General features: G+C 42.9%; 1 protein-coding gene across 1 annotated transcript; it reads left to right on the top strand.

The window, feature by feature from the left end:
* The first annotated feature begins 34,896 nt into the window (after positions 1–34,896).
* Positions 34,897–64,690, top strand: AHSG (alpha 2-HS glycoprotein). Its single transcript, XM_077487420.1, has 7 exons — positions 34,897–35,143; positions 37,435–37,545; positions 43,820–43,904; positions 48,984–49,147; positions 50,617–50,730; positions 60,235–60,324; positions 63,774–64,690. The coding sequence occupies exons 1-7, from the start codon at positions 34,937–34,939 to the stop codon at positions 64,014–64,016; spliced, it is 1,014 nt and encodes a 337-aa protein (XP_077343546.1). The 5' UTR covers positions 34,897–34,936; the 3' UTR covers positions 64,017–64,690.
* Positions 64,691–72,089: the final 7,399 nt, after the last annotated feature.

The following is a 72,089-nucleotide window of genomic DNA, read 5'->3' as shown; positions in this document are numbered from 1 at the left end:
TTGGTTATGGGAACTGGTCTCCACAGTGATCCCCATGCGGAAAAAAGTGAAGTTGGTTAGCTATTATGTTCATTTCTGCTTACCAGATTTTTGGTTACTGCTTCAGCTCCACCCCACCCCCTCCACTCCTTCCCCTCTAATTCCTAAGTTTACTAATAGTACACACATCCCCCCTCCTTGGGCCATACACATATGCTCCAGTATAGATGACCACTACCTTCTGCGCTCCATTTCCGGTTTCCTAATGATTTCATTATACGTTCACCATGCCCCAGTCCTAATCCCAATATGCTGCGAATAATTTCGTGGAATGTGAAGGGCCTTCGTTCTCCCTCTAAGCGAATGAAGGTTCTTCGACATCTCAAACGGCTTAAAACTGATATAGCCTTGCTCCAGGAGACGCACCTTTCTTCACCCGATTTTGCTCGGATGAAAAAACTCTGGGTGGGAGGTGGCTGGCTCAGAAGCTTTAGGCCGCAAAGCGGGAGTTCTTATCCTTGTGCACAAGCATCTCTCATGCACCATATTGTCCACAGACACGGATACTCAGGGCAGATTGCTCTCTATCCGGGTCCGCATAGGAACGAAAGAAATAGTGATATCCAACATTTACGCCCCTAATAGTCCCACGAAACAGTTCTTCAACACCCTGACCACTTGGCTCCTGCGCTACCCGTCACTACCCCAAATCGTGGGGGGAGACTTCAACACCGTTTTCCACCCACTAGATGACAAATCACCGAACCGACGACGCGACTCTTCACTGACTCCTACCAATGTCACCTTGCTAGCGGACACAATGGAATCCCTTCGTCTTCACGACATATGGCGCTTACACCACCCGACCGATAGAGAGTTCTCATTTTACTCACATCCACACAATGTATTCACAAGGATTGATTACATATTTGGCTCATATGACCTACTCCCATTACTACCGGACGCAGAGATACATGATATTGCTATCTCCGACCATGCCCCTATTTCGGTGTCTCTAGAGACTCCTGACATCCACCCAAATCCCAAGCTCTGGCGTTTCCCTGCTTTCCTCCAACACAACGCGGATTTCCACACCTATATCACGAAAGAATGGCAAATGTACACGCAAACAAACGCGGACCATACAGATAATCCTAATCTGCTATGGGACGAAGGGAAAGCTTTCCTTCGGGGACGCATTATCTCATACGCCTCCTCTTTCAAAAAGAACGCGAACCTAAATTACAACACAGCCAGTTCCAGACTTCACCAGGCTCAACGATCACTCTATACCTATGACACACCTGAGAACCGGACAGCTTGGCAAATTGCCAAACAGTCATTTAACACTTGGACCGACACCCTGGAATCTATTAAGAGAGCCCACTTTGATGCCACTCTTCATAAATTTTGGAATAAGGCCGGCAAACTGCTAGCCGACTATGTAAGGGTCCCTACCGCCCAAATATTATCCCAGCTATCCGGGAGCCGGATGGCTCCTTAACGACATCGCAACAGGGCATAAATTCAGCCATGCTGCGCTATTATACTTCGCTATATGCGGCCGACCCTATCGACGAATGCACGGCACGCGAATTCATAGACAAAGTGACTCTGACCCCAATAACCCCCTCACAATTAGACTCCCTTAATGCCCCCATATCCCTCGCGGAAATAACCAACACGATCCAGACGTTAGCATCCTCGAAAGCCCCTGGCCCAGATGGACTAACGGGCGAATTCTATAAATCTTTAAACTCGCTCCTAGCACCCACACTAGAAAAGGTTTACCAACACATATGGATGGGTGGCCCCTATCTACCTACGGGAAATCAGGCAATAGTAAAACTTCTGGAAAAAAAGGGGAAGGATCCTTTAGAACCAGGCTCTTATAGACCCATCTCGCTTCTAAATCTTGACGTCAAGATTTTATCCAAAATAGTAGCCACAAGGCTAGCTGACATCATCCCTTTTCTGATAGACCCTGCCCAGTCAGGCTTTGTGAAGGGCAGAACAGCCACGATCAACATCAGAAAAGTGATGATGGCACTAGAACACGCTCGATGTAACCCGAACGGGGATTTCGCCATTATCACTCTTGATGCCGAAAAGGCTTTTGACAATGTTAGTATTGAATGGCTGTTCTAAACAAAATGGGTTTCACCGGTCCATTTCTACAGCTCATAAGGTCCATGTATACCTCCCCGGCAGCCAGATTGGTCGCAGCTGGCTTACTCTCGAATAAATTTCGCCTACATAAGGGCACGAGACAAGGCTGCCCCCTATCCCCTCTCCTCTTTAATTTGGCCCTGGAACCACTTTCTAGGTATTTATCAACAGTAGCCCCAATCCATGGCATTAAGATAGGGGAGCAACTTTTAAAAACATCACTCTTTGCTGATGACGTCCTCATATTTTCCGCAAATCCTTCCGCAGATATGCCCACGATAAAAAATACCTTTGATCTATTCAGGAAATGTTCCGGTCTACGCATAAACTATTCTAAGAGTGAGATTCTGCCCCTCGGTTCCCTTCCACCTCCGGCCTGGACTCAAAATTCCATCTTCTCGATAGCAAAGTCACATATCACTTATCTGGGTATCAAGATAGGGAAACTCCCTTCCTCCCTCTATCACCTGAACTACCCCCCCCTTTTTGCTAAGATCATTTTGGAACTGGAAAACTGGATGGATCTGCCTCTCTCGCTCCTGGGAAGATGCCACTTGGTTAAAATGGTCAGTTTCGCACGCCTATTATATCCCCTACAAACGATACCTTTGCTTATCAGACATAAAGACATCCAAATTTTGAACTCTGCGATATCGAAATTTCTTTGGCGAAACAAAAGACCGCGCATCGCTTTTCCAAAACTACATCTTCCCAGGACCGAGGGTGGTATTAGTCTTCCTAATCTTAGACTGTATAATTTAGCTTGTCTTTTGCGGGTAAGCCTAGATTGGATTGCCCAAAAGTCCCAATGCTCTAACATTCGTCTGGAAACAGCAATGGTACATCCCTACTCCCTTACTGCCCTTCTTCACTGCAAATGGAAATCTATACCAACTCCGCACCAACACAACCTTTTACTGAGAGACACGCCCATAGCCTGGAGGGAAGTGAGGAAAAGCCTCCGTCTATCCCCTTTCATCTCTAAATTCCTCCCGATCCAAGGGAACCCAAATTTCACTCTGGGTTTGGAGCGACAGCCTTATGATGAATGGCGCCAAAAGGGACTCGTTACTTTCTTCTCCCTATGTGACCCGGATTCTGGTCGGGTAGCATCATTCAGGTCCTTAGCCGCAAGATTTTCTCTCCCGGATGCCTCGGCCTTCCATTATGGCCAATGTGTCAGCTTCCTTCAGAAAACCTGCAGGAACGACTCCACAAGATTTGCACCTTCGTTCCTTGAAACACTCATACAAAACGACACCTACAAAATCTCGGATATATACAAACCTTTGCTCTTGAAAACTACTCCCTCTTTAGCCTCGTCCTCTGTGTCAAATTGGGTAAAAGACTTTCCAGAAGAAGACATAGTTGACAAAATTTTGCAAGGCCTCAACTCAGTTCACAATCTGGTTCCTAACGAATCGTGGAGGGAAACACAGCTGAAGATCGCACACCGCGCCCATATTCCTTTCCTTCATACTTCTAAACTCTCCTCAGCCTCGACCTTGCCCTCACTCTGCCCATGGTGCCAGCAACCCAAGCCTAACCTGGTACACCGATACTGGACCTGCACCTATATTGCTACCTTCTGGGACCAGGTTCTGGCTTATATATTCCGGATTACGCTGTTGAAGCTCCCCAAAAACCCACTTCTCCTCATCTTTGGACGCTGGGACCCCACACTACTCCTCTGGTCCACCACTCCCAGCCCCCCGGGGAAAGACTGGTCCTTGATCTGTCTCCTGTTAGCAAGAAGGGCCATACTGGCCAACTGGACTTCTACAGCCAAGCCCTCCATCTCTCAGGTCGAAAGAGACCTACTACAGCTCCTTTTTCGGGACAAGATAAATACTAACCGGGGCCAACAGAAGGCCTCCAAACGCTTCCACGACAGATGGGACCTTTTTATTAGGGCGCAGCTCTCTTCACACGACCGAACTCACATTGATGAACTTTCCTTTGTCTACAAAGATCCTGTTCGAACATGACCTTGTCTACTACTGGATGCTTTCCCTCATAATGGAGTATTGGATTTAGGCCCCCCCCCCACCCACCCAACCTTTATTCCCCCCTCACCCCCCCCCCCATCCTTTCATCTGTCATACACAGCATTTGTTGTTAGCCATGTGAGGTCAGTTTAGAGCCTTATGGTCTTTAGATCCATCCAGCTATGACCTCCTTGTATTGTTTTTTTTTTTTTTTCTTTGAGATGTGGTGAGACTCATCTCGATGTCTTATTTTGCCTTATATACTGTACTTTATGAAAAATGTATACCTATACCTATACAAGCTGTTGATATTATGTATTGTTCTAACTCTTTCAATAAAATTTTATTCAAAAAAAAAAAAAAATACAGAGGTTGGGTGGACCAAGATGGCCGCCGTGCTAGGCCGGAGCCCCGGGCTAACCCAATCCCACGACCCGGCGCCCGGTCCTAATGAGGGTCGGGATGCAGGGGGGTCGATCGGCGTGGGTGCCCGGGTCTGCCACTGCTCAGGATGGGGTACAGGGCGAGCTGCCAAGCGGAGTGCGAGTGATAAATGACCGGACTAGGCCGGAGCTGCGGCCTTGCCTGAGCGCCTGCCCGGAGTGGCTGGCGGGCAGGCCACGGCGGAGGATCGAGGAACGGGGGACCCGCGGTGGATCGGGTGGCTAGGGGGGCTTGCTTCCTAGACCCTCGTGCCACTATCCTCGATGTGTGCCGATAAGGCTGCCAGCAGTCCCGGGGAGAGCAGGGAGAGCTGCAGGGAGACCTGTAGCTGGAGCTAGGGACGGAGCCTCTGTCGGCACGTCTGCTCTGCTCTGTGCTCTGCTCTGTGCTGCTATGCTGTAATATGCTGTGCCCCTTTGTCCTTCATGTATATTTGCCTTCACTAAGCTCCCCAGCATGCTCTCCTGGGCCCATATACACCTATAGCCTGGTCACTTAGCAATGTATTTTGTCAGCTCCATAGTAGTGTTTTCACCTAAACACCCCCTAAAATGTGTACACATCTTATGTGTGTCCTTACATTCATGCAAGAGGCTTTTTTTGGTGTCCCAAACTCATTTGGGACCCCCCTCCCCCCAACCACTAAGTCAGCTGAAAGCAATCCTCTATCTGCTGACTTTGCCAACCCATACACACTATACCTACCTCTTTTGTGGTCAGATTTATGGATGAATTCACCAAAGCATGTAGTGCCAGGGCCTGCCTGAATATTTTCAAATGCTACTGTTTAAAGTTTGTTTCTCCTATTATGATCTTGATAGGTAAAAATGTGCTTCCATTTGTTCAGTGTGTATTTTTATTTTTTGTTATTATGACACTTCTTATGTGTCCAGTGGGCTGCCAATAGTGTAAGTAAGAAGGGGCTCACCAAAGTTAACACACATTATTTATGCATTCAGCTCTCAATGAAGAGTTACCTGTCCAAAACATCCCCACCCCCCAAAATTTTGCAATGGGCCATCAGATGGGGTGAGAAATCTGATAAGTGGACCTTATACTTATGTTGGCCAAAAATGTTTGTGTGTAATCTGCTTGCAATGTTTTTTCTTGTTTGACTCCACAGTTTCCATCAGCGCCACAGAAATAGCAAACTGTGGCCTCCTACTTTGCCACCTGTTGGGACTTTCCTAATTGTGGAGGTGCAATTGATGGGAAACACATCCACATCGTCCCACCTCCCAACACGCGGTCCTACTATTATAATTACAAGGGGTATAATAGTATAGTGATGTTGGCGGTGGTGTCAGCTACCTATGAGTTCCTGTATGTGGGCGTGGGGAAAAATGGCCGAATGTCGGATGGTGGAGTGATCGCCCAGACGGAGTTCTGCTGGCGTCTCCAGAGTGGCAGCTTGGGCTTGCCACCTCCAGAGGAGAATATGGAAGGACTCCCCTTCATCGCGGATGAAGCATTTGCGCTGGGGGACCATCTTATGTGGCCATACCCTATAAGGACCCTCGCCCAGGACCAGAGGGTTTTTAATTACCAGCTGACCAGAGCCAGAAGAGTGGTGGAGAACACTTTCGGGATAACGGCCAGCCAGTTCCCCCTATTTTTAAATCCAATCCACAATATATAAACTGAACCATATAGTGCTTTCCTGCTGCATTTTGCACAATTATCTAAACAAAAACTCACCAAACTATGTGGCCTCAGTTGGGCCGGAGGCAGACTTTCCAGAAATTTCAAACCTGACGGCACTTGAAACTGGCCATCCTGGCTTGCCCCCGCGAGGTCAGAAACAGATACACGGAGTACTTTGCGGGTAAGGGGGCCATTGATATGCCAGACAATGTCTGAGAGACATTTTTTAAATAAATTTATATTTGAAACTGCAATGGGTTTGTTTTAGCTGTCTCCTAGGTTTTTATTTTGAATTTTTTAGGATCTTTTTCTTCAACAGTGCAAACCAAATTTCTTTGAGAGATGAGGTGACAGTCTCTTCTTCAGATAATATTATTATGTTGTGGGTCTGCTACACACACCTTGTTTTTATTGTTAATGTATTAATGCATTACTGACAAAAATATTCCTCATTTTCAGCACCATGACAAAAATATGTGGAGTCATGAAAATGGCATGATTGGGGCAAATAAAAAAGCACTGTGGGTGTTATTTACTAAAGGCAAATCCACTATGGACTACAAGTGCACTGCAAAACTGGACTTGAAACTGCACTTGGAGTGCAAAGCGGATTTGCCATTAGTAAATAACCCCCATTGCCACAGAAAACACCAACTTTACTACAAAAAATGCTTTTGAGCATTGAAAGAAGCCCCACATTGTTGATGATAATAATTTTTTTTACTCAAAGCACATTTACATGTGCGTTTATCAAAGGGTTTTACAACAAACCAACATATTTGATGTATATAACATTATTTTTGGTAACATTAATATAATTAGATGTTTTTTATGAAACAGGCATGTTTCAAAGCATAACATACAGAACGCAGGAACTTACAAAGTTCAACTTTGAAAAGGGAAGACAATATCAGACATGAGTATGTCCAAACTGTGTTGATATTGCCTTCCTCAGATGGGGCGTCACCCCTGTAAAAGCCAAATTTGGAAGTTGCACACAAATTGTGATTCAATCTGGGCATTTTCCTCCTAATCCCATGCCTAATGTCAACATGTGCTATCTTCCATCATGGGGGATCAATGAATGTGTTTTGGGGGTGCAACCCCTTCATCTCAGCCACTTTAGTAGCGAAGAAGGGGTTGCACCCACAAAACGCGTACATTGATCCCCCATGATGGGAGATAGCACATGTTAACACAATGTGTAAATCTTCCAAATTTGGCTTTTCAAAAAATATAAAACTGTTTTTTAAAATCGCAAATCAATGCTAGCTAGTTTTGTGTGTTTCAGATTCTCCCTAAAACATCAATGATGTTCTTAATTTTTTGTTGAACATCATTGATGTTTTTCTTGAGATTTTCTAAATCACTATTCCACCCCATTATCTCCCCGATGAAGATTGGACACTTTCACTGGTAAAATGGCATTCTTCTTCCACAACATCCACATAACCTAAAAATAAACAAAAAAACACACCATGTATTATAAAAATGCAGGCATACATCTATTACCTGAAGCTGTGGTCTCAGACACTTACCTGTTGTGGTGACAATTTTGCCAATTTCAACAACCTCTCCTTCCTCCTCCTCTTCTGCTTCTGGTGTTGGGATTTCCCCTTCTTTTGGAGGTGTGGGGTCCCTGGTGTCCTCAAACGTCCAGAGTCTTCTCTCCCCTATGAGAATGTAAAAAGGTATACGTGGCACACTGATATTTCAGGGCAGAAATAGGAATATGAAACATTGCTTGGAAGTGTCATACAACTGTCTTTTTTGGCAGAGTTCAAAGCTGAAAATATTATTTTTGACACTTTCTAATGCTGGTATACTTACCTGTTTTATGCAAGTTTCACAGATGGAGACACCCCTATAGTATCCACTGGAGCACATGTGTGGGACACCCTAATAAAAAGGGTGTTCTGGTGTCCCACACTAGTGCTCCTGAGTCCAGATGTGGAAACAGCTGCTGAGTGTCTTCTCCTTTACACTGAATCAAGTTTGCATTTCATTCTAGTTACAAACCCCTCTAGACAACAAACTTCCTTTGACTAGAAATAGGCCTGAACAAATGTAGTTAACTGCAACTTCCCAAAACATTGTATTTTAAGTGGGTGAATGAACGATGTTTACTACGAACGATTGAACCCGTGAACATGAAAGTGGCCATTTTAAACTGTACAACACTAAAGAAAAGCACATGGAGCAGTATGCAAGTAATAATAATAATATGAACACACGATGACTACTTACTTTTTTGAAGAACTCGCTTGATCTTTCTGTACTGATCATGCTCCCTCAGTTTCAGGTCTGACCAGCATTTCCTCAGTTGATCCTTGGATCGTCATACCCCAAAATTCTTCTACAGACTCTTCACAACTTTAGTCATGATCTTGGTCTGTCTGATATTTAGGTTTGGGTAAAGTCCATACTTCCCATCATAGTCGTTCCTCTTCAATATGTCCACCATCTCCAACATCTTTACAAAATACATATTTGAGGCCTTAAATCATCTCCTCCGGGATCGGGGCGTAAATAACCCCCATTGCCACAGAAAACACCAACTTTACTACAAAAAATGCTTTTGAGCATTGAAAGAAGCCCCACATTGTTGATGATAATAATTTTTTTTACTCAAAGCACATTTACATGTGCGTTTATCAAAGGGTTTTACAACAAACCAACATATTTGATGTATATAACATTATTTTTGGTAACATTAATATAATTAGATGTTTTTTATGAAACAGGCATGTTTCAAAGCATAACATACAGAACGCAGGAACTTACAAAGTTCAACTTTGAAAAGGGAAGACAATATCAGACATGAGTATGTCCAAACTGTGTTGATATTGCCTTCCTCAGATGGGGCGTCACCCCTGTAAAAGCCAAATTTGGAAGTTGCACACAAATTGTGATTCAATCTGGGCATTTTCCTCCTAATCCCATGCCTAATGTCAACATGTGCTATCTTCCATCATGGGGGATCAATGAATGTGTTTTGGGGGTGCAACCCCTTCATCTCAGCCACTTTAGTAGCGAAGAAGGGGTTGCACCCACAAAACGCGTACATTGATCCCCCATGATGGGAGATAGCACATGTTAACACAATGTGTAAATCTTCCAAATTTGGCTTTTCAAAAAATATAAAACTGTTTTTTAAAATCGCAAATCAATGCTAGCTAGTTTTGTGTGTTTCAGATTCTCCCTAAAACATCAATGATGTTCTTAATTTTTTGTTGAACATCATTGATGTTTTTCTTGAGATTTTCTAAATCACTATTCCACCCCATTATCTCCCCGATGAAGATTGGACACTTTCACTGGTAAAATGGCATTCTTCTTCCACAACATCCACATAACCTAAAAATAAACAAAAAAACACACCATGTATTATAAAAATGCAGGCATACATCTATTACCTGAAGCTGTGGTCTCAGACACTTACCTGTTGTGGTGACAATTTTGCCAATTTCAACAACCTCTCCTTCCTCCTCCTCTTCTGCTTCTGGTGTTGGGATTTCCCCTTCTTTTGGAGGTGTGGGGTCCCTGGTGTCCTCAAACGTCCAGAGTCTTCTCTCCCCTATGAGAATGTAAAAAGGTATACGTGGCACACTGATATTTCAGGGCAGAAATAGGAATATGAAACATTGCTTGGAAGTGTCATACAACTGTCTTTTTTGGCAGAGTTCAAAGCTGAAAATATTATTTTTGACACTTTCTAATGCTGGTATACTTACCTGTTTTATGCAAGTTTCACAGATGGAGACACCCCTATAGTATCCACTGGAGCACATGTGTGGGACACCCTAATAAAAAGGGTGTTCTGGTGTCCCACACTAGTGCTCCTGAGTCCAGATGTGGAAACAGCTGCTGAGTGTCTTCTCCTTTACACTGAATCAAGTTTGCATTTCATTCTAGTTACAAACCCCTCTAGACAACAAACTTCCTTTGACTAGAAATAGGCCTGAACAAATGTAGTTAACTGCAACTTCCCAAAACATTGTATTTTAAGTGGGTGAATGAACGATGTTTACTACGAACGATTGAACCCGTGAACATGAAAGTGGCCATTTTAAACTGTACAACACTAAAGAAAAGCACATGGAGCAGTATGCAAGTAATAATAATAATATGAACACACGATGACTACTTACTTTTTTGAAGAACTCGCTTGATCTTTCTGTACTGATCATGCTCCCTCAGTTTCAGGTCTGACCAGCATTTCCTCAGTTGATCCTTGGATCGTCATACCCCAAAATTCTTCTACAGACTCTTCACAACTTTAGTCATGATCTTGGTCTGTCTGATATTTAGGTTTGGGTAAAGTCCATACTTCCCATCATAGTCGTTCCTCTTCAATATGTCCACCATCTCCAACATCTTTACAAAATACATATTTGAGGCCTTAAATCATCTCCTCCGGGATCGGGGCGTTTCTGGCTCTGGGCTTTCGTCGTCCTACTCGTTGCTGTAATTATCACGCACCTGCAGTGTCTCCGCCATGTGCTCTCCTCACTGCACCAAAAGAGAAGGGGCGGGGAATAGACTAGAAAGAATGTCAGGGGTGGGCGGAGTTTCACGCATGCGCAGTGTATATAAAACTTAACACGCGTGCGTCATACGTACAATCTATGAGTGGAGGGCGGAGTATCGGAAGCAACGATCGTTAGAACGAAGGTACAATTTAAACTTGGAACATCAGTGGCCTATACTGCTTATAGATTGAAGCCTATATTGGGTCAAGATTAGAAGAGTTATGAAGAGGGAAATGGACATACAAAGTAGGTCTAGGGAAGCTGTGCACCACGATATAAAGTGGAAAAAAGAGTAGAGAACAATTCCCTGTGGGTTTTTTTTTTGCAACGATTTGAGAGACACAAAATTTCATAAATATCCAGAAGTTTTTATTAGCAAATAATGATGGGATACATCATGAAAAAATGAACATGGTTAAAATATGAGCTCTGGTGTATACAAGAAATATGCACGTATTGATGAGAAAATATACAATCTCTCACAAAAATTATCTATGCTTTAATCGATAATCTTAGCAGATAGTTCCCATAATCATAATTCAGAGAACCATTTGATGTATGGAAATACCCCAATGCATTTCAACCTGGGACTAATAAAGGTCTTCTTCAGGGGTTTCTCGTATTTCTGTTAATACAGCAAATGGATAATTTTAAATATTAAACTCCACTAGAACATCAATTTATGGGTGTCTATTCAAAAAACATAAAAATATATATTTACCCTTTCCATTAAATACATGCATTTAAACCAGAGACTTTCATTAAAACCGTCAATCTCCCTCAGAGGTGATCCTGGACTCCACCGCACCGTTGACCATGTCCATAACAAGCCTCCTGGGGTGGGGGTGTGCGACCGGAGCCCCTGTGGGACCTACAAGCGGTCACGAAACTGCGAGACTCCCACCACCTAGCATGGAGAGTGGGGGGTTGCACCTAGGATTTTATTAAATAAATTATAGGAAATATATAAAATATATATGTGGATATAAAAATAAACTAAAGAATATATAAAAGGGAGAGAGGAAGGCTCTAGTGGGCAGATGTAAAATTGGATTCAAATTAATGACCAAGAAAAAAGGTGTTATATGTCCATCTATATCTAAAATATGCTACATGTACTGCAGTTCCAAAATACATAAAGTTGCATATAGCCCAATCAAGACTATAATTGTTCATTAATTCAAAAGAAACGAATGGGTGAGGTGAGTGTGGGTGCTAGATGTGTGAAACTACGTGAACATAACACAAAAAGTGATGAACAAAAACAACCAAACAGCAAAACAGTGCTGTGAAGGTAAAAAGAATGATGAAGATGCAGACAGGTGAAATAGTGTGATGTGCCATGGTTAGACAATCATACATGAAAATAAATAAAAAGTGATGAAGTGAGAGGAGAAGAGCTCAAGTGCCTTGAAGTAAAGCCAAATGACAAATATGAAGGGAGAAGTGTGTAAAAGAAAAAGAGTGACAAAGATATAGCAGAATCAATGATGGGTACCTGCTGGTAAGCCGTTATAAAAATGGGGTTCTTTTTACAAAGAAGACCAACATCTAAGTGATAAAAATTGTAAAGATTAATAAATAAAAATCCAAGTCTAAAAGGGAAGTTTTAAGAAAAAAAAAAGATCCGTTAAGTGCCCATGGCCTTCCTTACCTGATCTTGTGGTATTATGTGTCCTGTTTCAGCCAAAGATCAACTGAGCGATCTAGTCGGAAGCAGGCAATTTATATCCACTTCATAAATTAATAGCCGTTGTACCTGGTGTGTAAAGTAAGAACCGCCCCTCTCGATATCAAGTGGTGGGGAGCTCAGGGCCGCTGGTATTGTGGCCCATTCGTGGCCACCTCGGCGTTCTGGAAGACAGCAACGGCTGTAACCCTGATCAAGAAGTCAATTTTGGAGCTTTTCAGCCTCTTCTTCTATCATTGGAACAGTTCCTCCGCAAGCGAGTTCTTTAGGGGCACAGGATGGAAACTGGTCATATGAAGGACTGTGTTTCCAGCCGTATTCTTTCTATAAAGAGTGCTGATTAGATTACCTTGAAAATCCTGTTCAATTTGTACATCCAAAAACGTGACAGACTTCACGTCATGGATCATGGTAAATTTTAAATTAAGATTATTGATATTCAAAGCATCGAACAACTCTAACAACATTTCCCCTGTGCCCTCCCAGACAACGAAGACATCGTCGATGTACCTGAGCCATGTTTTTATGTGGCCCAGGTACCCAGCAAGGCCCTCGTCGCTGGAAAGGGATGTCCCCATCGCTACGCCCTGCACCTGGAGGTAGTGGGAGCCATCAAAAGAAAAATAATTGTTGTGCAAAATGGGACTCCATTCACAATGAAGTTATTAACATTCATATCATAATGTGAATTGTGTTGTAGCACATTTCGAATGGCGAGAAGTAGGGGTGAGCCGAACACCCCCCGGTTCGGTTCGCACCAGAACTTGCGAACGACCCCCGCGTTCGGTACGAACGTTAGAACCCCATTGAAGTCTATGGAATTGGAATTGGAAAGTGCTAATTTTAACGGCTAATATGCAAGATAGTGTCCTAAAAAGGGTTTGGGGACCTGCCTCCTGCCTCAAGGGACATGGGTCACTGCAAAAAAAAGTTTTAAAAACTGCCGTTTTGGCGGGAGCACTGATTTTAATGACGATTAAAGTGAAAAAAAAAAAGTGAAATATTCCTTTAAATATGGTGCCTGGGGGGTGTCTGTAGTATGCATGTGAAGTGCCACGTGTTTCCCGTGTTTAGAACAGTCCCTGCACAAAATGACATTAAACGGAAATAACACCATTTAAAACTGCTTGCGGTTTTAATGTTATATCTGGTTCCTGCAATATGGTTGAAAATCATTGAGAAACATGGCATGGGTAGCCCTCCCTGCCCATTACCAGCCTATTTGGGTCTTGTACGCATATTAAGGGGAACCCCGTACCCATATTAAAAAAAGGAAATGCGTGTGGCCCCCAGGCCCTATATACTCAGAACAGCAGTATACAGGCGGTGCAAACAAGACAGGGACTGTGTAGGTTTGCTGTGTTAAGTTGAATCTGTTTGTCATTTTCAACCGGTACATTTTTAAAGTGTAGCTCCAGTCAAAAAAACTATCTTTAAGCTTTTTGGAAAACATAGGGAAGGGTTATCACCCCTGTATAATTTGTTTTGTCGTCCATCTTTTTTCATCTCACTTGCTGCTGTCTCCTTGCGTTTGCAAGTAGGAGATGTTTGTAAGTTGGATGTTTGAAAGTAGGGGCCTGCCCTATATTATAGCGGTATGTACTGGGTACAGAGCACGCAGACAGCACGCACTATCTCCTAACACTACTGACTGCAAGCTCTATTATTAACCACTTGTTAGCCCAATGTTTGCATAAAGTGAAAGATGAAGTTATGCTGAGTAAATAGATATCAAACATGTCACTCTTCAAAATTGCACATGCCCGTGGAATGGCGCCAAACGTCGCTACTTAAAAAATCCCCATAGGCGACGCTTTAATTTTTTTTTTACTGGTTACATGTTTTGAGTTGCAGAGGAGGTCTAGGACTAGAATTATTGCTCTCGCTCTAACATTCTCGGCGATACCTCACACATGGGACATGGGCGCTTTAATTTTTATTTTATTTTTTTATTGTTCATTTTACTTTATTTATTTTAGTTTGACATTTTTTTCCCCAAAAATATTTTTTTGATCACTTTTATTCCTATTACAAGAAATGTAAACATCCCTTGTAATAGGAATATGGGGTGACAGGTCCTCTTTACAGTGAAATCTGGGAGGTCAATATGACCCCACATCTCACCTCTAGGCTGGGAAGCCTGAAATAAAAAATAAAAAAAGAGATTCTGGCTTTGATCGTACTGGCGAGTTGGTAGAAGCACCGGAGGGCGGTGAGGGGTGGGGGGCGTCTATGGCTGGGTATTTCAGGGTATCACCGAGTATGGCTGGGTATCTCTGAGTATGGCTGGGTATGGCAATTTATGGCAGGGTATTACAGAGTATTGGCGGGGTATTGGCGGGGTACTACAGAGTAATAGCAGGGTACTGCAGAGTATTGGGGGGTACTACAGAGTAATGGCAGGGTACTGCAGAGTATTGGGGGTACTGCAGAGTAATGGCAGGGTACTGCAGAGTATTGGGGGTACTGCAGAGTAATGGCGGGTACTGCAGAGTAATGGCGGGTACTGCAGAGTATTGGGGGGTACTGCAGAGTAATGGGGGTTACTGCAGAGTAATGGGGGGTACTGCAGAGTAATGGCAGGGTACTGCACTGCAGAGTAATGGCAGGGTACTGCACTGCAGAGTAATGGCGGGGTACTGCAGAGTAATGGCAGGGTACTGCAGAGTATGCACTGGTATTGCAGAGTATTGGCAGGGAATTGAGGGGTTAAATTCGGTGAGCAGTGATGTGGGCACTGCAGATGCAGCCCACATTGCTGCTGACACCGATCTCTTTCCCTTCCGCTGTACCGATCGGTACAGAGAGGGGAGGGAGGAACAGGCGTCATAACATGACGCCGGTTTGTTTCCAAGTGATCACTCCGTCATTTGACGGAGCAATCACGTGGTAAACGGCCGCTATGAGCGGCCGTTTACCGTGATCCGTGATGCGACCCGGCGGTCACGGATGCTCTTGAGTGCGCACACCTTGGGGCACGCGAGAGCAGAATTCTGGGAGGCCGTTAATTAACGGCCTCTCAGAGTTAAACAACCCCCCTGAAGCCGTTAATCGGCAATGGGCAGTTGTTAAGTGGTTAAAGCTAGATCACTAGCTATATAGGTGAGGTGAATATAGTGGTGTATACTGCAGTCAGTGCACAGACAACAACCACTACACAGCAGCAAGATAGGAAATCAGCCCAAAACGATTGGTGTGTACTGTGTTGAAGGTACACAGAACACCCACTGCTTCAGATGCTAAGTAACACACTACACGAGGCCGCCTCAAAGGCGGCCTTATATAGTGTGGGGCGTGCACTACACAGCCTGAGCTATGATTGGCCAATCATGGCTCTCCTCGCTGCCGGCGCTGCGATTGGCCAAGCATGCGGGGTCACAGTGCATGCTTGGCCAATCATGGGGCAGCAATGCACTACGCCACCGCAGTGCATTGTGGTCCACGCGTCACTCGAATTTTGACGCGAACGGCCCAAACGTTCGGAATTCGCCGAACGGCCGAACAGCCAATGTTCGAGTCGAACACGAAGCTCATCCCTAGCGAGAAGACCTTTTTCATATGGAATCAAGGAATAAAGGGATTCAACATCAATTGTCACCAAAAAGCTATTGGTAGACAACTTAAGTTGATCTATTTTTTGGAGGGAGTGGATGGTATCCTTGATGAATGAGGGTAATGTTATAATGAACGGTTGAAGATACGTATCTAATACCCTGCTCAAATTTTCTGAGATTCCACCATTGCCTGATACAATCGGTCACCCAGTAGGTTGACTTGGGTTTTTGTGAATTTTAGGAAGACTATAGAACGTAGGCATCCTAGGGTGCCTGGTTCTAATGTAATGAGAACTGCATAATCATGCGTGTAACATTGTTTTCCTTATTCTTTGCAACCTTGGGTTCAAATAACAAAGTTTCTCGTGCCTGTTTGATCGCACGGTTATATGTCTTGCGTAGACAGCAATGGCTGTAACCCTAATCAAGAAGGCGATTTTGGAGCTTTTCAGCCTCTTCTTTGAAGAAAGTATCATTGGAACAATTCCTCTGCAAGCGGAGGTACTGTCCATACGGTATTGAGTTCTTTAGGGGTACGGGATGGAAGCTGGTCGCATGAAGGACTGTGTTTCCAGCCGTATTCTTTCTATAAAGAGTGCTGATTAGATTACCTTGAAAATCCTGTTCAATTTGTACATCCAAAAACATGACAGACTTCACGTCATGGGTCATGGTAAATTTTAAATTAAGATTATTGAGATTCAAAGTATCGAAGAACTCTAGCAACATTTCCTCTGTGCCCTCTCAGACAACGAAGACATCGTCGATGTACCTAAGCCATGTTTTTATGTGACCCAGGTACCCGACAAGGCCCTTGTCACTGGGAAGGGACCTGCTTCCACTCTCCCAGGTACAGATCGACGTAGGATGGGGCACAACATGTCCCCATCGCTACGCCCTGCACCTGGAGGTAGTGGGAGCCATCAAAAGAAAAATAATTGTTGTGCAAAATTTGACTCAGGCCATCCACAATAAAGTTATTAACATTCGTATCATAATGCGAATTGCATTGTAGCACATTTCTAATGGTGAGAAGACCCTTTTCATGTGGAATCGAGGAATAAAGGGATTCAACATTGATTGTCACCAAAAAGATATTGGTAGACAACTTAAGTTGATCTATTTTTTGAGGAAGTGGATGGTATCCTTGATGAATGAGGGTAATGTCATAACGAAAGGTTGAAGATACATATCTAATACTCTGCTCAAGTTTTCTGAGATTCCACCATTGCCCGATACAATCGGTCACCCAGTAGGTTGACTTGGGTTTTTTGTGAATTTTAGGAAGACTATAGAACATCTAATTCTAATGTTCTAATGTAATCATAGAGGTTTTTGTTGATCATGCCATTTTTGTAGGCCGTGTCAACAAATTTATAAAAAACTTGATTGGATTTCTCAATATGTCTGATGTGAATGATCTTATACCAGTCACCATTATCCAGTATTTTCCGACACATTTGTTTGTGCCCAATGTTGTCTATTAGGACAACATTGCCCCCCTTGTCTGAGGGTTTGATGAAAATTTGATCATTGGTGCAAAGAGATGATAGTGCCCTATTTTCATCAGTGGAAATGAGATGTGGTGATGTCTTCAAGAGAGTTTGGACAGATCTTTCAGAGTCTGTTGTACAAATGTGGCTATACTTGCATTTGTATGCAGTGGCAGAAACTTAGTAGAGGGTTTCTTAAAACTTGATAATGGATTAACTGTGGATCTATCCACTTCCTCAAATAGCTTATCCAAATCCAGTTGGTCAATTAAATCCTCTGGATTACTCTCCTGGAGTAACAGAGTAAGTGCTTTGAATTCACGCATAGAATATTTAGAATAATCAGCTGTGTCCACTTCATTGGGGGCCGAATCGTATTGGTACTTCAAAAGTAATTTCCTTGCAAACAGATGAAGGTGTGGAGGTGTGCACTTAAATAGCCAGAGACCTGAGTCTGAGGTTGCTGTCAGTAGTCAGGAGAGCTCCATGTGGGAGCCTGAACAGTGGTGCATCTACTGCTGAAGAGAGCCAGGTGGCTTGGTATTTTTGTTTGTAATGCTGCAGGTATAAAGTCAAGAGGGCTGAAGCAAAGCCTGAGCAGCGGAGCTGACCATAGAGCCAGGTGACTTGTTATTTTTCGTTTATTACTGCTGTGAAATTGAAACCCCTGCATGGGAATTCTCAATGGACATTTTCTTTCTTTAATAAAAGTGGGTCAAAAAGCCCTGAAATTGAATTTCTGGTGTGGATTGGTCTCGCTAGCCGGTGCTACGCTTGAGTTAAACAACCCCCATTATAACAATAGACATTTGCCAACACGTAATATTTATCCTCCAAGACACAGTACAAAAAAATATAATGACCCAGTTCATCAATACTGGCCTGTCTGCAAGAGAAACTCACCCCTGTTCCTATCATCACACTCACCCCCCTAGAATAGGATGTATGAGTTGAATGATACTGATTTTGATATTTCCTATTCTTCAATTGAGATATAGTTAATTTTGTTAAGTGTGTCTCCTGCAGGCAGGCCAATCCAATACCATGCCTCTCCAGCGTGGAAAAAACTGTCGCTCTTTTAATCGGACTACCCAGGCCCCTTACATTCCAAGAGCCAATATTAAGTATTTTATCCTGCATTATCTATCTATAATAAAGAAAATGAAAAGAGGCATAAATATAAAAAATAAGAAAGGAGACCTTATAAGGTACTCATATACAGATACACCCGGGTACAACTCAGTCCTCTTAATTTACCAATAATTCTACTTGCTTGTGCTTTATACTTTAACCACTGTAGACATTTCACCATTATAGTGATATCTACTATTTGAACTATTATTTGTTCACCAACCATGCAATATTTAACCTTAAACATCTTGTGAGGATTTACATAAAATATTTCTTTACTCCCTTTCCCCTCCCTCCCTTCCCAGTAGCCCCTACCACCCCCACCCTCATGTCCCTCCCAACCCTCCACCTAGCTAGGTGCTCCCTAAGGAGGTTTAACGTGACCGTCTCACACACTACTCTTTCACCGCTCACTTCCTCTGCATTTCCAGTTTCATTCCACCCTGCCCCAAAAAAAAGAAAAAGGCAAAAAGCAGTAATAACAAAGAGAAAATGAAAAAGAAAAAACCCTTTATCCTCACATCCTTCACTGTCATAATTGCACTCCTCGTTTGTGCCTCCCCCAACTAGCTCCCTATGTTTCTAAATATTTAACCATCTTCCCGCTTTTCTCCCTTTACCTTCCCTCCTCCCATCTCCCTTCTACCTATAATCCCTCTCTATCCCCTTAAAGAGGACGAAAACTCTCCCAATCTGATGCTTCTCTTCATTTAGTCCATTATAATAAGTAATTATCAGACTATAGCCACTGTAATCCAGCCCAAATCGCATATTACTTACTGTTTAAAGAAACTTTAAAAAACGTGTTTCCAGGGGTTAGGCAGCGCCATCTTAAGTATTGTTTTCTGAGTCCACAGTGGAGTTTATTTCCGCCCTTACATTGAGCACTTCCTGTACTGTTAACCAAGCCTCCTTCTCAATCCAACGTTTCTATGGCAACCCTGCTTCCCTGTTCATAGCTGACTTGTTTTATTTCATAGTATTTACTTGCGCCGATGTCTAATGTTTCCCTTTGTCAGTCTTATCAGCTTCAGCTGATAAAACTGCAGTAATGGCCAGGTTTTCATTGTATGTCATGTCACATGGTCACATGGTGTGTAGGAGGAAGCTCTGAATGAGTCTGAAGTCTCCTGGGAGTTCAGTGTTGTGCCGTAGGAAGTCCTGATAACAGATAGATAATACATAGAGAGTGTGTCGTAAATCAGGGGAGATCTGGGCATGCAAAGTGACTACATTCTAAAGAACAAAAGGGATTACAACAATACTAAGCAAGTAAGGAGATATCTACAAGCAGTGTTCATTAGGGTTTTTTATGCTGATTTGCATGGGACAAAGTTGTGGGGGAGGGTTTACAACCACTTTAATTCATCTGTAATACCCCCTTATTAGCTTCTAGTCATGATGTCACATCAGCCGGAGAGTCAAAAATCAGAGTCCCACCCAGTGTTGCCACACGCAGCCGCGCTGGGTATAAAAGTGCATATGTAACTTCATGTGACCATAAGGTACGTTTAATTTTTGCAAAAATTCAGCTCTACGTCTCTGCAAATCAGACGAATAGTCCGGATAGAGAGAAATCTTCACGCCATCATAAGTGATGTTTCGTTAATTTCAGTCCTAGCAGATTTTAAAGTTTCTGCAAAGTTCCTTCAATATAGATCTTCATGTAATATAAGGTATACTGATTCCTTGTAGCCAAACAACTGCAAACAGCGGCGAAAAAAAGAGCTGACTCGTTTTTTATTCGCTCTTATACTCCTGGCTCAGTCAGCCACCACTGCCTTAGTCCGTCCACCTTACTGCTGTAAAACATACCTCCGAGGCTCTCCCGTTTCAGCCTGGTCCCCCACCACACTCCGGGGGGTGTCCCTTCCCGGGACCCAGCGCCAGGCTGTCAGCCCGCTCCACTCCTCACGGTATCCCGCAATGAGTGTTCAGCCCTCGTTCCACCCTGGCAATCCTCGGCGGTCCTCAGCAAACTTTGGCTTGCCTCGGCAGCTTCCAGGAATCTTCGGCAACTTTCAGCAGTTCTCGGCCAGTCTCTGTGTCTCTGTGTCCTCAGCGCTCACCGCCCTCTCAATCAGCTGCTGCCAGCACTTCCATCACAGGGAGAGAGCGTGGAGACAGCCTGCTCACATCTCCTCACCTCCACGCACTCACATGCCGCTCCAACTCACATCCGGCCACTCCCCCTTCCCATCCAGGGCTTTCTATATTTAGGGGGACTGATCGCTCAGTTGATCATTGGCTGAAACAGGACACATAGTACCACAAGATCAGGTAAGGAAGGCCATGGGCACTTATTAGATCACGGCATTCGATCCTAAAACTTCATTTTTAGACTTTAATGGATTTTTCTTTATTAATTTTTACAATTTTTATCACTTAGATGTCAGGCTTCTTTGTAAAAATAACCCTTTTTTATAACGGCTTACCAGCAGGTACCCATCATTGATTCTGCTATATCTTTGTCACTCTTTCTCTTTTCCACACTTCTCCCTTCATATTTGTCATTTGAATTTACTTCAAGGCACTTGAGCTCTTCTCCTCTCACTTCATCACTTTTTATTTATTTTCATGTATGATTGTCTAACCATGGCACATCACACTATTTAACCTGTCGGCATCTTCATCATTCTTTTTACCTTCACAGCACTGTTTTGCTGTTTGGTTGTTTTTGTTCATCACTTTTTGTGTTATGTTCACGTAGTTTCACACATCTAGCACCCACACTCACCTCACCCATTTGTTTCTTTTGAATCAATGAACAATTATAGTCTTGATTGGGCTATATGCAACTTTATGTATTTTGGAACTCCAGTACATGTAGCATATTTTAGATATAGATGGACATATAACACCTTCTTTCTTGGTCATTAATTTGAATCCAATTTTACATTTGCCCACTAGAGCCTTCCTCTCTCCCTTTTATATATTCTTTAGTTTATTTTTATATCCACATATATATTTTATATATTTCTTATAATTTATTTAATAAAATCCTAGGTGCAACCCCCCACTCTCCTTGCTAGTTGGTGGGAGTCTCGCAGTTTGGTGACCGCTTGCAGGTCCCGCAGGGGCTCCGGTCGCACACCCCCACCCCTGGAGGCTTGTTATGGACATGTTCAACGGTGCGGTGGAGTCCAGAATCACCTCTGAGGGAGATTGACGGTTTTAATGAAAGTCTCTGGTTTAAATGCATGTATTTAATGGAAAGGGTAAATATATATTTTTATGTTTTTTGAATAGACACCCATAAATTGATGTTCTAGTGGAGTTTAATATTTAAAATTATCCATTTGGTGTATTACCAGAAATACGAGAACCCCTGAAGAAGACCGTTATTAGTCCCAGGTTGAAATGCATTGGGGTATTTCCATACATCAAATGGTTCTCTGAATTATGAATATGGGAACTATCTACTAAGATTATCGATTAAAACATAGATAATTTTGTGAGAGATTGTATATTTTCTCATCAATACGTGCATATTTCTTGTATACACCAGAGCTCATATTTTAACCATGTTAATTTTTTCATGATGTATCCCATCATTTGTTGCTAATAAAAACTTCTGGATTTTTATGAAATTTTGTGTCTCTCAAATTGCTGCAAAAAAAAAAAAAAACCCACGGGGAATTGTTCTCTACTTTTTTTTTCAAGATTAGGAGAGTTTAGCCTGACATTAGGGTTTGTCTTGTGTTGTGTCTTGCAGAAAAAATGGATGGGTTCAAAGACCACAGTTTTCTGCCTATTTTCATAGAAAAGTACAGGGAGCTGCCCTGTCTATGGCAAGTGAAACACCCCATTACATTGACAAAAACACTCAAACACTCCATTACAACAATAAATTAAAAGCGGGGTTCCACCACCGTTTTTTCCGTATTAATTGCAATAATTAAGTTTTTTAATTATGTTACTTACTTTTATTTTTTCCAAAAGTGTCTTGCTGCCGTTTTTCTTTCTTAGAAAGCATTTATAAAAAGGTCTCCTGACGTTTTCCATTTTGCCTGTGGGCATGTGAAGCCCACAGGCATTGTCTTCCGGTACACTGTGCTGCTAATGTCCCAGCATGCACCGCCCGTATAATCTCGGATCTCCTGGGCGCCGCACAGACTCCTGGGAAATTGAAAAAACGATCCCAGGAGCCCGTGCTGCCGAAAGGAAGAGTTGACCTGCCGCTGAAGCCCCGCCCATATCCGCAGCAGCACTGCCCCTTTCCGGAATCTCCAGGTGCAGGAGATTTAAAATAAGAAAAAAAGAGATCAAGACAGCAGCAAGGTAAGGGGGATATCCAGCGATTAGGGAACCAGATCATCACATAGGCATAGGAGTAGGAATTCGGGTGGAACTCCGCTTTAACCACTTTCAGACCGGACCATTTTGCTGGTAAATGACCAGAGGTCTTTTTACACTTTGGCACTGCGCTGCTTTAACTGGTAATTGCGCGGTCATGCAATGTTGTACCCAAACAAAATTTGCGTCCTTTTCTTCCCACAAATAGAGCTTTCTTTTGATGGTATTTGATTGCCTCTGCGATTTTTATTTTTTGCGATATAAACGTAAAAAGACCGCAAATTTTGAAAAAAAATGATATTTTCTACTTTTTGTTATTAGAAAAATCCAATAAACTCAATTTTAGTCATACATTTAGGCCAAAATGTATTCAGCCACATGTCTTTGGTAAAAAAAAAGTCAATAATTGTATATTTATTGGTTTGCGCAAAAGTTGTCACATCTACAAACTAAGGTACGTTTTCTGGAATTTACGCAGCTTTTAGTTTACGACTGCCTATCTCATTTCTTGAGGTGCTAAAATGGCAGGGCAGTACAAAACCCCCCCAAATGACCCCATTTTGGAAAGTAGACCCCCTAAGGAAATTGATAAGAGGCATGTTGAGCCCATTGAATATTTTATTTTTTTGCCTCAAGCGATTGAATAATGACAAAAAAAAAAATTTTTTTTTTTTTTTACACAAAGTTGTCACTAAATGATATATTGCTCACACATGCTATGGGCGTATGTGAAATGACACCCCAAAATAAATTCTGCTGCTTCTCCTGAGTATGGGGATACCACATATGTGGGACTTTTTGGGAGCCTAGCCGCGTACGGGGCCCCGAAAACCAAGCACCGCCTTCAGGCTTTCTAAGGGCGTAAATTTTTGAGTTCACTTCTCACTACCTATTACAGTTTTGAAGGCCATAAAATGCCAAGATGGCACAAAACCCCCACAAATGACCCCATTTTAGAAAGTAGACACCCCAAGCTATTTGCTGAGAGGCATGTTGAGTTCATGGAATATTTTATATTTTGCCACAAGTTGCGGGAAAATTACAAACTTTTTTTTTTTTTTTTTTTTTTTAACAAAGTTGTCACTAAATGATATATTGCTCATGCATGCCATGGGCATATGTGAAATGACACCCCAAAATAAATTCTGCTGCTTCTCCTGAGTACGGGGATACCACATATGTGGGACTTTTTGGGAGCCTAGCCGCGTACGGGGCCCCGAAAACCAAGCACCGCCTTCAGGCTTTCTAAGGGCGTAATTTTTTGATTTCACTCCTCACTACCTATTACAGTTTTGAAGGCCATAAAATGCCAAGATGGCACAAACCCCCCCCAAATGACCCCATTTTAGAAAGTAGACACCCCAAGCTATTTGCTGAGAGGCATGTTGAGTCCATGGAATATTTTATATTTTGCCACAAGTTGCGGGAAAATTACAAACTTTTTTTTTTTTTTTTTTTTTTTCACAAAGTTGTCACTAAATGATATATTGCTCACGCATGCCATGGGCATATGTGAAATGACACCCCAAAATAAATTCTGCTGCTTCTCCTGAGTATGGGGATACCACATATGTGGGACTTTTTGGGAGCCTAGCCGCGTACGGGGCCCCGAAAACCAAGCACCGCCTTCAGGCTTTCTAAGGGCGTTACAGTTTTGAAGGCCATAAAATGCCAAGATGGCACAAACCCCCCCCAAATGACCCCATTTTGGAAAGTAGACACCCCTAAATTTAGGGGTACACTAGTGAGACTAGGTAATAAATGGCGGGTGCCCTGAAACTATAAAAAAATAACTAACCAACCAGCGTCACCTGTAACAGTTATATGGTGATCACTGGTGAAAGGGTTAACTAGGGGGCAATCAGGGGGCTTTATGCGGTAGTATATGGGGGTCCCTGGCGCTATAAAAAGCTGCAGCGAACCTAAATACCTACCTGCCTAACTAGCGTCACCTGTGACACTAATACAGCGATCAGAAAAACGATCGCTTATTAGGCTGGGTTCACACTGGAGCGATGCGGGAACGCCACGAATGCGCGGCGGGTTCCCGCATCGCATGCCTCCCGGCGGCAGTTCACACTGCCCTATGCGAACTGCTGGGAGTGTCAGTGAAATGTTACTGACACCCCCAGATCAGTTCGCATATCGCAGTGCGATCTGCAAACTCGGATCGCATGGTGTGAACACCCATGCGATCCGATTCTGCTGCGGGCCAAAAAAAGGGTCCCGTGCGAATTTGCGGCGGGTGCGGCGGGTGCGGCGAATGGCTGAACTCGAATCGCACAGAGATCGGATGTGATTTGCACTGCAGTGCGGTGCGAATCACATCCGTTCTCATAAACCGCTGCAATGTGAACCCAGCCTTAGTGACACTGGCGACGGGGGGTGATCACGGGGTTAAACCTTTATTGGGGGGGTTAGGGGGGTACCTTAGAACTAAAGGGGGCTAACCCTAACTGCCCTAACAGTTATTAGTCACAAATGACACCCGCCGGGTGATCAGGGGGTTAAACCTTTATTAGGTAATAAATGGCGGGTGCCCTGAAACTATAAAAAAATAACTAACCAACCAGCGTCACCTGTAACAGTTATATGGTGATCACTGGTGAAAGGGTTAACTAGGGGGCAATCAGGGGGCTTTATGCGGTAGTATATGGGGGTCCCTGGCGCTATAAAAAGCTGCGATGAACCTAAATACCTACCTGCCTAACTAGCGTCACCTGTGACACTAATACGGCGATCAGAAAAATGATCGCTTATTAGGCTGGGTTCACACTGGAGCGATGCGGAAACGCCGCGAATCCGCGGCGGGTTCCCGCATCGCATGCCTCCCGGCGGCAGTTCACACTGCCCTATGCGAACTGCTGGGAGTGTCAGTGAAATGTTACTGACACCCCCAGATCAGTTCGCATATCGCAGTGCGATCTGCAAACTCGGATCGCATGGTGTGAACACCCATGCGATCCGATTCTGCTGCGGGCCAAAAAAAGGGTCCCGTGCGAATTTGCGGCGGGTGTGGCGGGTGTGGCGGGTGCGGCGAATGGCTGAACTCGAATCGCACAGAGATCGGATGTGATTTGCACTGCAGTGCGGTGCGAATCACATTCGTTCTCATAAACCGCTGCAATGTGAACCCAGCCTTAGTGACACTGGCGACGGGGGGTGATCACGGGGTTAAACCTTTATTGGGGGGGTTAGGGGGGTACATTAGAACTAAAGGGGGCTAACTCTAACTGCCCTAACAGTTATTACAGTCACAAATGACACCAATGCAAAAAAAAAAAAAAAAAAAAAAAAAATGACATTGGTGTCACTGTGACTGGGGGGCAGGGGTAATTGGGGGGGTGATCGGGGGGTAAAGGGGGGGTGTGAGTGTGCCTGGCATGTTCTACTGTGTGTGTAGAGTGTTGGTGCAACTTACTGATCCGCTCTCCTCCGTGTCGGAACGGAAAATACCGACACGGAGGAGAGAATACATCACTTCCTCTCCTGTGTTTACATTACAGGAGAGGAAGTGATGTCACCGGGGATTTCTATTCGTCGGGAGCGATCGCGAGGGGGTGGCCATGAATGAATGGCCGTCCCCTCGTCCGGGATCGCTCCCGTACGAATTCCGACCGCCGCAGGCACCGGGCGGGGGCCCGATCGGGCCCCCGACCCGCGGGAGGCAAGGGACGTACATGTATGTCCTTATGCCTGCCCGTGCCATTGTACCGACGTACATCGGCGTGCGGCGGTCGGCAACTGGTTAAAGAGGCAGGCAGTGCTGGAGAAACTGCTGGAGTTGGTGAAGACGATGGTCCCCATGGCAAGCATCCCCTATTTAAAAGCCAAAATTGGTAGCCTGAGGAGTATATATCTGAGGGAGCACAAGAAGGTCCAGGATTCCATGAGATCAGGAGCTGCAGCAGATGATGTTTATGTCCCCAGGCTGTGGTACTATGAGAGACTGCATTTTCTGTTAGACCAGATTGAAATCCGGAAATCCCTCTCAACCCTTCCTTCCACGCTTCCTTCCACGCTTCCTTCCACCCCAGCTGAGGCTTCCGACACCCACCCTGGGCCTTCCGGCCAGGAAGAAGTGGAGGGGCCCAGCTTGAGCCAGGTATAGTATTGTTCTACATATTTTTTGAGTAAAAATTAATGAGGTTAACTAGATGTGATTATTGATCACTAATTGCTGATTTAATAACGTGTTTTACATATCAATAGACAGTAGTAGCCAAAAATAATTGGGACAAGAATGAAAAATGCTGGGCTCAGAATGATAGTCTTTTCTATTTGTTAACATTCAATTTGCAACAGTCAAGAGCTGAAAATTGTGTGCGATTGATGAACCAAAAACTAAAAGTATGTGCCTTTTTCATACACAGGAAGACCTCAGCCAGGAAGAGGTCGTGGAATTTGGCAGTGAGGAGGTGGCTGTGGAATGTAGCAGCCAGGAGGAGGCAGGGGTTAGTGGCAGCCAGGAGGTGGGTAGGCCTAGGAGCCTCACAGAATCTCCGGTCCCTCCCCTCCGCCTTCCAACCCAAAGGCCCAGAAAGGGGAAGAACATGGAGGAGTAGGCGCTCAGGCTGATTGGAGAGGCTTCTGTGACCCTCAAAACCACTCATCAAGAGGCCTTTGCTTCCTTGGCTGCTTGCAAACTGGAGAAAATGGGGGAGGGGCAATGCCTCATGTTTGAGGAACTAAATTATCTCACACTAAACAAGGGGCTGAGGGGCAAAATCACCGACAAAACCCACCTGTGTGAGTTGGACCATCCTCCTCCTCCTCCTCCTCCTTCTGCCACACCTCCAACACCACAGCCACAACCTGGAAGGAAGCATGGAAGGAAGACCAGAGTGTGATGGCCTGGGTTCAGTCTGGTAGATAAAAGATGCAGGCTCTTGTATGAACACAGCCTGGGGACATAGATGTCATCTGCTGCTGTCACGTACCTGGTGGTGAGCCTGAGGTGTAGAGGAAGGCCTCCCGTACAACTCTGGCCCAAGAGCCGCTGGTAGTGGAACAGCTGGCGCTGGAGCATGGTGGAGTAAGAGTGCCTGGAATAACTCCTGAAGTCTGTGCAGGTAGGAGCCAGGAACACACAGGTGGAAAGCCGGACTTGGCTGCTAGCGGGCAGGTCTTGGCAGCAGACTGGGTACAACAGCAGGCAGGAGCGTGGTCAGGTCACGGGCAGGCTCAGCAACCAGTAGGTGGATCAGGTATGTCAGCAGGCAGGTTTGGTAACGGGTAGGCAGATCAGGTATAACAGCAGGCAGAAGTGTAGTCACTCAGGTCACAAGCCGGAACGGTATTCAGGTTAACAAGATTTCAGGTGACGCTGAAGATCAAGCAGCAACCAGATAGTGCTGAGTTCTGTGTTTAACTAGGTCGTCTGGTGCCAGTTCTGGTAACAGGCGCTAGCCCACTTATGCGCCCGTGGCAGATCTGGGTAAACTTTGTTGGCACCTGCGCACAGGTGTGCGCCTGAGGATGTCAGCTGTACTCCGTGGATGACTTCCCTGACAGCTGCTGTTCCTGATCTCTTGGACTTCTGGACCAGATTGTACTCCCTTATATATGGACTCCTCAGGCCACCAATTTTCCTTTTAAATAATTGATGTGTGCCCAGGGGGCCAAAGGCTTCCCCAATTTTACCAGTTTCTCCAGCGTTGCCTTCCTCTTTATTTGGTTACGACCCCTAATAAAAAAAAAATTGTTAAAGAAATACTTGCCTATATGTTTTACTTAAAAAAGGACAGTTTATTTGTGAGTAGGCAGCTACATTTCAAAAATACAAAGTCAAATTAACAAGGGACACCAACACCAACCAACCTCCTCCAGATTAAAAAATAAATTTTTTTATAAAAAGATAATAATGGTATTGTGGTAAGTTGACACACAAAACACAAAAAATAAATTATAGAGATCACCAAATTAAAAAAAGGAGATCTTGAGTAAAAAAACAGCCACAAAAATTCGAAAAAAATATTAAAACATAAAAATCCAAAATTATTCGGGAGATCTGACGAATAAAAATATAATATTTATGAACTCAGGAAAAAGAATAAAAAAAGAAGTTTGCACCATAGTTCAAAAGCATAAATTCTTCGGCATTCAGCCTTCCTTAGGGTCCAACTTTCACAGCCATAGGTTACTACTGGGAATACCGTAGCTTTGACTATACGGCACTTTGTTGGTAGGGTGATGACTCTGATTTTTATAATGTTGTCTAGGTTTTCCATTGCTTTCCTCCCAAGAAGCAAGCGTCTCTTATTTCATGGGTACATCTAGGAGCCTATGAAGATAAAATCTGTCACTGTTTCCATTTCGGTTGCCATGATCTTAGTTTTCTTAATGTTCAATTTCAGGCCAGCTTTTGCGCTCTCCTCTTTCACCTTAATTAAGAGACCCTTTGGTTCTTCTTCATTATCTGCCATAAGTGTGGTATCATCTGCATATCTCAGGTTGGTGATATTTATCCCTGCAATCTTAATTCCAAATTGTGATTTGTTGGTCCTGGCATTTGGCACGATGTACTCTGCACACAAGTTAAATAAATAGGGTGACAATATACATCCTTGTTGCACTCCTTTCTCAATCTCAACCAGTCAGTTGTTCCATGTCCTGTTCCAACTGTTGCTTCTTGACTTGCACACAGGTTTTTCAGAAGAAAGGTGATGTGGTCTGGTTTTCCCATTTCTTTCAGTATTTGCCACATCTTTTTCTGATCCACACAATCAAAGGCATTACTGTAGTCAATAAAGTAGAAGCAGACATTCTTCTGGAAATCCCTTGCTTTCTCCATGATCAAGCGAATGTTGACACTTTGATCCCTAGTTCCTCTTTCTCTTCGAAATCCAGCTTATACTTGTGGTAGCTCTTGGTTCACATGCTGTTGAACTCTATCTTGTGGAATTTTCAGAATAACCTTGTTAGCGTGTGAGATGAGTGCAATCGTACTAATTTTTTTTGGTATCGGAATGTAAATGGTAGTGGTGGCTGGTGCTCCATTGGTCGGAGGGGGGGTGGCTAACGGACCTCCCATGGACCCCCCCATCACTCCAGCCCACACCATGCACCGTACCTTTTCCCTGACTCTGTGCTGCCAGCAGTCAGGCTTGTCCTTCCATCCCCTGTGTCTGCTGTTCTGTCACTCCGATGACATCGTCCCCCCTGGAACAGAGCTAATATGATGGCTCTGATAGAGGAGGAGGAGGCGGTGGGGCTGAGAGCCATGTGTTCCCGGAGAGTGCCGACACCCTCCTCCTCCTAGGCCAATGGTATCGCTTCTCCTTTTCGGCCAACTTGGAAACGAGTCTCAGAACCCACTTCCTGATTGTCCAGGAGGAGAATCAGTGTGACAATCGCGAATATTCTTTTGCGTTTGTCACACAACTGGGTGGGCTCAAGCCCACCCTTTTTTGAAGCCTATTAGAGCCTTTGGCTCTAATCACGTGCTTCAATAAAAATAAAAAAACACTTGAATCCATGCGTCCACATCTAGATTAGGGGGACAGATGCATGGATAGGGGGCGGGGCCCCTGCGCCCCTAATGGATGGACCGCCACTGATAAACAGATCTCTTCCAGTCCTGTGGCCGTTGTTGAGTTATCCAAATTTGTTGGCATATTGAGTGCAGCACTTAAACAGCATAATCTTTTAGGAGTTTAAATAACTCAGCTGGGATACAATTACTTCCGCTAGCTTTGTTATTAGTAATGCTTTCTGAGGCCCACTTGACTTCACTCTTCAGGATATCTGGTTCAAGGTCAGTGAGTGCATCATCGTGGTTATATGGGACATTCAGATCATTCTTGTATAGTTATTCTGTGTATTTTTGCCATCTCTTCTTTGTCTATTGTCGTGCCCATCTTTGCTCAAAACTTTCCCTAAATATCTTCAATTTTCAAAGCTCTCTAGTCCAGTGTTTCTCAACTCCAGCCCTCAAGGCGCACCAACAGGTCATGTTTTCAGGCTCTCCATTATTTTGCACAGGTGATTTGATCAATTTCACTGCCTTAGCAATTACCAAAGCGGTTTCATCAGAGGGAAATCCTGAAGACATGACCTGTTGGGGCGCCTTGAGGACTGGAGTTGGGAAACACTGCACTAGTCCTTTCCATTCTGTTGTTTTCCTTAAATTCTTTGCATTGATTGTTTAACCACTTAAAGCGGAGGTCCACCCTAAAATGGACCTCCGCTCATTGGAATCCCCCCCCCTCCGGCACCACAATTGGCACCTTTCAGGGGGGAGGGGGTGCAGTTACCTGGATAATCCAGGTAACTGCACCCACTTCCGGGATAGCTGTCTGCGGAAAGGGGCGTAGATTACGCCCCTTTCCGCAACTGCCCGCCCCTTTGCGCAAGTGCCCCGCTGCCTGCTGGGAAACACACAGTTCCCAGAGGCAGCGGGGACCGTCCGGATTGCGCCGCGCGGCTCGAGCATGCGCAGTAGGGAACCGGGAAATGAAGCCGAAAGGCTCCATTTCCTGATTCCCATACCCAAGATGGCGGCGGCAGGACCCGACAGACGACCTAGCGATCGGCTTCGGGTGCCGACATCGCGGGCACGCTGGACAGGTAAGTGTCACTATTTTAAAAGTCAGCAGCTGCAGTATTTGTAGCTGCTGGCTTTAAAAAAAAAAAAAACGCGGAGTCCCGGCGGACTCCCGCTTTAAGGACCGCTGCACATACATATACTGCAGCAGGGTGGCCCTTAAGCGCAAAATCACATACCTGTACCTGATTCCTCGGATCAGCTCTGGGGCGCACGCCACCAAAGCCCCACTCACGATCATTCGCAGGAGAGGCAGAACGGTGGTCTGCCTATGTAAACAAGGCAGACTGCCATTCTGTCAGAGAGGAAGAGAGAGATCTTGTCTTCCTGCTAATCAGGCACACAGGTCTTGCTCTTCCTCCAGTCAGTCCATCCCGCACACAGTTAGAAAGCATTCCTTAGGAGCACACTTAACCCTTTGATTGCCCCTGATGTTAACCCCTTCCCTGCCAGTGTCATTTATACAGTGACAGTGTTTTTTTGCACTGATCACTGTGTTGGAGTCACTGGTCCCCAAAAAGTGTCACTTAGTGTCAGATTTGTCTGCCGCAATGTCGCAGTCCTGCAAAAAATCAATGATCACTGCCATTACTAGTAAAAACAATTAAAATAAAAAGTCCATAAATCTATCTCATTAATATTATTATTATACAGAATTTATATAGCATCAACAGTTTACGTAGCACTTTACAATATAAAAGGGAGACAATGCAGTTACAATAAAATAGTTTGCATAGTTAGACGATTTTACTTTTATGCAAACCAATCAATATACGCTTTTTGGAATTTTGTTTTACCAGAAATATGTAGCAGAATACAAATTGGCCTAAACTGATGAAGAAATTAGATTTTTTACATATTTTTTTGGATGTGTTTTATAGCAGAAAGTAAAACATACTGTATTGTTTTTGTTTTTTTTTCAAAATTGTTGGTATTTTTTTGTTTATAGCGCAAAAAAAAACGCAGTGGGGATCAAATACCACCAAAAGAAAGCTCTATTTGTGGGAAAAAAAGGACATAAATTTTATTTGGGTACAGCATCACCCAACTGCGTAATTGTCGGTTAAAGCAACGCAGTGCCGTATCGCTAAAAAGAGCCTGGTCAGGAAGGGGGTAAAACTTTTCACAGCTGAAGTGGTTAAGAAGGTCTTTTGTCTCTTTCTGCTATCCTCTGGAAGTCTGCATTCATTTGGGTTTATTTTCCCTTTTCTCCATTGCCTTTTGCCTTCCTTCTTTGTTCAGCTATTTGTATGGCCTCATCAGATAAGCACTTTTCTTTCTTGCATTTCTTCTACTTTGGAATAGATTTCACTGATACGTCTTGTACTACCTTGTTTCCCCGAAAATAAGCCCTACCCTGAAAGTAAGACCTACAAGGACTTTAACTAGGGCTTATTTGGGGGGTAGGGCTTATATTGCAGCCATTACAGACAATCACGCTAGGTCTTATTTTCGAGGAAACAGGGTATGTTACGCACTTCCTTCCATAGTTCCTCAGGCGCCCTGTCTTTCAGATCTATTCCTTTAAATCTGTTCATCACCTCCACTGAGTATTCACAAGGGATACGATTTAGATCATATCTCATCTGGTGTTTCCCGCCTTCTTCAGTTTAAGCCTGAATTTGCCATAAGAAGGTCAAGGTCTGAGCCACAGTCACCTCTGGGTCTTGTTTTGGTTAACTGTAGAGAGCTTCTCCATCTTTGTCTGCAGAAAATATAATCAATCTGATTTATGTATTGACCACCTGGTGATGTCCATGTATAGAGTCGCCTCTTTGGTTGTTGAAAAAGAGTGTTTGTTATTACCAGTGTGTTCTTTTGACAAACTATAATAGCCTTTGTGCTGCTTTATTTTGTACTCCAAGGCCATATTTACCTGTTATGCCGGGTATGCTTGGAGATCCTACTTTAGCATTCCAATCTTCCATTATGAGAAGGATATCTTTTTTTGGCATTAGTTCTAAAAGGTGTTATAGTACTTCTTAAAAGCGGTCAACGTCTGCTTCTTCAGCATCAGAGGTTGAGGCATAAACTTGGATTATTGTGGTGTTGAGTGGTTTGCCTTGGATATGGACTGAGATCATCCTGTCGTTTTTGGGATTGTGCCCTGGTACTGCTTTCCTCACTCTTTTGTTGATTATGAGGGCTACATCATTTCTTCTGAGAGATTCTTGTCCATAGTAGTAGATATAATAGTTGTCTGAGTTGAATTTGCCCATTCCAGTCCATTTTAGTTCACATATTGCCATCTTCTGTTTGACCACATCCAGCTTGCCCTGATTCATTGATCTTACAATCCAGATTCCTATGTAGTACTCTTCTTTACAGCGTCTGACTTTCCTTTCACTCCTACCATCCACAGCTGAGTGCCCTTGCGGCTTTGGCCCAACCATTTCATTAGCTCTGGAGCTACTTGAAAGTGCCCTCTGCTCTTCCCCAGTAGAACATTGGATACCTTCCAGTCTGGGGGCTTTTTTTTTCTGTTCATGAGGTTTTCTTGGCAAGGACACTGGAGTGGGTTGCCATTTCCCTATCCAGTGGATCACGTTTTGTCATAATTCTCCACTGTGACCTTTCCGTCTTGGCTGGGCTTACACGACATAGCTCATAGCTTCGCTGAATTGCACAAGCCCCTTCACCATGGCAAGGCAGTGATGCATAAAGAGGGTTTATATCCACTTTAAACTCTTTAGTGCAAGGGCCTACCTAATTGGAAACAATTGAAAGTTGTTTCGTTTTGACCTCATATTATATGGGCTTTGGTAAATCTAAAGGAAAATTGAACAAGTATGGCCAGCCTTAGCTTTAACTTTTGACTGAACCTCCACACACATTGCCCTCTTATCAGATCATGTCTGTTACCACTCACCCAGTTGAAGACCTTTTTGTTTTCTTTTTTCCAGAAACATCCAACTCTTCAGTTTAAACCTGGTGCATGTTGCGTGTACAAGGAATCCATGTCTACGTTGTCAACTGCTCTAGGTAACCAAGAGGCCACAGATTTAGGAACTTAAATAAATCTACAAAGTAATTTCTTTAAAATAATATTTCTAATTGAAGTTTTATGGTAATTTTTTTTTTTTTAGCAAGTGGTTAACATAAATATTTATGCAGTTTTTGTGATTAGATTTTCTGAAATTCGATAGCTTGTTGTGCCCACATTTTAGAATTTCCAGGGCGAGTAATGGAACACATGATCTCGATTTTACTGAACAAATCCAATATCTTTTATGCTTCTACTAATCCTAGAGGCATTTCAGGTTAAAATGCAGAAAGATTAACTAGACAAATCAATTTTCAAAATATTTATTTTTCTGTTGCATGTGTACAGACCTGAAGCGCCAGAGCAAATATTTTTTCTGGCATCATTCTGCTAGATTTATACATATATATATATAAGAATGCTGCCATCCAACCACCAATGTCAAGTTCACAGACCACATCCAGAGACACAAGTGGTAGTGTGGCACCATGAGGCTTCTTTTGGCCACTTTGTTGCTGGCTCAGTTGGTCCTGTGTTCAGCACATGTAGTCCCTTCTATTACTCCGGTTTTGAACTGTGATGACGAAGAGGCCCACCAGGCAGCTGCAGAAGCAGTACGCTACACCAATGCACATCACCATCATGGATACAAGTACGCTTTAAACCGGGTTGAGAAAATTATAACACTTCCTTCGGTAAGTCTCACACTAAAATGAGTTGATTCATTTTCTACATTTCCAATTTTTAGGCTTAGTTCATACCTATGCAGTTTGCTTTTGATCCGTTTCTGTAGTGCTTTTTGCAGTAGGCTTTGCTTTTTTGCACATGGAATTTTACCGCGTTTTGCATTTTTTGGCCAATTTATTGTTGGGCAGATAAAAAAATACAAAATGCGATAAAATTGTGGCAAAAAAGTCCTTGACCCTTTCCAAAAACGCAATGGCTGAAAAAAGCATAGAAGTGAACGTGTCTCATAGGAAACCATGTTAAATGAACTGTAGTATGTTTCTGAAAAAAGCACCAAAAAAAGAATAGGTGTGAACCAAGCCTACATTTGTAAAGTGTATGCACATGGCACATGGACAGTAGATTAAATTTTCTGGCTTTTAGTTAGCTCTATAGTTTTGGAAGAACAGTCTTTGCTATTGTAAATCACTTTAGTTTTTAGATGATTAAAAAAAATAATGTGCTATTTATTAAGGCTTAGGCCGCGTACACACGGGCGGATTGTCTGCCCAACTAAGTTCGTCAGACAATCCGACAGACAGTCCGTCCAACTTTTGAATGAACGGACTTGACCACACACGATGAACAGACAGTCCGCTGAAAGCTTGCGCGATGACGTGTACAGCACGTACGACGGGACTAGAAATACGACGTCCAATACACTGCAATGCAACCTTCGGCGTGTAAATCCTTTCTGAGCATGCGCCATACTTAGTCCGTCCAACTTGCCTACACACGAGCGGACTGTCCGCTGAAACCAAGTTTGGACGGACAAAATTACGGAAATTCCGAAAGACTTAGTCCGCCAGACTGTCCGCTGAAAAAGTCCGCTGAAGCCCACACACGAGCGGATTGTCCGCTGAAACACGTTTCAGCGGACTAAGTTGGACAGACAGTCCGCCCGTGTGTACGCGGCCTTAGAGCAATGTGCAATGTTTATAATAACCAAAACTAATCAAAAGTTTTTTTTTCTCACATTATTGTAAACTGAAGAGCAGGGAAACCTGTCATAAAAACTATATGGACACTGCTACTCCAGACTTGTAGTAGTTTTACATTTCTGGTCTCTGAGGCTCCATTCACACCAATGTGTTTTTTCATGCTTTTTGCAGAATTGCAGGACATTTGTTTAACATGGGTTTCTATGGAACACGTTCACATCAATGCATTTTTGTGCCTCTGTGTTTTAGGAAAGGGTCAAGGACTTTTTTAAATGCAAAACCCTGCTTTTTTTGCATTTTTGGTTCAATAGAATATAATGGAGAAGTTGCAGAGAAGCGTGTAGTAGTAAAAAAAAAAAACAGCATAAAAAACGCAAAGCGCAAATTGTGGTAAAAAAAGACAAAAAGCAATGCAGTAATACTCAAAAGCAAACTGCATAGGTGTAAATGGAGCCTTATACCCATCATGCAGTCTCACTACTTAGCAGTTTACTGGCCCAGAAAAAGGCGAAAGACAGTATCCAGCTACATTTGTTGCATACTTGTTTCTAGTCAGTAAATCAAACAATCATTCAGTGAACATGAGCATCTAGATTGACTAATCGTCACGCAAAGAAAAACAATAGTTATTGGGTTAAAAATCCAAAGCAGCTAGTCACCTATGAACAATATGCTGCGTATTAGGCTCCGTTCACACTAGTGCGACTTTGGAGTGCTACTTTGATGCAACCTTCATGTGACTTTACACTCTCTGGCCCTCAAGTCGTAAGAAAGTCACAGTAAAGTAGTGTGAATGGAGACTAAAAGACAGAACAAATATTGCCTGATCCAGCCAAAATCAGCTGATTTTAAGGGCAATCATCTGAAGCTGGTGGTTTCCATTATTCTTATTTGCATGGTAATACACTTCAAATGCTATTAGAAAAACCCAATTAGGCCCCTTTCAGATTTGTGTGACGTGAAAGTCGTGTGACTCTGCAACGATTTTAGCCATGATTTTGCCGTGACTTGAAGCAATGCCTGTGCAATCTTAAGGTCCATGGACCTCAAGTCATACCAAAGTCAGACCAAAGTAGTGCAGGGACTACTTTGAAGTCGCTGCGACTTGAAGTTAAACAGATATGAATGGTACTCATTCGAAAACATGGGGTACGACTTGTCATATGACTTTCCAGTGCAAAGTCACAGGACAAGTCGCACAAGTGTGAAAAGTGCCTTAGACAACTGATCATAGCCACATACATATTGGGTAACTTTTTGCTTTTTATTTTATTGTAACAATTTCAAACTTGTGTTTTATTTTCTTTACTCTTTTTAAGCATGGGGGAGATGAAATTTATCTTTTCGAATTAGATTTGTTGGAGACCGTATGCCCACATGTGAGTTCAACACCAATAGACCAATGTGCTGTGAGAGAAAAGTTTGAACAGGTAGGTTTTCATCAATCTGAAATACCATTAGAATACCAAAAGCAGAGCTCTGTGTTAAGCCCCGTACACACTATCAGACTGTCTGTTGAGTTTTTCCTTCAGATTTACCAAAACCATATAATATGAGGTCAAACCTTAGGGGTTTCAATGTGTATGCAATCAGGCAGGCCCTTCTACTACATGGTTTTGGTAAATCTGAAGGAAAAACTTAGCAGACAATCTGATAGTGTGTATGGGGCTTTATTGTGGTTATTTTATATTCATCAACTCCAACTTATTGGTCTGTTACTGTAAGCTACTGACTTAAAAGCTGAACTCCAGCATTACCAGCGTTACGCCTTTAACAGTTATACAGTTTCCTCTCCTATGTTAAAATGCTTACTCTGATTACAATTGCAATGTTTGCCCACTCTTCTTTGCAGAACTGCTCAAGTTCAGTTCAGGTCATTCCACAGACTTTCTATGGGGTTTAAGTCTGGGCTCTGACTAAGCCATGCAAGGACATTGACCTTTTTATCCTTCAACCACTGTGTGGTCATTCTTGTGTGCTTTGGGTCATTGTCATGTTGGAAGGTAAACCATCTTTACAATTTTCTGGCAGAGGGCAGCAGATTTTCCTCAAGAGTTTGATGGTATTTTGCCTCATCCATTTTTCCTTTCTATCCTGATGCATGCTCCAGTCCCTGGTGCAGAGAACCCCCTCATAACAGGATATTACCACCCCCATGCTTTACTGTAGGAATGGTGTTATTTGCATGGTGAGCTGTATTGGATTTCCGTCAGACATATAATTTGGTGTTGAGGCCAAATAGTTCAATTTTAGTCCCATATGACCATAACACCTTTTTCCATGTGGCATCAGAATCTTGAAGGTGGGTTTAAACTGGTCAGATGAAACTAAAATGTAATTATTTGACCTCAACACCAAATGATATGCCTAGCAGAAATCCAATATAGCTCACCATCCAAATAACACCATTCCTACAGTAAAGCATGAAGGTGGTAATATCCTGTTATGGGGGTTTCTCTGCAACAGGGACTGGAGCACTGGTCAGGATAAAGGATAGAAGAAAAATGGATGGGGCAAAATACCATGTATACTAGTACCAATTATATACAGCAGGGGTGCTCAACCTGTGGCTCTCCAGCTGTTGCGGAACTACAAGTCCCATGAGGCATAGCAAGACTCCGACAGCCACAAGCATGACACCCAGAGGCAGAGGCATGATGGGACTTGTAGTTTTGCAACAGCTGGGGAGACACAGGTTGAGCACCCCTGATATACAGTATCTCACAAAAGCGAGTACACCCCTCACACTTTGGTAAATATGTTATGATATCTTTTCATGTGACAACACTGAGGAAATTACACTTTGCTAGAATGTAAAGTAGTAAAAGTACAGCTTGTATAACAGTGTAGATTTGCTGTCCCCTTAAAATAACTCAACACATAGCCATTAATGTTTTAACAGCTGGCAACCAAAGTGAGTACACCCCTAAGTGAAAATGTCCAAATTGGGCCCAAGTAGGCATTTTCCCTCCCCAGGTGTCATGTGACTCATTAGCGTTACAAGGTCTCAGGTGTGACTGGGGAGCAGGTGTGTTAAATTTGGTGTTACAGGACTGGTTCCACTCAGAACAGGCCTTGCCTTAGTCAACCAAAGAAGTTGAGTGCACGTGCTCAGCATCATATCCAGAGGTTGTCTTTGGGAAATGGACGTATGAATGCTGCCAGCATCGCTGCAGTGGTTGAAGGGGTGGGGGGTCAGCCTGTCAGTGCTCAGACCATACACCACACACTGCATCAAATTGGTCTGCGTGGCTGTCATTCCAGAAGGAAGCCTCTTCTAAACATAATGCACAAAGAAGCCCACAATTTGCTGAAGACAAGCAGATTAAGAACATGGATTACTGGAACCATGTCCAGTGGTCTGATAAGAACAAGATAAACTTATTTGGTTCAGATGGTGTCAAGCGTGTGGTGGCAACCAGATTAGGAGTACAAAGACAAGTGTGTCTTGCCTACAGTCAAGCATGGTGGTGGGAGTGTCATGGTCTGGGGCGGCATGAGTGCTGCCAACACTGGGGAGCTACAGTTCATTCAGGGAACCATATATGCCAACATGTACTGTGACATACTGAAGCAGAGCATAATCCCCTCCCCTTTGGTGACTGGGCCGCAGGGCAATATTACAACATGATAATGACCCCAAACACACCTCCCAGATGACCACTGCCCTGCTAAAGAAGCTGAGGGTAAAGGTGATGGACTGGCCAAGCATGTCTCCATACCTAAACCCTATTGAGCATCTGTGGGGCATCTTCAAATGGAAGGTGGAGGAGCGCAAGGTCTCTAACATCCACCAGCTCTGTGATGTCATCATAGAGGAGTGGAAGAGGACTCCAGTGGAAACCTGTGAAGCCCTGGTGAACTCAGTGCCCAAGAGGGTTAAGGCAGTGCTGAAAAATAATGGTGGCCCACAAAAAACTATTGACGCTTTGGGCCCAAATTGGGCAATTTCACTTAGGAGTGTACTCACTTTTGTTGCCAGCAGTTTAGACATTAATGGCTGTCTGTTGAGTTATGTTGAGTAATGATCACCTTCCAAACATTCGGCAGCGTAGAAGCTCATGCAAAATAAAAAATGCTCCAAATCGTGTAGCATACCTCTACACAAAAAAATTCAACACAGCACAATGCTCAGATGCTGTAAAGAGGACTCTGCGGAGTTTCCAATGCACAAATAGCTTCTAAAACACAAACAGCATTTAAAAACGAAAAACGGGGCCGCTAGCAGATAAAAAAAACCTCTGCATTTTTCAAATTGCGATCACACATGCGCAGGACGTGTGCGCGTGGCCACCCAACGTGTAAAAATAAATATGTGTAAAAGTGTAGTTGCCTGGATATTATATAAGTAACACAAGTTGGTCACTTCCTCATGGTGGAATTGTGTGGAATGAACCTACGGCTGGCCACTGGTAAAATACCGCGGGCCCGGGGCCAGGGCCATCTTTAATATTGATTTGACCCTGGGCAAAAATTTTCTTAGGGCCCCCCTCCCCCCATGCAATTTCGCTCTCCACCTTCTCGGAGACATACAATAAATAGCAGCTAGACTTAAAATCAGTTTACTGTATCAGATCAGGCAGCGATTGCGATTGGTTGCCAGAGGTTACAGCATATCATTACTGCTTACTGACTGGTTGCTAGAGGTTACAGCACTCCTTAAGGCTCACTGATTAGTTGCTAGAGGTTACAGCACATGTCTGCTTGTTGATTGGCTGCTAGAGATTGCTGTACAGCAATACTGCTCACTGGTTGCTATAGGTTGCAGCACATCTTCTCCTCACTGCAGGGGGGCATGATATACCTATGAATGCTGCCTTTATTTACATATCAATGCAGTTGGCCTCAGCTATTTACATATGCATGTCACTGCTACAGTGGTGTGAAAAAGTGTTTGCCCCCTTCCTCATTTCCTGTTCCTTTGCATGTTTGTCACACTTAAGTGTTTCGGAAAAATCAAACCAATTTAAACAATAGTCAAGGACAACACAAGTAAACACAAAATGCAATTTGTAAATGAAGGTGTTTATTATTAAAGGTGAAAAAAAATCCAAACCATCATGGCCCTGTGTGAAAAAGTGATTGCCCCCTAAACCTAATAACTGGTTGGGCCACCCTTAGCAGCAACAACTGCAACCAAGCGTTTGCGATAATGTGCAACGAGGCTTTTACAGCGTCCTGGAGGAATTTTGGCCCACTCATCTTTGCAGAATTGTCCTAATTCAGTTACATTAGAGGGTTTTCGAGCATGAACGGCCTTTTTAAGGTCATACCACAACATCTCAATAGGATTCAGGTCAGGACTTTGGCTAGGCCACTCCAAAGTCTTCATTTTGTTTTTCTTCAGCCATTCGGTGGTGGACTTGCTGGTGTGTTTAGGATCATTGTCCTGCTGCAGAACCCAAGTTCGTTTCAGCTTGAGTACACGAACAGATGGTCGGACATTCTCCTTCAGGATCTCTTGGTAGACAGCAGAATTCATAGTTCCTTTTATCACGGCAAGTCTTCCAGGTCCTGAAGCAGCAAAACAGCCCCAGACCATCACACTACCACCACCATATTTTACTGTTGGTATAATGTTCTTTTTATGAAATGCAGTGTTCCTTCTACGCCAGATATACTTGGACACACACCTTCCAAAGAGTTCCACTTTTGTCTCATCGGTCCACAGAATGTTGTCCCAAAAGTCTTGGGGATCATCAAGATGTGTTGTGGAGAAATTGAGACGAGCTTTGATGTTCTTTTTGCTCAGCAGTGGTTTTCTCCTTGGAGCTCTGCTATGCAGGCCATTTTTGCCCAGTCTTTTCCTGATGTTGGAGGCATGAACGCTGACCTTAACTGAGGCAAGTGAGGCCTGCAGTTCCTTGGACGTTGTTGTGGGGTCTTTTGTGACCTCTTGGATGAGTCATCGCTGCGCTCTTGGGGTAATTTTGGGAGGCCGGCCACTCCTGGGAAGGTTCACCACTGTTCCATGTCTTCGCCATTTGTGGATAATGGCTCTCACTGTGGTTCCCTGGATTCCCAAAGCTTTGGAAATGGCTTTATAACCCTTTCCAGACTGATAGATCTCAATTACTTTCTTTCTCAATTGTTCCTGAATTTCTTTGGGTCTCGGCATGATGTGTAGCTTTTAAGGATCTTCTGGTGGACCTTACTGTGTCAAGCAGCTCCTATTTAAGTGATGCCTTGATTGTGAACAGGTGTGGCAATAATCAGGCCTGGGTGTGGCTAGAGAAATTGAACTCAGGTGTGGACAACCACAGTTATAGTATGTTTTAACAAGGGGGGCAATCACTTTTTCACACAGGGCCATGATGGTTTGGATTTTTTTTCACCTTTAATAATAAACACCTTCATTTACAAATTGCATTTTGTGTTTACTTGTGTTGTCCTTGACTATTGTTTAAACTGGTTTGATGTTCCGAAACACTTAAGTGTGACAAACATGCAAAGGAACAGGAAATGAGGCAAACACTTTTTCACACCACTGTATTTACATATGAATGCCAGTATTTACATGTAAACACAGTTCTGCAGGTGAGTCATCTGTACACAACAATAGGGCAGAGCTGGGCAGCATTAGTAGCAGCACAGGACTAAAACTTCAAGGGACAAGGGAATGTAAACTGGGATAGTTGGCAAGTATGAGACAGCTGCTTTGGGCCCCACAACAATGACAGGGCCCAGGGCAGCTGCCCCTTTTGCCCTGCCTTAAAGACGGCCCTGCCTGGGCCGTGTTCACACCAACGTCATGTGTTGATGTCAACGCAGCAAAGGGGAAGCGAGGGGACCTCCCATCTGTGATACACAGACCTCAGTAAGTGCACACTCACCTACCACCGCAGCGTGAGATGGAAAAGACACATGTTCCCGCTCCACGGCGTCAATTGGTGTCACGTGGTCATGTCCCGCCCCCATCGCGTCACGGAGATGTGCGGAAGGAGGAGAACTGGGAGTATCGCAACCCCAGAACTGAGACCAGAAAGCCCAGCCCCACCACCCATATGTTGGACTAGCTAGGAGATGGACAATGGGGATACCACCAGAGGATCGCATAGGTCTTCATGGGCAGATGGAATTAGGAGTAGTCATTGTGATAATAATTATAAACTGGCAGATCTTAAACTGAATTGTGGATCGTATATTGACTAGTGGTGAATTAACTAGGTTAGAGATATTCAGATAAAAAGTATGTGCAAATATGACAATATAATTAAAAATAATGTTGAAACAGTTTTAAAGGAAGATTATTTCTTTGCACAAATGTATAGCAGAAAGTAAAAAAAATAATATTTTTTAAAAATGCATGTTATTTTTTCATTTATATAGCAAAAAATAAAAAATCCAGTGGTGAATAAATCACCAGAAGACAACTCTTTCTATCTCAAAAAAGTATATAAAAATGTCATTTGGGTACAGTGTTTCATGACTGAGTAATTGGCATTCAAGGTGTGACAGCGCTAAAATGTGCAAATTGGCCTGGGCAGGAAGAAGTAAGTATGCGGTACTGAAGTGGTTAAACAAATTTGTTTTTGTTGTATACAGTAAAGGACATTTGGCAAAGGAAGCAAGTAAAAGTGGGAAATTTACATTAAAAACTACCGTACTTGCTTGTAAACAATTATTTTAATTTCATTGAGATGTGCTTTGTATTGCTAAAGTAGCTTTATAAAAACTATTCTTTAATTATCTTTTTACCCCCAGGCAGTAGAAGCAGATTGCGATTACAAAATGAGGAAGCATAATAACACTTATGAGGTCCTTCAAGCGAAATGCAAGTCTGAACTAAGTAATTTTTTATTATTCAAATTATTATTTGGAATAATATAATAATAATATTTTTGTTGTTGTGATATATTATGCTAAAAAGAAAGTAAAGGCATTGCCTCACTAAAATGTTTGCTATTTTTTTTGAGCATTAGTCTAATATTCAAGCCCAGTTTGAGGTAATTCAGTTATGGATCTAAGGTCTTGTGTAGAAGGACAAATTAAATAAGCTTGCTTTTGAGCTGCAGAAAATTCTAGCTGCTTGGTTTTCATAATGATTCTCTAGCATTACTATGTGATCAGCATACTTGATCTAGGTCAAAGATTAAGTCTAGGTTCACAACTTTTTGCAGTGTTTTTGCATTGTTAAATTCTCCTTTATGCATTTTGGCATGCAGTTTTCATGCATTTTGTGTTTTATTTTTCTCTATCTTTAACTGCTTGCCGACCGTCGGCTGTCAAACGAGGTCCTCCCATTTAAACAGGGAATGCGGGCGATTGTGCGCGCGCATCCCTGTTCCTTCGGTGGCGACGTGTCACAGAGACACTGCTCGCCACCGAGGGGGGAGAACAACCATTGGATATGGCTGTTTACCACGTGATCGGCCGTGATTAAGTCACGGCCCATCACTGATGGTTCCACCCCCACTGTGCACGGCGCGTGCATGCAATCGCAATCGCGAGCGGTGGCGGCGTGTTCCCGTGAACACTGCTCATTACTGACGCTGGTAAACAGCCATTGGCTGTATGTTTACCCACGTGATCGTTGCACAGTCGATCACTAAATGTAAACAAACCGCGGTAATGAGATGTTGCCGGGTTCTTCTCCTCAGACACCGATCGTGTGTGAAGAGGAGATTGCAGTAACATCTCGTTAACGCTTACAGTGTACACCAATCACACTGATTGCCCCCCCCCAATAAAGAGCACCTGTCACCGCCCATCATAGTACCTGTCACAGCCCATCAGAGTACCCGAGTACCTGTCACAGTCCATCAGAGTATTTGAGTACCTGTCACAGTCCATCAGAGTACCCAAGTACCTGTCACCAGCCTATCAGAGTACCGAGTACCTGTCACAGCCCATCAGAGTACCCGTCACAGCCCATCAGAGTACCCCAGTACCTGTCAGCCCATCAGAGTACCCGAGTACCTGTCACAGACCATCTGAGTACCTGAGTACCTGTCACAGCCCATCTGAGTACCCGAGTACCTGTCATAGCCCATCAGAGTACCTGAGTACCTGTCACAGCCCATCAGAGTACCCGAGTACCTGTCACAGTCCATCAGAGTACCCGAGTACCTGTCCCAGTCAATCAGAGTACCCGAGTACCTGAGTACCTGTCAGGCCGCGTACACACGCGGGGACTGTTCGCCCAACTTTGTTCGTCAAACAGTTTGAGCGGACAGTCCGCTCAAAATTAGCATGGACGGACTTGGCCACACACGATGAACGAACAGTCCGCTGAAACTTGCGCGATGACGTGAACGGCACATACGACGGGACTAGAAATACGATGTCCTATACACTGCAATGCAACCTTCGCCGTGTAAATCCTTTCTGAGCATGCGCGGAACTTAGTTTGACGAACAAGCCTACACACGGGCGGACTGTCCGCTCAAACTAAGTTTCAGCGGACAGTTTTACGGAATTTCCGAAAAACTTTGTTCGTCAGACTGTCAGCTGAAACTGTCCGCTGAAGCCCACACACGAGCGGACTGTCCGCCGAAACACTGTTCAGCGGACAAAGTTGAGCGAACAGTCCCCGCGTGTGTACGCGGCCTCACAGTTAATCTGAGTACCTGTCAAAGTCCATATGCATATCTGAATACCTGTCACAGTTCATCTGAGTACCTGTCAGTCCATCTGAGTACCTAAGTACCTGTCACAATCCCTATGAGTGCCTGTCACAGTTCATATGAGTACCTGAGTACCTGTCACATTTCATATGAGTACCTGAGTACCTATCACCGCTCTTCAGAGTACCTGAATACCAGTCACCTGGCCATCAGAGTACCTGTCACCAGGCCATCAGAGTACCCGAGTACCTGTCACCAGGCCATCAGAGTACCTGAGTACCTGTCACCAGCCCATTAGAGTACCCGAGTACCTGTCACCAGCCCATCAGAGTACCCGAGTACCTATTTGCAGCCCATCAGAGTACCCGAGTACCTATTTGCAGCCCATGCCTCACAGAACATATAATGGGGTGTTTGCTTTCCAAAATGGGGTAATTTTATAGGTAATTCCACTGTCCTGGTGCTCCAGGGCCTTCAAAAGTGTGATTGGAAGGAATGAAATGAGATGTGTAATGTATGCTCCTAGCTCGCCTGAAGGTTCTACTGCAATGTTTGGCCTCTCTATGTGGCCAGGCTGTATAAAAGTCCTATACATGTGGTATTGTCATACTCGGGAGGAGTAGCAGAATGTATTTTGGGGTGTAATTCTTGCTATATACATGCTATGTGTTAGAAATATCTAAATATCTTATAAATTGACAACTTTGTGTAAAAAAAAATGCGTTTTCATTTTTTTCCAAATTTTCCAAAAATGTCTGGAAAAAAATGAACAATTCAAAAGACTCTTTCGGCCTCATAGATTATACGTTGGGGTGTTTGCTTTCCAAAATGTGGTAATTTTGTGGGCAATTGTATTGTCCTGGTGCTCCAGGGCCTTCAAAACTGTAATAGGTGGTTGTGAAATGAGATGTGTCATTTTTGCTCGTAGAACACTTGAAGGTGCTTCTTCAATGTTGGTGCTCTGTATGTGGCCAGGCTGTGTAAAAGTCTCACACATGTGGTATCGCCGTACTCAGGGAGAGTAGCAGAATGTATTTTGGGGTGTAATTTGCTATATGCATATACTGTGTGTGAGAAATAACCTGATAATATGACAATTTAGTAAAAAAAAAAATCTTAATTTTGCAAAGAATTGTGGGAAAAAATTACAACTTAAAAAAACTCACCATGCTACTTACTTAATACCTTGGAATGTCTACTTTCTAAAAAGGGGTAATTTGGGGGGTATTTGTACTTTCCTGACTTGTTAGTGTCTCAAGAAATGCACCTGATGTACTGAAGGCCTGATCAGATGTGATCAGTTTTCAGTGATTGGCACCATAGTTTGTAGACATTCACAAAAAGCAAAAAAATTACACTAATTTGGGTTATTTTTACCAAAGATATGTAGCAGTTGGCCAAAATTGATGAAGAAAAATGACTAATTAGCAAAATTTTATGACAGAAACAAAGAAAAAGGCATTTTTTTCACAAAATGTAGGTTGTTTTTTATTTATAGCACAAAAAATAAAAAACAAAACACTAGTGATTAAATACCACCAAAAGAAAGCTCTATTTGTGTGGAAAAAAGGACGTAAGTTTCATATGGGTACAGTGTTGGATGACTGAGTAGTTGTCATTCAAACTGTGAGAGCGCTGAAAGCTGAAAATTGGTCTGGACGGGAAGGGGGTGTAAGTGCACTGTCTTGAGGTGGTTAAACACACACTGTAAACACACTGTATATAGCTGGTTGCTAAGGAGCAGGCCGGGAAGCCAGCCTCTGCATCATTAACAACCGTTGAGTCATCAGCTATCAGCGGGGTTCCCCACTGACAACTGAATATGAAAAAAAAAAAGTTGCTGGCAAAAAGAATTGTGACGTCACCTGGAGATCCCGCCCCTTATGTCATCATGTGACATCACAAAGGGGAGGGATCTCGGGGTGATGTTACTGGATGGCTACGCCCCATGGCTATATAAGGAATGGCAGACAGCAGGAGCCAACACAACGAAGGTGGACAGTGACAGAGGAAGACTGCCTTTTTTATTTTTAGCCGGCAGCAGCAAACGAAGAAGACGACATCACCGGAGCAAAGAGGGAGAAGAAACTACCAGAGCAAGAAGAAACACTGGAGGGAGAAGAAACACCAGAGGGAGAAGAAACACTGGAGGGAGAAGAAACCCCAAGGGAGAAGAAACCACCAGAGGGAGAAGAGGAAGAAGAAACACTGGAGGAAGAAGACACAATTTTTAATAAAGGACTTGTCAAAAACTGTCTCTTGTGTTTTGTAACACTAGACTTCTTTTTTTGTTTGGAGATTGGGTAGGGGTACAATTTAGCCCATACTCATTCACATAGGGGGAAGCCAGCATCAGGGGGTCCCCTTGTTAAAGGGGGCTTCCAGATTCCGATAAGCCCCCTGCTCGCGGACCCCCACAACCACCTCCCAGGGTTGTCAGGAAGAGGCCCTTGTCCCCATCAACATGGGTCCATTGGGGTTGGGGGGCTGACCCCTGGCCCCAAAGCACCCCCCATGTTGAGGGAATGCGGCTTGGTATGGTTCAGGGGGGGGGGTCGCTCGCTTGCCTCCTTCCTTTCCCGACCTGCCGGGCTGCATGCCTGGATAATGGTCTGGTATGGATTTTGGGCGGGGACCCCATGGCCTTTTTTAAAAAAAATATTTGGCGTGGGGGTGTCTAAATCCATACCAGACCTGAATTGCCCCGTATGGAACTGGGGGGGACCCCAGACCATTTTTTACTTCACGAGCCACTCCTTAGCAACCAGTTATATACAATGTTTAAAGCAGAAAAATAAACAACGCAAAACACATAACAAATCGCATCACAAACAAAATACTTGCGTTTCTGGTGCAATTGCATTGAAGTCTATTACATGCAAAACCCAGGAATATAAGTCCCTGACCCTTTACAAAAACTCACCGGCTGAAAAACGCATAGATGTGAACGTGTACCACAGGAAACCATGTTAAATGGACTGTAGTGCATTTCTGCAAACTGCAAAATAAATGCATAGGTGTGAGCCTAGGGTTAGAGAATACTTTAGTCAGACAATCATGTTGATAAGGAAATAGAGTTTCCAGGATGCCAGCAATGACAGTTTACATATTTCCCTCCTGAACAAAATAAATTTTATTTTCATTCATAAAATGCATACTATACCTACTTCTCATTGTCTCTTGAAATATATGTATTATTTAAAGACAAGATATGGAATGAGTCAGTCTGTCCCTGAAAGACATAATACATTTGTAATCCAATATTTCAATCTGCAATATCGTACCTCTATGCTTTCTTCTAGAATCAGCGGAGAAGTTACCTTGGCTGTGCCCAAAATGCCCTCACATCACACCTCTTAATGACACCCGGGTTGTGCATGCGGTTGATGTGGCACTTCATAAATTCAACAGTGGAAATAATACAAACTTTTATAGCCTCCATGAGATCGGCCGTGGGAGGATTCAGGTATTACCTCTTGTAGCATGTATAGGTAGAAAACATAAAGGCTAAATTCAACTTTTGTTTAATTATTATTTACGTTACAATCCGTACCCCTATAACCCACCCCTCAAGCCTAATACTTACCTGTTCACTCTACTGTAGGATTCCTACTATGTGGCCCACAGGGGCCACTCCTTCACTTTTGTAAATTGAGAAGCCATCTATTGTGTCACAGCATTTGATGGGCTCTCCTTAGGAATAAATGGGATTTTCTCTGCATGTGTGCATAAGAAGCCAGGAGATGACAGGGAGAGTTTGCAACAATGGTCGCACAGCATGGACCAACATACTTGGTGTGAATGCTGCAGGATGCATTGACTTGCCATATCTTTCAGGGTTTCTAGCACTGTGAGGCTAGCAAAAGTGTGATAGTACAAGACCTCTATGTTATAGCTGTATAATAATAATGTTGAGAATGAAACCACAGATCTCACGTCAAATAAATGTTCACATATCACTTGCCTATGTTTTATACTTTTTGTCTATAACAACAAAGTTTATGTGCAACCGGATAATTTTTATGAGCCATTCCTGGCTGCACACGATCACTCTATGAAACTCAGTTTATACAATTGCTGCTTAAATTGAACTTGACTTTAACAAAATAATTTCCAAGATAAAAACAGTGCTAAAATGGTGGCTGCAAGTAGCTGCCTTGAATTGATTCCTGTGCCCCTGTGGAGTTTTTGGATAATAGGCCTAGGCTGTATATAGGGCCTTCAACTTCAACCCTGATTGTGAGAATTTTTTACCCTCTCTCAATTAGCTGCCAGGGCTTAACACAATGGAAGGGCTTAAAAGAGAAGTATTTTTATATTTATGCTTACCTAGGTGGATGCAGCATCAATCAGATGCTGCATCTGTCCCCTGGCGCCTGTGCACTGAAAACTGAGCGATTGAACACCGCCGATCACTTGGTTTTCACAGCTCTGTGAGCAGAGAGCTGTAGACTGTCAGTCACAGCTCTCTGCTCATCTCCCTTTGCACTCATTGGAGCACTGAGCTATGGGGGGGGGGGGGGGGGGGAGTGGCCACCTCAGGCTCTTAGAGGCTCGCTGAGAGCCTGAAATGGCTGAGGGGAGGGGGCACTCGCTCGTCCCCTCTGTTTCCTAACTTGCCAGGCTGCATGCTCTGATAAGGGTCTGCTATGAATTTGGGACCCCAAAGCCATTTTTTTAAACAAATTTTGGCATGTGGGGGTCTCCTCCGAATCCATACTAGACCCAAGGGCCTGATATGGACTTGGGGGGGACTCCACACTGTTTTTTTTTTCACTATATGTCATTAAGATTTTGCACATAGTTACATTTTAAATAAATCTATTTTAAAAATGCTAGGAAAGGCACAGGAACACCCAATTTACTAAGAACATGACATTTAATTGTGCAAATGTCTACAACTATCTAACAAAGAACAAACATTTGTATTTACAGCAAGGTGAAGGCAGTACAGCCATTGTTGAGTTTATTGCAGCAGAAACTAACTGTACTAAAGACGCTGCAGCAGCTGGTTTGAATGCGTGTGTGAAAGAAGCTGGTCCCAAGGCTGTAAGTATAATGAAACATAAGTAGAGATGCCATTTTATCTAAAAATTGTAGAGGAATTTTGGTGCTTGAAGCACAGGATCTGTACTAATACCTGAAAAGTTCAAGATAGAATAGTTTTAGTCAAATTCGAATGGTTTTCAACATGCTATTCCATTTTCTAGGTTTTATAACAATTAATATGACTGAGTTACCAGAATAGATAATCAGCCAAATTACCATACAGGAAGTAACTATAACTTGCACTTACAATGCCTTGAAAATGTATTCATACCCCTTGAAATTTTCCACGTTTTATCATGTAATGTAGTTGTGTTTTATTGGAGTTTTATGTGATAGACCAACACAAAGCAATAATTGTGAAGTGGAAGGAAAATGATAAATGATTTTCAAAATGTTTTACAATTAAATATGCGCACGCATTTGTATTCAGCTCCCCTGAGTCAATTGTAGTACCACAAAGGGGTTTGGGGATGTCTCTACCAGCTTTGCACATCTAGAGAGTGACATTTTTGCCCATTCTTCATTGCAAATGTGAATAAATGAGCGTCTGTGAACAGAAATTTTCAAGTCTTGCCACAGATTCTCAATTGGATTTAGGTCTGGACTTTGACTGGGCCATTCTAACACATAAATACTAAACCATTCCATTGTAGCTCTGGCTGTATGTTTATGGTCGGTGTCCTGCTGGAAGGTGAACCTCCACCAAAACCTCAAGTCTTTTGCAGACTCTAACAGGTTTTCTTCTAAGTTTGCCCTGTATTTTGCTCCATCCATCTTCCCATCAACTCTGACCAGCTTCCATGTCCCTGATGAAGAAATACATCCCCACAACATGACACTGCCCCCCACTATGTTTCAGGGTGATGTGCAGTGTTATTTTTCTGACACACATAGTGTTATGTATTTAGGCCAAAAAGTAAAATTTTGGTCTTATTTAACCAGAGCATCTTCTTCCACATGTTTGCTGTGTCCCCCTCATGGCTTCTCAAAAAACTGCAAACAGGACTTCTTATGGCTTTCTTTCAACAATGGCTTTCTTCTTACCATTCTTCAATAAAGGCCAGATTTGTGGAGTGGACGACTAATAGTTGTCCTGTGGACAGATTCTCCCACCTGAGCTGTGGATCTCTGCAGCTCCTCCAGAGTTACCATGGGCCTCTTGGCTGCTTCTCTTATAAATGCTCTCCTTGCCCGGCCTGTCAGTTTAAGTGGGTGGTCATGTCTTAGTAGGTTTGCAGTTGCGCCATACTCTTTCCATTTTCGGATGATGGATTGAACAGTGTGTATAATAAGTGATGCTGCGCTGGTGTTTACCACTTCAGCCCCCTTTATGACCAGGCCATTTTTAGCGATATGGCACTGTATGGCTTTAACTAATTGTGCAGTGGTGTGACATTATACCCAAACAAAATTTATGTCCTTTTTTTTCCATGAATAGAGCTTTCTTTTGGTGGTATTTGATCACCTCTGTGGTTTTTATTTTTTGCGCTATAAACAAAAAAAGAGCGACAATTTTGAAAAAAAACATTTTTTTTTTTTTTACTTTCTGCTATAATTCATATTCAAAGAAATATATAAAAAACAAATGTATTCATCAGTTTAGGCCAATATGTATTCTTCTACATATTTTTGATAAAAAAAAATTGCACTAGGCGTATATTGATTGGTTTGCACAAAAGTTATTGCGTCTACAAACTATGGGATAGATTTAGGATAGATTTTTACTGGCGGCAATCTGCGATTTTTAGCGGCACTGCGACATTGCAGTGGACAAATCAGACCCCAAATGACACTTTGCTATAAAAATGCACGGATCAATGTATAAATGACACTGGCAGGGAAGGGGTTAACACTAGGGGGCGATCAAGGGGTTAAATGTGTTCCCTCAGCCTATTCTAACTGTAGGGGGGGGGGTGGGATACCTGGGACGTGACAGAGATAGCTGTTCCCGATCACTGAGAACAGCAGATGTCTGAGATGTTCCCTGTTAGAATGGGGATCCACCTTGTATACAGAGATCGCGGGCGGCCATCGGACATCAAGTCTGCTGGGCCCGTGAGCGCGTTTCTATGGTGCACAGTGGGTGCTCATGCACCCAAGCTCACATGCACGGGCCGACAAACACGTACATTGGTTCTGCAGGAGAGCCGACCTGCTGCCGTATAAGTACGGCGGCTGGTCGGCAAGTGGTAAACTAAAGTGAAAATGAAAAGGCAATAATAAAGGTGTGCACAAGGTGGCAGTGTAAACCAAATGTGCAAATAAACTCAAATGACAGATTCCCAATAATCAAACAGGTAACAGACTATTCGTACAACAAACCAAATAATATGTATAACAAACGTGGGTGATTAGTCAATCGATGCTCATCAAGCTGATTGACATACACTGAACAGTGAAGTGAAGGTGTGACAAATAACAAGTCTCTGAGGCAATCTTCTTGAGATTAAGGTGAGGAACAGGGAAGTGTAGTGCTACAGTCTTAACTGTGCAAACTGATAAACATAAACAGGTGTCTCTTCATTCCATACAATGACACCTCTGTGTGAAGTGGCCTCTCACCTTACTGCTGTAAGGTAACAGCATGGGAAAGTCGGTGATTGTAATATCTTCTGGGAGTCTTTGCTGGTGGCTGGTGGTTTTTTAAAAAAAATCCTGATTTCCTTACAGGGTCCTCTTCTTGTCCCAAGAATCAATGCTGGATGGTGGACGGTGATTCCTCTATAATGTAATCTCACTCTCACCCGGGGCGGGGGGGGGGGGATGTAGAGGGAAGAAAGGGAATGCCCATATAGTGTAGTATGTATAAAATATTTATTCAAACACTAAAACACTCACATATAGCAAGATGGAACACAATACCTCATCCACGAGCACTGAGCTCCTTCTTACGTCACTTCCGGTGTGCCTGTCAGGCAATCCTGACGCGTATCATCACAGTCCCTGATGGGTTTACTTCCTCTTCGTCTCCCTGAAAAAGCGAGACATGCATCGCATAGTAGCGCATTATGTGTCACTTACCTGACACAGGAGCCAGCGATGTCACTGCTGTCCCCTGTAGTCCGGAGCGTCCATCTTCTTCTGGGTATCGATGCTCCAGCCACTCACAGCGCCGGAGCGGGGATGACGTCACTCCCACGCATGCGCACGGGAGCCCCCAGTAACAGCATATCGCTGTTAGCAGCGGCATGCTGCTAACGGCGATAGTGCGCCTGCACACCGCTGTCTACGGCGCATGTGCCATAGACAGCTGTGACTGTCTTTTAGTAAACATCTCCTAAACCGTGTAGGTTTAGGAGATATTTCTTGGACCTACAGGTAAGCCTTAATCTAGGCTTACATGTAGGTCAAAGTGATTTCAGAGGATTTACAACCACTTTAAACTTCTCCACAACGTTATCCTTGACCTATCTGGTGTATTCCTTGGCCTTCATGATGCTGTTTGTTCAATAAGGTTCTATAACAAACCACCGAGAGCTTCACAGAACAGCTGTATTTATAATTAGATTAAATTACACACAGGTGAACAGTGGACTCTATTTTAGTTAGGGGTATCATAGAAAAGGGAACTGAATACAAATGCACGTCACACTTTTCAGATATTTATTTGTTAAAAAAGTTGAAAACCATTTATCATTTTCTTTCGACTTCACAATTATGTGCCACTTTGTGTTGGTCTATCACATGCAAATTTTGAAGCCATAATGTAGGATGGCGTAAAAAAAAAAAAAAAACATACATACACTGCAGAATATTGAAAAACAGGTTATGAAAGAGGCACAAACATGGGCTTTTCACAGCAATGGGGGAGATTTATTAAAACAGCTGTGCATAGTAACCAATAACTTTCATTTTAAGCACTCCTCGCCCCCTTACATGCCACATTTGTCATGTATTTTTTTTTGGGGGGGGGGGGGGGATGGGTGCCTAGTTTTGAGTGGGACTTCCTGTCGCACTTCCTGCTTCCTCTTCTCGACCGCCTAGGCGGTAATCTTCTGGGACATGTCACAGGTCCCAGAAGATTACCTGTCCACTCGGGGGGGAGCAGCACGACTCGCACATGTGCAGTGCGTGCCCGGCCATGAACAGACAAGCTGTCACAGCCAGGTGCCCACAGTTTCTATAGCGGCGCTGCGGAGAGGATGGTGAGGGGAGCGAGGCTCTGTGCACCCGCCTTGCTGGACCATTGGACAGGTATGTGTCTGTTTATTAAAAGTCAGCAGCTAAACTTTTTGTAGCTGCTGACTTTTAATAAATGAAAAAAGCCTGGAACTCCACTTTAGGGCTCTTTCACACTGGACGGATCCGTGGTGATCCGCCCCATGGATATCCGCTTGCTCAGCGGGAATCGCTCTGTTGATCCCTGCTGAGCAGGAAGATGACAGGTCCGTCTCTGCACACTGTGCAGGGGCGGACCTGTCAAAGTGCCGTTCTCCCCTATGAGAGATCGGGTGACGACAGACCACAGAGTCCGTCGTCACCCGATCACGAATGGAAAAATAGTTTCACTTTTTCGGATCGGAGCAGGTCGGATGTCAGCGGACATGTCACCAATGACATCCGACGCTCCATAGAGGTCTATGGATCATCCGTTCAGGTCTGGCTGAAAAACTGACAGGCGGACCTGAACGGATCGTCTGTGTGAAAGAGCCCTTAAGCTTTGACAATAAGGCCCTTTTCACACATTGGGACCATTCACGTCAAAACGGATGATGTATTCCTCAGTTTTTCATCAGTGCTCATCCATTTTTCATCAGTGCGCATCAGTTTTTCATCAGTGCGCATTAGTCTTTCATCAGTGCTCATCAGTTTTTCATTAGTGTGCATCAGTTTTTCATCAGTGCGCATTAGTCTTTCATCAGTGCTTATTAGTTTTTCATCCGTTTTTCATCCGTGCTCATCAGTTTTTCACCAGTGCACATCAGTTTTTCATCCATTTTTCATCAGTGCTCATCAGTTTTTCAGCAGTTTTTTTTACATCCACTACCAATGCAAAAATGGATGAAAAACGAACTATTTGTCAGTTTACATCTGTTTTTGGTCCGATCAGATTTTTTAACTGAAGAAAGAGCTTTGGCTCCTTTCACACATGCGGACATTATGTCACACACAAACGGATGGATGAAATACGGACATACATGCATTCCTATGGGATAGCGGGTGTCTGCGGATGAACATCCGCAGACACCCGCTATCGTCCGCCTCTGCAATTGTCCGATTCTGCAGACGGAGGAAAATTATTTTAAACATTTTTTCTAGTGTATTTGAGTGTGTGTATCCTACTTAGAGCTGCGGCCTTTGTTTTAGATTATTTTGTGTTTTGTTTTCACTCGAGCGCGGTTTATTTATATATATATATATATATATATATATATATATATATATATATATATATATATATATATATATATACAGTGTAGTATATACAGTATCTCACAAAAGTGAGTATACCCCCTTACATTTTAATAAATATTTTATTATATCTTTTCATGTGACAACACTGAAGAAATGACACTTTGCTACAATGTAAAGTCGTGAGTGTACAGCTTGTTGTATAACAGTGTAAATTTGCTGTCCTCTCAAAATAACTCAACACACAGCCATTAATGTCTAAACCGCTGGCAAGAAAAGTGAAAATTTCTAAATTGGGCCCAAAGTGTAAATATTTTGTGTGGCCGCCTTTATTTTCCAGCAATGCCTTAACCTTCTTCGACATGGAGTTCACCATTTTTGTGAGATACTGTGTGTGTGTGTGTGTGTATATATATATATATATATATATATATATATATATATATATATATATATATATATATATATATACAGTGAATTCAGCGTAGACTATATACACAGCGCAGATAGCCTAGTGTGTATGTGTATATATATATATATATATATAGTGCCTTGCGAAAGTATTTGGCCCCCTTGAACTTTTCAACCTTTTGCCACATTTCAGACTTCAAACATAAAGATATAAAATTTTTATTTTTTGTGAAGAATCACCAACAAATGGGACACAATTGTGAAGTGGAACGAAATCTATTGGATTTTTGAAACTTTTTTAACTAATAAAAAAATGAAAAGTGGGGCGTGCAAAATTATTCGGCCCCCTTGTGTTAATACTTTGTAGAGCCACCTTTTGCTGCGATTACAGCTGCAAGTCGCTTGGGGTATGTCTCTATCAGTTTTGCACATCGAGAGACTGAAATTCTTGCCCATTCTTCCTTGCAAAACAGCTCGAGCTCAGTGAGGTTGGATGGAGAGCATTTGTGAACAGCAGTTTTCAGCTCTTTCCACAGATTCTCGATTGGATTCAGGTCTGGACTTTGACTTGGCCATTCTAACACCTGGATACGTTTATTTGTGAACCATTCCTTCGTAGATTTTGCTGTATGTTTGGGATCATTGTCTTGTTGGAAGATAAATCTCCGTCCCAGTTTCAGGTCTTTTGCAGACTCCAACAGGTTTTCATCCAGAATGGTCCTGTATTTGGCTGCATCCATCTTCCCTTCAATTTTAACCATCTTCCCTGTCCCTGCTGAAGAAAAGCAGGCCCAAACCATGATGCTGCCACCACCATGTTTGACAGTGGGGATGGTGTGTTGAGGGTGATGAGCTGTGTTGCTTTTACGCCAAACATATCGTTTTGCATTGTGGGCAAAAAGTTAAATTTTGGTTTCATCTGACCAGAGCACCTTCTTCCACATGTTTGGTGTGTCTCCCAGGTGGCTTGTGGCAAACTTTAGACAAGACTTTTTATGGATATCTTTGAGAAATGGCTTTCTTCTTGCCACTCTTCCATAAAGGCCAGATTTGTGCAGTGTACGACTGATTGTTGTCCTATGGACAGACTCTCCCACCTCAGCTGTAGTTCTCTGCAGTTCATCCAGAGTGATCATGGGCCTCTTGGCTGCATCTCTGATCAGTCTTATCCTTGTCTGAGCTGAAAGTTTAGAGGGACGGCCAGGTCTTGGTAGATTTGCAGTGGTCTGATACTCCTTCCATTTCAAAATGATCGCTTGCACAGTGCTCCTTGGGATGTTTAAAGCTTGGGAAATCTTTTTGTATCCAAATCCGGCTTTAAACTTCTTCACAACAGTATTACGGACCTGCCTGGTGTGTTCCTTGGTCTTCATGATGCTCTCTGCGCTTTCAACAGAACCCTGAGACTATCACAGAGCAGGTGCATTTATACAGAGACTTGATTACACACAGGTGGATTCTATTTATCACCATCAGTCATTTAGGACAACATTGGATCATTCAGAGATCCTCACTGAACTTCTGGAGTGAGTTTGCTGCACTGAAAGTAAAGGGGCCGAATAATTTTGCACGCACCACTTTTCATTTTTTTATGTGCTAAAAAAGTTTAAAATATCCAATATATTTCATTCCACTTCACAATTGTGTCCCACTTGTTGGTGATTCTTCACAAAAAATTAAAATTTTATATCTTTACGTTTGAAGCCTGAAATGTGGCAAAAGGTTGAAAAGTTCAAGGGGGCCGAATACTTTCGCAAGGCACTGTATATATATATATATATATGCCCTTTGGGTCTGGTATGGATTTTAAGGGGAACTCCACGCCGAAATGTAAAAAAAATGTAAAAAAAAACCAGCGTGGGGTCCCCCCAAAATCCATACCAGGCCCTTTGGGTCTGGCATAGATTTTAAGGGGAACTCCACGCCAAAATTTAGCCAGGAAGGGGGTTACGAGCAAGCGCCCCCCCTCCTGAACCATACCAGGCCGCAAGCCCTCAACATGGGGGGGTGGGTGCTATTCTCTATGCCCCCCACCCCAAAACACCTTGTCCCCATATAGATGGGGACAGGGGCCTCTTCTCGACAATCCTGGCACTCAGATCCCACCCCCCTATTGTGAATGAGTATTGGGTACATTGTACCCCTACCCATTCACGAAAAAAGTGTCAAAGTAAAAACCACAACAGACAGTTTTTGACAATTCCTTTAAAAAAGAAGTGTCCCGCAATGTCCATTCATCTTCAACCATGCCACCCAATGGACCAGACAAAAAAAAAAAGTTATGCTTCAATGGGAGGCCTCCCGGCGACTGCTGTCTCTTGGCTGTGACAGCTGTTATATAGGCAGGGGGGTCACCCAGTGGCGTAACTGAATGACCCCACCCCCTTCTGAAGTCATGTGATGTCAGATGGGGTGGAGTCATCCGGTTATGTCAGCGGGTGGCCCCGTCCTTGCCTATATAAGAGCTGTTAAAGGGAAAAGGCAGCAGTTGGCGGAGCCCTCCCATGGAGGCAGAGTTTTTTAGTTTTCTCTTTCTTTTTTCTGGGCTCGTCGGCGTCGTGACTGATGATGGATGTACATCGCGGGACACTTTTTTTTTTTAATAAAGAAATTGTCAAAAGCTGTCTATTGTGGTTTTAAATTTTTGACACTTTTTTGGGTGAATGGGTAGGGGAACAATGTACCCGATTCACATGGGGGGACAGGATCTGGGGGGTCCCCTTGTTAAAGGGGGCTTCCAGATTCCAATAAGCCTCCCACCCACAGACCCCGAAAACCAATGGCCAGGGTTGTCGGGAAGAGGCTCTTGTCCCCATCAACATGCCGACAAGGTGCTTTGGGGGGACCCCAAAGCACCTTCCCCATTTTGAGGGCATGTAGCCTGGCATGGTTCAGATGGGGGGGGCTCACTAGTCCCCCCCTCCTGACCTCCAGGCTGCATGCACGGATAAGGGTCTGGTATAGGTTTTTTGGGGGGGGGGGGGCACGCCAATTTTTTTTTTTTACATTTTCGCGTGGAGTTCTCCTTAAAATCCATACCAGACCAGAAGTGCCTGGTATGGACTGGGGGCGGACCCTACGCTGTTTTTTTCCTTGATTTTTTTATCTATATTGCCGGGAGATACATTACAGCTGCGAGCAAGTTTAATTAATATTTTTTCCTTTAGAAATGCAATTTAACTGTAATGTAACTTGAGTAAAAGCTCAAACTGAAGGTCCATGTTCTCATGCGTACCAAAAGGCCTTGCATACACATAGGAACATGGACCAACAGTTGCATGTAAACATTTATAAATAATACCGTAAACTAATAAAAACATTTGAAAAAGGAGAAAAACAAGAAATCAATATAAATACATAAAACGTGGAAAATTATCGACTTAATGAAAAATGATGATATACACATATGCACATATATGACAGTAAACCAATTGTCCCATATAGACGTGTATGCATGTGCAGGCGCACATATCCATGTGCTCCCACACATGCACACAAGGTACATGCATATAAAATCATTTGCTAATCCATACTGGACCAATGAAAAATCCCCATGAAATGCATTTGTGTCCACATATATAGTCATGTAAATATACATGAAAGGAAGCTGCCTCCATTATAGGATCCATTGCACCTTGCACATCAGAACACAAGATTACCATAAACCAGTTATTATTAATATTTGTGTGTATTAAACTGGCATTAAGTTTGCTGTGTTTGCATTGTGCTTTATTTTGACAGCGCTATGCTGCTTGTTCCGCTTCAGTGGTGAAACTCCCTGGAGTTATTGATGAAGATGTTGTTGAGAAATGTACAATCCATGAAGCCCAGGTAATAGAAATAGCTACTAAAAACTAAAAGTATGTATTACATAAATTAAATATGTTGTATGAAATAACATTTCAAAGCCAAACCCCAGACAGAAGTTTAATTTTTTTTTATATAATCTTTATTTATAGAAAGTTTTCTTTTGTGACATAGCAGTCAAATTTAACAAAATACAAAGAAAACTGTCCAGCCGTGTATCCATATAGCATACAATATAATAGGCCCGATTGGCCATCCAACAAAGAGGATATGAGAGATGGAGGTGTCTGTTATTTGGTCAGAAAAACATAGTCCAAACATTATTAGGGTGTCCCCAATCATTCTGTTGTATGCAGAGGGTGGTTAAAGGTGGATATCATCAGGTCGGACAGGCGAACAAACACAGTAAAATAAAGACACAAACAACAATGGATGTGCTCATAAGCATATCTGTAGCAAATAGTTTAAATGTTATTCCAGGTCAGGAATCATTCTATCAGTTACTCTCATCCCGCTGGAGACTAGTCTGTTGGATTTGGGTGTCTCCCACAGTATATTGAATCCATGTAGCCCATATGCTATACCACTTGTCATACCTATCCCTGCATCTCGCCATCCACTCCTCTGCGGCCTTGATGTTATTCACTAACCAGATCCAGTCCGAGTGACTAGGTATTTGGTTATTCTTTCAATAAACTGGGATCAGTCTCCTAGCTGCATTCAGGAGGTGAGGCAGTACTGATTTTCGGTAAAGGCCGAGAGGGATGGCGGGGACATGCAGGAGGAAGCCAAGAATCAGGAATAATTTTGCCTTGGGTTCTAATATCTTGCCAGAAAGGGCGTATCTTAGGGCAGTCCCACCATATATGTAAGAATTAACCCCTATGGCCACATTCCCGCCAGCAGTTATCTGAGGACAGTGGGTAAATTTGTTTGAGCCTGGTGGGCACCCTATACCATCTGGTCAGCACTTTAAACCTGTTTTCCCACATTTTCATATCAACAGAACTGGAGTGTGTAAGACGATATAGTTGGCTAAGTTGAGTATCAGTGAATTCATGTTGCAGGTCCCTTTCCCACTCCCAAATGTAGGCGGGTCTCCAACAGGGTCCCTGTTTCTGTAGTAGTTTGTAGAAAACAGATATGGAGTGCGGGATTGCGCTGGAAGACATTCACAGCCTCTCAAATGGGGTGGAGGATGTAGGGGAGCTCATGGCGTGTTGTAGGCCACACGCAAAATGCTGAAGCTGTCCATGTCTCCATCTAACCATCGGGAATCCACCATAGAGGGCTCTAAGCTCCTCCAGTGGGAGCAGTCCCTGGTCATGGAAGAACCTGCTACATCTTAACTCTCCATCAGATGTCCTAACACGAAGGAAAGATAGGTGTTCCCCCGGGGAAAACCAGGGGAATCCTCCTAGGGGTGCCAACAGGGAAAACGGGGGGGGGGGGGCAAGCTGTCCTGATTTGTTTAAGGCATCCCATAATTTTAAAGTATGGGTAGTCAGTGGGGAGACATAGGTCGACAAGCCTCTATGTGGATACCCCATGGTGCCAGTCCAATATCCGTTGGAGGGCGATAGCTTCATAGTACTTGCGTACATCTGGGACTTTCAAGCCTCCCATCTGCTTGGGTCTCTGTAAGGTATGGAGAGCCAAGCGGGGGCTCCGTCCCTGCCAGATATAATTAAGGAATGCGCTGTTAAGGCTCAAAAAGAAAGATCTGGGTAATGAGATCTGCACCATTTGGAGAAAAAACAGAATGCGGGGCAACACGTTCATCTTTAACACACTGACTCGGTCCATCCAGACAGAAGTTTAATTTTGATTGAAATAGTGCAGGAAAGGGTTAGCGAGCCTCTAGTAGGTCTATATTGCCCTTCAAGTCCCTATTGGAGAAGACAGGATGTGATAATAAATCTCTCCAAAATAGAAAAACAAATTTTTAGTGATGAACGATCAAATTTCTTGTAATGTTTTATTGCTGTTCATACCTTCCTGTCCTGGTGAAGACTATTCACACTCTTCCCTACTGAAAGATCTGAAACATAAATGTCAGGGGTTAGGCCATAGGTTCCAGACGTTTGTCTATTTATTTATCCTAAGTGTACCTGTGTAAAGCCACATTGTATTTTATATACCTTTGCTAGCCTTACACATACAGCATATAGTCCCCACTTTCCATTATTGTAAACTCCACAGCCAGAACCCCCTTCGGTGTTATTTAAGCAAACCAAACATATGTTCTTCTACAGAAGAGCTGTCAAACTGGTGGCCCGTGGGATCCTCTCCCAGCTGCATAGTATGCACAGCACCGAGTGGAAGCAGGTGCCCAGTGTTGAAATGCTCTCTGCATTCCAGCATTCCTGTTACAATATGTTGGTGCACAGAAGAATAATTGAATAGTTTAGCTGAACCACATGAACGAAGTAAGATTTCACTTTAACTTATGTTGGGCACAGTAATCGTCTAACCGTGGGGTATCATATATATGTAATCAGGGCAGGAGGTAGCAGAACAGAAACCGCTGAACATCAATTGGGGGTTTATTTTTGCTCCCACTGAAGACCAGGGGGGTGGCAGGGATATTGTTGCTGCCAATGACACCAAGGGAGGGTTATTATTACTTCCACAGTCACTAGTACCAATGAAGAAGATGCTATTATTACTACCATTAGTACCAAATAGGGGGTTATTATTGCTGACATTGACACCAGCGAAGGGGAGGTTGGTTTTGTTACCAATGGCACCAATTCTAATTCTCACCAGTGCTGTGTGACACCAGCTTTTTTTTTTGTTATCGCTTCTGAATCTCCATATAGCCCCATGCAACTATATTGGAAAGCCTGGAAAGTCTATAACTGCTGGAAGAGAACTAGCATATTTGATTCAGTAACAGGTTTAACTTTAGTCGCCCGTACTTTCCTATTTCCAAAGGATACAAAAAATCATAGCATTGTTTATTTTATAAAATAACTTTTTTTTTATGAAAACCAGAAAGGCTTGGATTATAGCATTTCATAGGTACAAGAATGCTGGTTAAAAGATCACTATTGCTGGTTAAAAGAATCACTATTGCTGTTTAAAGTGTTAAGCTTTATAAAGATAAGTGTAAGACCTATAAGCATGAACATTTAAGTCAGTGGCCAAGCCTGCAGCTTATATATCACTAGATTAAACTAGCCTGTAGTATGCCTTGTGCTATAGAATGACATAATAAAGTGTTGTTTTTGTAATAGATGACTGCAGCTACAGTAAATAAATTACAGTTTTTTAGTGGTTTAAGTTTGTACAACTGACCTTCCAATATCTATGGATCAAACTCTATTTTGAACTCTGTCCCCTTTATATTTAATTACTCCAAAGTGTGACTTTGTCAGTTGTTAGGTTGGTTGATGAGTAAAGTTGCTTACAATATTAAACCTGGAGATCTAGTTAAATAACCAGCAATATTTTGTGAATTTGTTTTTCAGCCCCAAAAAGAAGCTCAAGCTCCACTGCCTGGTCCAGTGTCACCTCATTTTATACCCTCACGTTTCCACCATAACCTTTACTTTAATAACTTGAGTCCACACTCATCTGAATCCAACTCCGCAGAACACCAACTTCTGGCTGCTCATGCACAACGGGCTGTCAAGAGGTCATTGACTGGACAACCTGTACATGCCAATGTGAGAAGGCTTCCGTTGTGCCCTGGGAAAAAATTACACTTTTAAACTTCCAATCTACTTACTTTTGCTTTCGCTCATCTATTCCTCGTTGATCACTGAGATGCCATGTTTTTAAGGCTGTCACTCAGTAGCAACTGGTAATCAAACGTAGTTTAAATTAACTTGATCTACAACATAGTCTGTGAAGAGAACTAGAAAATATGTCCTGTTAGTGATTCATGAGGGCTAGTTTGGGATTGCGTTGTGAGTAATCTCTTGCAATCCATCTAATTCCTTATTTTACACATTGAGCAGATTTTCTTGTTGTGACAAATATTTTAAAATTCATTTCTCCTCACCATAAGGATTTTCTGATTCAATATTTTAAGTACATCAAATGCAATTACAAAAATATGACTACACAATTTATAGGTTTTATTTTGTATTTTATAGATCCTTCACTTGGCCAGGATGAGTTAATCTTTTCTGTTTGCTAAACCATGAGGGGCTAGGACAGCCTAGTACACGTGACACGAACAGAAAATAGTACCAAAAATACTGCTTTCGAATCGGTCTTATGATAATATGATCATTCATATACAGCTTTCCTCCGAAATTATCTGAAGGGACAACCACAAAAAAAATTCTCGTACGATACAAAATTGTATGATTTTTAATTAGTCAGTACAGTTTTTTCCAAAAATACAATACGAATACATTACATCACTTTCAAATTTTTATTCTGTCGTACGAGAATTTTCTTACTTTAGTAACCTATTCGTTTTTGATAGGGAGACTAGCATCCAAAAAAATGGACGATCATTTGTCTGATAATCTCATCGTGTGTACTAGGCTTAAGTATAGTGAATAGCAGGGGAAAGCTAAATGAATCAAGGGGTGCCTAGTACATGGAGGGACATGAAGGTTAAATAAACCAGGGAGGCCGAAGTTTGATTTCATCCTACCTTATACCATAAAAGCACCCCTTAATATGACATTAATCAGACATTAAACTTTCAGTACTCAACTATCCCAACATTACACTGTTCACATGAAAAGAAGGAATCCCTTAAAAAGTTAAGAACTGCTTCTGTCTGTGTTATCTAAGTTTTGGTATGGATTGTGTGGCTTTCTGGGCTTAGGTACTTGCTTGGATAGGATCAGCACATGATCTACAACAGTGTGAAGAGAAATGTTTCAGAAGGGTACTCTGCATCATGTAATGTAGGGTAAGCATGGGAACAACTCTCCTCAATCCATTCTAGGTCACATGCTAATGATGAAGTCAGACAAAGAACTCTATGTAATATCATATGTGTGCTACAAGGACTGATGACTGCAGCACCTAAGCTACCAGAACCACAGAAAACTGCACCATATAGTATGGCTAAAAATCTCTTACCATGTCCTGTGTTAGATCTGCAGTCAAAGAGGATGTCCACAACCTCTTACCTGGTCCTGCATTACCACCATAGTCTCTGCTTTTACCCGTACCATGTCATTGTTCTCTTACCTTGTCCTGCTTTACATCTACCGTCTCCACTTACACCAGCAGCATGTCGACAATCTCTGACAGTCTTCTCCAACATTACATATACTGAATATTATGTGCAGTCCTTTAGTGATGTCAGGGGCTGCAATTGAGGTCCCCTTAATCTAATTAATTGACCATTTGCTGGCCTATGTCCTACTTCTTAGAAAATGGTGCTCAACAGAATCACTTTGTTAGAAAATAGTGTGTTAAACATATTGAACACTAATGTTGTCTTTGGTCTTATTCAATGTGTTTTACAAATGGTAAAGACAATGTTATTTGAATGTAGGTTGCCATAGGTTGGTAAATACTATAGAGAAACCAAAGTTTGCATTGTAAATACTATACTGTTCAATTTACTTCTAGTTTACAGCTACACCAAAAGGTGAAACAACTTGGGTGAAATCTGTGGCCTGCCTATATGCATCCAAAAGTAATAAATACAACTGTAAAGGAGAGTGATGCACTATCTTAATATTGGCATGTGATACCCAAAATAAAATAATATTGTCGCGTAAACTTCTACAAATCACTGTAAATCATCAAAGTGTATCTTCAGTGCTGTAAATATAATCAATACATAAAGTGCCCTAGTGATACTAATTTTATCAATAAAGTGGCTTTATAACATATGATGATAGGATTTTACACGTTGCATTATATTGTTGCACAGAGACACTTTATTGATAAAAGTAGTGTCACTAGGGCACTTTATTTATTGTTTATATGTATAGCACGTAAGATACACTTTGCTGATTTACAGTGATTTGTGGAAGTTTACACAATAATATTATTTTATTTCGCATTTCATCACATGCCAATATGAAGATAACACAGCACTCTCCTTTAAATTTATTACTTTTGCATGATCATATGGGATGTGATCAGTGCCAGCAGCTATCTAGATAGAAGTCAGTATATATTTATGGTATCTCTGACTTATTCAAATTAATGCACATATAAGAGAACTATCATTGTCATGAACTCATTAGTGTCAAACAGCCATGTATATGACGCATGTGTGCGCATACACACACACAGAAACACGTGCACACGCATGCATGCACACACACTCACACACTATTTTTAAGCTTCCGAAGCAAGAGGTGCTGTTTCATTACATACTTGATATTATAATTCATATCAATTTTCATTTATACACCTAAGCAAGAGGTTATTTGCACATTTTACATGAACTTTATAGAAAGTGTTGTAACTCTAATTGCTTTGTTGACCTCCTAAACTCATGAGAGTTGAAAACAACTCACCGGTGCTAATTTCTATCCTAATAAAGTTTAATACTACAGTGTTCCTGTTTTTTTTCTCACTAGCCTTTTGGTTAGTAAAAGATAAATGCCTTTAAACATCATTGTTGCAGAAGGTAGCAAATCTGTTCTTGGTGAAAATAAAAAACAAACTTCTGATTTTCAGTTTTATACAAAATAATACAATATTTGTTAAATTTCGATAAAACACCACTGATAGTTACATAGTTATTCTGGTTGAATAAAGACACAAGTCCATCCAGTCAACCAACATAGAAAAAAAAAAAACACACACACAAATAGAGATCCTCCAAATATACAATATTTTACTCACAGTTGATCCAGAGGAAGGCAAAAAAAATAATTCCTTACTAATCCCCCAACAGGCAATTGGATATTCCTTGGATCAACATGAACTGATGTTTGGTCAGGCTCAGTTCACACTAGCCGACTCCAAAGTCGTGCGATTTTCAGTGCGACTTTGAAGTCCGACTTTGATGTGGCTTTGATAAGACTTTTACGATCTCTGGCACTGAAGCCATATCAAAGTCGCATCAAAGTAGTGCAGGAACTTTTTCTGAAGTTGCAGCGACTTCAGTCATGTCAATTGGAACAGCTCTCATAGAGATACATAGCATTTCACATGTCCTGCAATTTTGGATCTCACAAGTCAGATCCTAAGTTGCAGGAGTGTGAACTGAGCCTTATTACTTATTATTCTTAATTAATTTTGCTGCCACTTTTTGGTGGCCTTTGGTCAGTGGTATATTTAGGTTTTGTGCTGCCCTACGCTTGACTAAACTCGCGCACCCCCTAATTTATATATGACCCACCCCTTCCTGTCAAGGCCACACCTCTTTCTTTTTAAGACCCGCCCTGTCATCTACATGGGAGGAAGACAGGAGGATGCCGGGGGAAGAGGACAGAGGGGCGCCGTGGAAAGATGGCAGAGGGATGCTGTGAGAGGAGGACAGAGGGACGCTGTGGGAAGAGGACAGAGAGGAACATTGTGGCAGTCAATAATGCCTAGAGGATAGCAGGTTAGGCACTTCTAATGGCTCAGTGCCTAGGAACAGTAATGGATAATGGCCAACAGGCCCTCTTACCAGATTCAGCGAAACCACAACAGTGATCCCTCTGGCTGGACATTCGCTCACTCTGGGTTGCCCGGGGTGACTAGTCAGTAGTGTAGCATGTCTGTATCCTGGCAGTGGCTTGGTCTTTCTCCCTCTCTGGTGGTGCGGCTACAGCTTGGCTCCTTCTTTGGTGGTGAGGTTAAAGCGTGGCTCGCTCTCTGATGGTGCAGTTACAGCTTGGCTCTCTCTCTGGCGGTGCGGTTACAGCGTGGCACCCTATCCAGTGGTGCGGTTACAGCGTGGCTCCCTCTCTGATGTTGCGGTTACAGCATTGCTCTCTCTCTGGTGGTGCGGTTACAGCGTGGCTCTCTCTCTGGTGGTGCAGTAACAGCATGGCTTCCTCCCTGGTGGTGCGGTTACAGCGTGACTTCCTCTCTGGTGGTGCTGATATATTGTGGCTCTCTCTCTGGTGGTGCGGTTACAGCGTGGCTCCCTCTCTGGAGGTGTGGTTAAAGCATGGCTCCCTCTCTGGAGGTGTGGTTAAAGCGTGGCTCCCTCTCTGGTGGTGTGGTTACAGTGCGGCTCCCTCTCTGGTTGTGCGGTTACAGCGTGGCTCCCTCTCTGGTGGTGCGGTTACAGAGTGGCTCCCTCTCTGGTGGTGCGGTTACAGCGTGGCTCTAGTGGTGCGATTACAGTGTGGCTCCCTCTCTAGTGGTGTGGGTACAACACGGCTCCCTCTCTGGCCTCCCACTGCACAGTCCTCTTTTTTTCTCTTCTGTAGCACTGTGCTTTTTGCCAGGTTCCAGGTTCTCCCCTCCCTCCAGAGTGCATGCATGCTGGGGGACTTTAGCCTGCCTGCTGTCTGTGGATACACTGGGGCCGCAGAAACACTGCCAATCTTCCGGCACTATGTTTCCAATGATGCCCCATTCCCTCAGTGTGTTATGATTGGCCCTCTGCTGTGGCCAATGGGGAGGAAATCAGAGTGGGCAGGAAGCCGGGTGGCGTTTAGGGGAACCCGATTAGAGTCTCTCTCTCTTCTCCTGTTCAGCTTTCCAGGACACTGTGCAGCTCTCCCTCTCACAGCGCCGCTGCCGAGCTGATCACTGCTTTGCCGATGGGGGGCTGATTGCATCCAATACAACTGCTTCCTGGTGTCACCTGGGTGTGGTCCGACCCTTCATAGCAATGCCCTTGGATTTAGATGTAATCCCCTGATGGCGGTTCTGCGTGTGGGACCCAGGAGGAGGACGTGGGTGCTTTTTTTGTGCGGAGGGGCTGCCCCCTGCAAGGGGCCGCCCCCTGCAAGGTGCCACCCTAGGCCTGGGCCTTGTCGGCCTAGGCCAAAATACAGCACTGCCTTTACTCAGTCTTTAAAAACATTATCCCAGCAGCCCTATCTTGTGCCCCTATGTCTATTTTTGTGTTAGGTAAAATGCATGTATAAAAAATTAGGCCAAAAATAGAAATGGTAATAAATGTTTCTCACTAAAAGAACTAGAAGTTCCATACATTGATTCATGTTTATTGCATGGGGATAAATTTGCAGCTATTTTCTTCACTGCTGCATTTTGTTTCCATTTGTACAGAGGACAACACAGGCTCAATTTGTCTTCTGCTCACTTTTGCTTCAGTCTAATGCAGTAATGACAGTCACAAGCAGGCAGAACATTCACAAACACTCTGAGAGGTTATCAATATATATTATATATATTTATTACATTTGCACTCCCATATTTATGATGTGACAGAGTGGATGGCAAAGCATTGATTGAACATTGCATGACCTGGAACAGGAAGTTGCCTTGTCCTTTTGGTAAATAGGGACAGGCTAGCTGTAGCAAACTATGGACATGGTAGAATTGATCAGCCATGGCACTACAGACTGTAGTCACAGCATGTGAATCCATCAGTACAGGGTAAGGCAAACAAACAAAACAGGGAATGGAAATATACTAATACGGAGTCAATGTTGGAAGAACAACAGCAAGTTGCTTATGTACTGTGACTATATATGCAATAAACCTGTTTATGCAGCAGGTGGCAGTGTAGTGTTATAGTGTAAAGTGCGTGTAAATCTATCGTATGATGCAATGAGAGAAAGTGCTTTTCTCAGTGTTTGTTTCCATGCTGTTAAGATATGTTCTGCTAACCTCCATGCAAGCAAAGTTGTTTCCTTTATTCAAGAACCTTCCATTGCATCATATTAATACTCAACCAACAGTTAAAACAACAATAACCTTTGAAAGCGTGCAATGATGTTAATTAACCACATGCCGACCAGCGCACAACCAAATACAAAATTCAATGTAGCAGCACTATACAAATAAAAATAAACATAAATAAAATAACACAAGAAAAAATAGTGACTGATCAAAAACAGTGAATGCATGTGAACTACAACACACAGCAACATGTGTAAAAATAATTAAAATGAATAAACAGCCCATAAAAAACACATCAGTGTAGATTCTTGTGATATACACCCCTCAAAGACAGTGCACCTCCACCACATAGAATGCACGCTTACCAAAAGGTAAGCTTTTAAGAGCCTGCAGCTAAATACCAAACCAAGACCTCTATCTGGGGGGATGTTGGATATCCACAGGAATTGCAACTGGAACTATGTACCAAACGAACAGGGAGACTCGAACATCAAACCACCAGGGGGATAGGTCAGGCATTACCCAGAAAAGCAAGAAGACTCTCCATAGTGTTAAACGTATCAAGGTTTATTAAAACTATTAAAATTGCACTTACAGAAGTGATGTTGTAACGAACAAGAGAAAAGCAACCGGCCGGCTTCGGAACCATGCCTCGATCTGAGTCTTGGGAGGCAGGAATCCAATCCTCCCAAGGGGTAGGTATAAAAACAGTGTATTGAGAATTAAAAAACTTTATTAGAAATTGCAGCAAGAGGCAATATATCTCAGAGTTAGGAAGGCACAGAGAAATTTGGGAAAAGGACAAAAATACAGCATAGTTAAAATAGCACCAAAATTAACCAGGATATATTATTAATAAAAACATGGAAAAGTAATAAAATTAAGAACCCGGGGCGAAAAGGCAACTCCAGAATTGGTAATAGAGTACCAATCTCCTGGAAATGGGTAGGAATTTGTACCTAGGGGAATATAGTATATAGTCCATCCATGCCTCTAGTGGTGAAAACACGGAACATATCCCATGTTGTGTAATGAACACATTAGAGTAAATATAACAAACAGGCCAAACCACCTAAAATGGCAGACTATAATTATTAAAAAAAATGTAAATAAACATAAACATATATATATATATATATATATATATATATATATATATATATATGTATGTATATATATATATATGTATGTATATATATATATATATATATATATATGTAAATATATATATAAAAATATTAATGAAATCTTCAAATTTAAAAGAAAAAATATGAAATAAATGTGATAAATTTAGTTAATAAATTGTAATATATGTAAAAAGGTGGGGCCCCCCAAGAGTCACATAAATTCACAACAATAAGTGAGTAAATATTACCGTATGGTATTCAATGTGGTATTCAATATATCAACATTTATGTACCACACCATTAGGAATTGTCAATAAAAGCATTCACATCTACATCGACATTAAGCCCAAAAGGCACACAGCTCTTAATTCTATGTATCCATGACATTTCTAGTCTGTAAATGCCTCACACCAAAGTGCTCCCTCTCCATTGGGGACAAAACTTATCAATCCCAAGAAAAATAGTTTTGGCAGTATTTTTGTCATGGGCTGTTAAATAGTGCTTAGAGACTGAATGTTTAATGAAGCCATTTTTTATATTTGTGATGTGTTCATTGAGTCTCACCGAGAAGGGATGTTTAGTCCTGCCCACATATTGAAGTCCACAAGGACATTAGAGCAGGTAAACCACCCCCTTGGTGGAACAAGTAATGAACGGTTTTATTTCATATTCAATGGAGGTGCTGGATGAGTTAAACTTTTGTATTCTTCTGTGATTACAACAATTCAAGGAACACACTCTACACCTCCTGTATTGATAAAAGCTGGTAAGATCGTGAAAAAAACCTCTCTTAATAAATGGAGGATTGAGAATGTTAGGTGCCACTCTAGCCTTTATGGCAGGGGCTCCTTTGTAGATCACTTGAGGTTTATCAGGTAACACTTAATGCTTATAAAGTCTGATCATTGCCCAAGATATGCCAGTGTTTATTAATCAATTTCTTAGCATTCATGTGTTGCACGCAATATGTAG

Source organism: Lithobates pipiens, unplaced genomic scaffold (genome assembly GCF_037356315.1).
Source record: "Lithobates pipiens isolate NorthernLeopardFrog02 unplaced genomic scaffold, aLitPip1_a1.2 Scaffold_18, whole genome shotgun sequence".
Lineage (NCBI taxonomy): Eukaryota > Metazoa > Chordata > Amphibia > Anura > Ranidae > Lithobates > Lithobates pipiens.
This window is presented reverse-complemented; position numbering and strand designations above follow the sequence as displayed.

Excerpts from the sequence above, each read along its gene's own strand:
- AHSG (XM_077487420.1), top strand. The coding sequence starts at position 34,937 with ATGAGGCTTCTTTTGGCCACTTTGTTGCTGGCTCAGTTGGTCCTGTGT. Across the intron at positions 35,144-37,434 it reads AAATTATAACACTTCCTTCG|CATGGGGGAGATGAAATTTA; the intron begins GTAAGTCTCACA and ends ACTCTTTTTAAG. Across the intron at positions 60,325-63,773 it reads GTACAATCCATGAAGCCCAG|CCCCAAAAAGAAGCTCAAGC; the intron begins GTAATAGAAATA and ends TTTGTTTTTCAG.